The sequence below is a fragment of the Watersipora subatra genome, chromosome 8 (genome assembly GCF_963576615.1).
Source record: "Watersipora subatra chromosome 8, tzWatSuba1.1, whole genome shotgun sequence".
NCBI classification, from domain to species: Eukaryota; Metazoa; Bryozoa; class Gymnolaemata; order Cheilostomatida; family Watersiporidae; genus Watersipora; species Watersipora subatra.
Window position 1 is genome coordinate 64,720,361 of NC_088715.1, and position 72,089 is coordinate 64,792,449.

At 37.3% G+C, this 72,089-nt stretch overlaps 1 long non-coding RNA gene across 1 annotated transcript; it reads left to right on the plus strand.

Annotated features, from left to right (window-relative positions):
* Positions 1-30,414: 30,414 nt before the first annotated feature.
* On the plus strand, positions 30,415-36,996 carry LOC137402144 (uncharacterized). Its single transcript, XR_010979474.1, has 3 exons — positions 30,415-30,532; positions 33,563-33,631; positions 36,838-36,996. It is a non-coding gene; the product is annotated as an uncharacterized lncRNA (long non-coding RNA).
* Positions 36,997-72,089: the final 35,093 nt, after the last annotated feature.

Genomic DNA, 72,089 nt, shown 5'->3' on the forward strand with positions numbered 1-72,089 from the left:
GGAATGTTTGTCATACCTTATGGTTTGCCTTGTTACTTTCACAACTGTTAGATTTTTGCTCAATCTAAACTCTACCTCAATACTGCTTACCACACGACTGCAAAATATAATCAGTGCTGACTATTAGTTTTATGATAACTAAATGACCCCTATCACAGGTCAACTTCTTCTTACAACAGACTCTTCGCTTCGATCAAGCAGAGTCTTTTTCAAAAGTCATGCTTCCTTTTGGCAAACATACTTTGCATGCTGACACTCACTCGTAATTTTTTATTGAGGTCATCAGAGTTTAACACATAAACCATAAATCATAATATCTTTTATTTTCATGTTTTTTAGCTTAACCCAGGCAATCGAAACATCTGCCTGGTATATTTTGCAATTTTGCCTTATTATATGCACACTCTGAAATTGTAACTCTTATCTGTTATTGGGCAGGGTATTTTTGAAATGTCATACTTCCTTTTGCCCAAAATATTTTGCTATCTGGCTCGCAATGATCAGAGATGTAAAGAGTTTAATGTGTGAACTATCAATTATTGGTGTTTGTTAGCCTAACTTAGGCAATTGAAACATCTGCTAGACACATACTAGAAGGTGCCTTGTTGGAGGCAGAGTTCACAAATATTTACTTGAGTCACACATCATAGGGACCATTTTACTAACTCTACTTCCTTATTCATTTTATGGGATGGCCATTTACAATAATTTGGAGCTGTCTGCTGAAGGCATCATTTATGACAAGTTTATTTTTAGTAACGGTTTTGATATTTTGCTACACTCCACCTGAGCTTAACGTCAGCACAGGGGAGAAAATGTTACCTTCACATGAATGCTACACTGACATTCCAATTTGTTTCAGTTTAGAATCTGATCAAAGTTGATCATCACCACCTGACTTGTTATTTTTTGTTCAACTGTTGGATGGTCTCATTCAGCCATAGAGCCTTCCTAGCAGATGACCCTTCTCAACAACTTTGTCTTTAGCAGCCAAATGATGTCAAATGCTACAACTACTTCTGCTACCACAACTAGTACTATTCTTACTACTACCACCCCTGATGCTGCTACTAATACTACTACTACAATGGTATCAACACCATATATTGTTTTTTAAATGTTAAAATAAGCAGTTTTTCTTTTAACAACTAACTTGATTCAAAGTTAATAACAACATTCATGACAGTCACAGTGATTGAAGTTTCTCTAACATAACTTTTTGGCACCTCTATATATTATATTCTTTAACCAACCTTGCTTAGACGTTTTATTCTATTTTTAAACCAACCTAGCGTAGATGTACATATTAACTATTTATAAGCAGTAACTCTGTGTTACTATTTATAAAACGTGTACATCAATATTACATTGTAGTTCTATGCCTTGGACAGTGGTAACAATAATGTCATCAAGATCACCAAATAACTGATACCAATAGAAAACTTGTGCAATAAAAATTAATCGATTATGAACATCGACAAAAAAACTATGTAGTCAGTAAAAACCCAAAAAAAAATTATATTGTCAATGGAGTTTTTGGAGTAAGTCCAGACAGTGGGTTATTTCAACTTTGAATGAGCTAAAAACATATAACCCTTTTTTCCTCTCGCTCCCTTTTTCTCTTTCTCCATGCTTGCTCATTCTTTCTCTGTCCTCTCTCTCTCTTTCTTTGTCTTTTCGCTCTTTCTGTCACTCTCTCTTCCAATCTCTCCCTCTTTTTGTTGATGCACAGTTTATATGACAGTCAGTTGTTCATCTCCTCTTTCAGAATAATAGCCTTTGTACAATGTATATAGTGTTCAACTGACTCGCTGTTTTTGTTTTTAGTGTTTATTCTATGAAAGACACACAAAAACACAGTCCAACCACTTTAGGTTGCTAAATTAGTATGACCTACCAATGCAACCGGCAGACTTAGCTTATAATTAGAAACCAGTGGAACCAGAAAGTGGAACCAGAACCAGTTGTGAAACCAGAACCATTTGTGAAACCAGAACCAGTTGTGGAACCAGAACCAATTGTGAAACCAGGACCAGTTGTGGAACCAGATCCAGTGTGAAACCAGAATCAGTTGTGAAACCAGAACTAGCTGTGAAATCAGAACCAGTTGTGGAACCAGAACCAGTTGTGGAACCAAAACCAGTTGTAGAACCAGAACTAGTTGTGGAACTAGGTTTAGCCAAACTGACTTACGACTTCGAGGTATCTCTAGCTTTTGTGCGTCTTTTTCTTCCAATGATATCATGGTTTAGTTCTTTGAACATATTGCTTCTCTAGAATCTCAACCACGTAGGGCTGTATAAATTTACCAAAATCCTGTTAGGTTTTTCCAAGTTTTCAAAGTGATCTTTTTGAATCTGCATAATTGTCAGACAATTCTTGATATCTCAAGCTAATGTTGGTAAAACAGCAGGTTGCAAAAAAAAGAGGTTTCCCCCCGAAAGTTTTAGAAATATTTTAAGAATGTCAGCTCATTAGTTTTAGTGAGATTGTTGCACAGAAATATTGCAAAGACAACATACTAACCGGGAATGCAGTTAAATCACAGGATAAGCATATAATACGTACAAGCAGCAAGACACCCAAAGACATCAAAAAATTCAATAATTGAAAAAAGTTTAAAGAAAATTAGAAACTTCAAAATTGGAGGAATCAATCATAGAAATTGAGTCAACACCAGATGGATAACATGTCTAACGGATGCCGGAGCAATTAAACCTACTAACCACCACCACTAGAAAACTACCAAAGAAACATTGGAGACGACTCGAATGAGTACACATATACAGATCTGTCAATCCTGTCAAACACAACCTAGATACCAAGAGTAAGTCATGACCTCCACCATACAGGTCTACATCATGTACACCAGCTGAAGACTTATGCAAACAAAGATACCCTCACACGCCTGACATGTCGTCCCAAACGCCAGACATCTATAAAAAAGGACAGCTCCAATGACTCAGCCTCTCTCTTTTCCCAGGGCCTGCTCATGCGCCCTCCTCTCTGCCTGCTGAGGAGCCTCTTTCTCTCGCCTATGGAGCCTCATTCTCTTTACTCAGCTAAGCCTATTCCACACCACTATTTCAACTGAAGAAACTCTCTACCTATGGACTCACGACTCTCGCTTGACTGTTGAGACTTACACCTGTACGAGACTGAGAAAGCAACCATGGACAAGCGTTCGAGTAATGATGTAACTTTCATTAGCTATTCTCACCTTTTGTTATTAATATTATAATTGTTTTAGAATTTTGTTCGTGTTGTATTTTAATTGTTTGACTTATTAAATAAAGGTGTAACTTTTACTGGTAAATATCAGTATTGTTTACAATAGCTTAACACCTTCATTAATACCTGAACCAGTAATAATCAGACTAGTTCCCACAAGCTAAGCAAAAGTAAACAAACTAAACAGTAAAAGTAGAATAAAATGACAAATCAATTTCAGCACTGACGTTGTGGTGGATTCAGATTAGTTATGCATAACATAATCTTTTCACATTCACCCATAACATCGCACAGCCGCTATTTATCGCTTTCCAATATAAGTAAAGAAGTTTGCACCGAACTTTCGTTTTCGCCTGTTAAAAACTTGCTTGTCGTTGGGAGAGTTGGGTGCTTTCAGTAATGAAAGTTTTAGCTTGTAAGTTATTTTTGGTCTATTTGTTGTTGAGATTATTTGATACAGCAAATTACATAATGCTATTTTTAGTAAAAAACCTTTTTCTCTTTCTATCGCACAGCTACCTTCTGCAAGAAGCTTAGTAACTAGAGTGTTATTTAAATAGTGTCTTTTATAGAATTCACGTAAAACAAGTTGTTCACTCAACTATCATAACAAGATCCCAATTGATGATATTAGCTGCAGATCTAATTATTCGTTATTAAATTATTATTTCATTGTACATTGTAAAAGTTACGTATTAAATAAACCTGATGAATAATAAGGTTTTTTGTCCACTCGAGTATTTTTAGTCATAAAACATCTTATTAGCATTTTAGCCTTTGCCATAAAAATTTAGGTTTTTGTATGTTTTGTATATACAAAATGATTTGTATATTGTGTATAACTTATACAAAATAATCCGCATTATACTACATGTTGGATGTATCAGGGAATAAAACTTGCTCAATCAGATTAAATTAGTAAAGTTTCCAGTCTGACTTTTCATATCTTTAGCTTTTGCTTTTAAATGTGCAATTATACTCATAGACATGTAGAGACAATTATACTCATATATACATGTAGAGACAATTATACTCATATATACATGTAGAGACAATTATACTCATAGACATGTAGAGACAATTATACTCATAGACATGTAGAGACAATTATACTCATATATACATGTAGAGACAATTATACTCATAGACATGTAGAGACAATTATACTCATAGACATGTAGAGACAATTATACTCATAGACATGTAGAGACAATTATACTCATATATACATGTAGAGACAATTATACTCATATATACATGTAGAGACAATTATACTCATAGACATGTAGAGACAATTATACTCATAGACATGTAGAGACAATTATACTCATAGACATGTAGAGACAATTATACTCATATATACATGTAGAGACAATTATACTCATAGACATGTAGAGACAATTATACTCATAGACATGTAGAGACAATTATACTCATATATACATGTAGAGACAATTATACTCATAGACATGTAGAAACAATTATACTCATATATACATGTAGAGACAATTATACTCATAGACATGTAGAGACAATTATACTCATATATACATGTAGAGACAATTATACTCATAGACATGTAGAGACAATTATACTCATAGACATGTAGAGACAATTATACTCATAGACATGTAGAGACAATTATACTCATATATACATGTAGAGACAATTATACTCATAGACATGTAGAGACAATTATACTCATAGACATGTAGAGACAATTATACTCATATATACATGTAGAGACAATTATACTCATATATACATGTAGAGACAATTATACTCATAGACATGTAGAGACAATTATACTCATATATACATGTAGAAACAATTATACTCATATATACATGTAGAGACAATTATACTCATAGACATGTAGAGACAATTATACTCATATATACATGTAGAGACAATTATACTCATAGACATGTAGAGACAATTATACTCATATATACATGTAAAGACAATTATACTCATATAGACATGTAGAGACAATTATAATCATATAGACATGTAGAGACAATTATACTCATAGACATATAGAGACAATTATACTCATAGACATGTAGAGACAATTATACTCATAGACATGTAGAGACAATTATACTCATATATACATGTCTGTTTATCAAAACTGTCATCTATATATATAAATCTCAACAGATGTCTTTTGTTTGTTGGTCTGTCGTATTCTGTGTCCAGTTACAGCGATAAAGTTTTAGGAATGAGAAAAGCCCTTTGTACTGGATTTAAAGTTGGCACTGCTAGTTCTGGAGGCGGCAAGCTTACCTATTAGACCACATGTCCAACTGAGCTTAGTTATTAGTAATAGTTAAGATACCGTATTCATTACATGTATCAGTTAGAATACTCACAATGACAATGCGTCACATGTAACAATTACCAGGTGACCTCACTAGATGAATGCCCGGCATTGCTTTAGTAATAAAAACAGCTTGTAAATAATTACAGGGAGTGCATAGTAAATAATGCAATGCAAGGTAATGCAATGTTTATAAGCTGCTTTTATTACTTGTGCAACGCAGAGCATCTACATGTAGTTAGTGCATATAAAAAAGTATTTTTTTACAAATTTCAGACCTCACAAAAAGCATTTCCAGCAAGGAATAACTAATTAAACAGATAAAAATTTAACTGAGCTATTTGTTAATGCTTATTTACGAAATCGGTATCAATATTTCAGTTTTATGATTTCTTATTGATTACAACCTACAGAGAAGGATTAAACATGTAATGCTTATGCTAATGACATGAATGAGCTAAAGAGCTAATCACCAATAATTCAAGTTACTCTCTAGTCTATCACTCTTCCTTTTGCTGTCAAAGTACCACATGAAACTTGTCTGGTAAATGGAAAATTTTTAACTTTTATTTATTTAATCTTGTAAAGGAAACTGCTAGTTCTCTTCACTCCCGACTTTGTTGGACTGAATTGAGAGACAATGTAGATGAAATTTTCACTTCAGAGGATGCAATTACTCGCGTAAAAAGTATTTAGTTTTTAAAGATTTACCGAAGCCGGAAATAATAGTGTAACAACACTTTTGAAATTTAAACGGCACATTTAAAACTTACAACCTAAAAAAATAGGATGTAATCGTAAAAGAATTAGTTTTTAAGCAAAACACTAATGCAAAAAGTAATATTAACTAACACACATGTTGGAACCTTGCCATAAGTTTTAAGGCAATAAGGCAAAAATTCGTAAGGCACAAATGTTGTATAGAAGGTATAGAAACCCACAGTAATCTAATGTTGTATAGAAGGTATAGAAACCCACAGTAATTTAATGTTGTATAGAAGGGTATAGAAACCCACAGTAATTTAATGTTGTATAGAAGGGTATAGAAACCCACAGTAATTTAATGTTGTATAGAGGGTATAGAAACCCACAGTAATTTAATGTTGTATAGAAGGGTATAGAAACCCACAGTAATTTAATGTTGTATAGAAGAGTATAGAAACCCACAGTAATCTAATGTTGTATAGAAGGGTATAGAAACCCACAGTAATTTAATGTTGTATAGAAGGGTATAGAAACCCACAGTAATTTAATGTTGTATAGAGGGTATAGAAACCCACAGTAATTTAATGTTGTATAGAAGGGTATAGAAACCCACAGTAATTTAATGTTGTATAGAGGGTATAGAAACCCACAGTAATCTAATGTTGTATAGAAGGGTATAGAAACCCACAGTAATTTAATGTTGTATAGAGGGTATAGAAACCCACAGTAATTTAATGTTGTATAGAGGGTATAGAAACCCACAGTAATCTAATGTTGTATAGAAGGTATAGAAACCCACAGTAATTTAATGTTGTATAGAAGGGTATAGAAACCCACAGTAATTTAATGTTGTATAGAAGGGTATAGAAACCCACAGTAATCTAATGTTGTATAGAGGGTATAGAAACCCACAGTAATTTAATGTTGTATAGAAGAGTATAGAAACCCACAGTAATCTAATGTTGTATAGAAGGGTATAGAAACCCACAGTAATCTAATGTTGTATAGAAGGGTATAGAAACCCACAGTAATCTAATGTTGTATAGAAGGGTATAGAAACCCACAGTAATCTAATGTTGTATAGAAGGTATAGAAACCCACAGTAATTTAATGTTGTATAGAGGGTATAGAAACCCACAGTAATTTAATGTTGTATAGAAGGGTATAGAAACCCACAGTAATTTAATGTTGTATAGAGGGTATAGAAACCCACAGTAATTTAATGTTGTATAGAGGGTATAGAAACCCACAGTAATTTAATGTTGTATAGAGGGTATAGAAACCCACAGTAATCTAATGTTGTATAGAAGGGTATAGAAACCCACAGTAATTTAATGTTGTATAGAAGGTATAGAAACCCACAGTAATTTAATGTTGTATAGAAGGTATAGAGGCCCACAGTAATTTAATGTTGTATAGAAGGGTATAGAAACCCACAGTAATTTAATGTTGTATAGAGGGGTATAGAAACCCACAGTAATTTAATGTTGTATAGAGGGTATAGAAACCCACAGTAATTTAATGTTGTATAGAAGGTATAGAAACCCACAGTAATTTAATGTTGTATAGAGGGTATAGAAACCCACAGTAATTTAATGTTGTATAGAAGAGTATAGAAACCCACAGTAATTTAATGTTGTATAGAAGGTATAGAAACCCACAGTAATTTAATGTTGTATAGAAGGGTATAGAAACCCACAGTAATTTAATGTTGTATAGAAGGGTATAGAAACCCATAGTAATTTAATGTTGTATAGAAGGGTATAGAAACCCACAGTAATTTAATGTTGTATAGAGGGTATAGAAACCCACAGTAATTTAATGTTGTATAGAGGGTATAGAAACCCACAGTAATTTAATGTTGTATAGAGGGTATAGAAACCCACAGTAATTTAATGTTGTATAGAAGGGTATAGAAACCCACAGTAATTTAATGTTGTATAGAGGGTATAGAAACCCACAGTAATTTAATGTTGTATAGAGGGTATAGAAACCCACAGTAATTTAATGTTGTATAGAAGGGTATAGAAACCCACAGTAATTTAATGTTGTATAGAGGGGTATAGAAACCCACAGTAATTTAATGTTGTATAGAAGGTATAGAAACCCACAGTAATTTAATGTTGTATAGAAGGGTATAGAAACCCACAGTAATTTAATGTTGTATAGAAGGGTATAGAAACCCACAGTAATTTAATGTTGTATAGAAGGGTATAGAAACCCACAGTAATTTAATGTTGTATAGAAGGGTATAGAAACCCACAGTAATTTAATGTTGTATAGAAGGGTATAGAAACCCACAGTAATCTAATGTTGTATAGAAGGGTATAGAAACCCACAGTAATTTAATGTTGTATAGAAGGTATAGAAACCCACAGTAATTTAATGTTGTATAGAAGGTATAGAAACCCACAGTAATTTAATGTTGTATAGAAGGGTATAGAAACCCACAGTAATTTAATGTTGTATAGAGGGGTATAGAAACCCACAGTAATTTAATGTTGTATAGAGGGTATAGAAACCCACAGTAATTTAATGTTGTATAGAAGGTATAGAAACCCACAGTAATTTAATGTTGTATAGAGGGTATAGAAACCCACAGTAATTTAATGTTGTATAGAAGGGTATAGAAACCCACAGTAATTTAATGTTGTATAGAAGGTATAGAAACCCACAGTAATTTAATGTTGTATAGAAGGGTATAGAAACCCACAGTAATTTAATGTTGTATAGAAGGGTATAGAAACCCATAGTAATTTAATGTTGTATAGAAGGGTATAGAAACCCACAGTAATTTAATGTTGTATAGAGGGTATAGAAACCCACAGTAATTTAATGTTGTATAGAGGGTATAGAAACCCACAGTAATTTAATGTTGTATAGAGGGTATAGAAACCCACAGTAATTTAATGTTGTATAGAAGGGTATAGAAACCCACAGTAATTTAATGTTGTATAGAGGGTATAGAAACCCACAGTAATTTAATGTTGTATAGAGGGTATAGAAACCCACAGTAATTTAATGTTGTATAGAAGGGTATAGAAACCCACAGTAATTTAATGTTGTATAGAAGGGTATAGAAACCCACAGTAATTTAATGTTGTATAGAGGGGTATAGAAACCCACAGTAATTTAATGTTGTATAGAAGGTATAGAAACCCACAGTAATTTAATGTTGTATAGAAGGGTATAGAAACCCACAGTAATTTAATGTTGTATAGAAGGGTATAGAAACCCACAGTAATTTAATGCAAACGCCCCCGCATAAAAATAATCAACATTTTACATGTGAACTTATTAAAATTTAGTAAAAAAATAATATGTTAATTTTAGTAATCATAGTTAACTACAGTAACTTTAGTGTATTTTGGATATTTATAGGTTATGATCTGCAATAAAATGTAGCATTACAATCTAATATATGCAGTACATACCATAGAAGGTTCTTGCCTTTGAGACAGACGTACTATAAACGTTGAATTTAAGCTAAATAAATTTAGCTTACTAATCACATACCTAAAGGTAAGTTTTAGTATGAATTTTACTAAACTTCAACTTTGTCATAAGCTAAAATTTTATCACCTGTCTGTTCCCAGTTTTATTATCACTATAAATAACAATAACAAATGCTGAACTGAGATAAATTAGCAAATAGCATATTGGCATCTTCATTATTCCAATGTAATCAGCACACCAACTGCCAAATTTTAATTTTGAGATAAATGTTGTTGATATTGTATGGCAAAGGCAAAAAACCATCGTATTCTACATTGCAATGCAAAAAATCGTATGCCTCTTTTTTATATATGCACACTTTTATATTACATTAAATCTTATTTTTCAGCTTTGAGTTTTTTTACATGCAGCAACAGCAAACTTAATTGGTACTCTAACTGTGTCTTAAGGAGTATCAGCTGCACTGTTTGTTGCAGAAGTAAACTGTGTGCCTCCACCGGTAGTAGACAACTCTAAGAGATAAGTACCTGGGTACTCATATAACGATACAGTCAGATATGAATGTGATGATGGATATAAGATGATTGGAGATGATACTATAGTATGTCAGGAGACAGGATATTAGACTGTACACCCTGATTGTGAAGGTATGTGAAGCGTGATTTAACATGCATTTTTAGACTAGCTCAAAATGTTGGGTTGGCAGAACGCCAAAACCACGGTTTTGTACTTCTTCATCACCGAATGCAGTAACGAGGAATTACAACACCGACTTCTTCGCCACTGTGATTCACACTATACTCTACCAACCAATACAATGATGTCATCAAACAAAATAATCGACAGCTGGGCAACTCCCCGCAAGTGCTGCTACAGACCTGGGGTCAAAAGAAAGAGAGACAGGTTGCTCCTTCAGTTGATGCAAGCATATCCTAGCATGCCAAACTGAGCCATTGAAGTAACGGCCAAACTGCTAATGGTCAGACAAGAATTGAGACTTCTTGACCAGTTATAATTCCTCTCTCCACTCTCCAAGGCTAAGGCCTTACATAAGTATTTGGTGGAGACGCTAAAAAGGCTGGAGGAAGCAAACACAACCCTTCGAGAGGAGCAGATGGCTATCCGGTAGGAAGATCAAGAAGAGCCTCCAATGTATGAACCGAAAGACTGGGTTTGGCTCCTAAATAAAAGACAAGGAGACAACCCTAAGCTACAAGATAAGTTTGTGGAACTTTCCAAGTTATAAAGGTCTGGCCAAACCATACTTGTCTGATAGAGCAACAGGGCCAGTTGTCAGTGCAGAGTGAGAGCCCATTGAAACCCTTTCATGCCGGCCTGGAAGAGCTTGGATAGGCGCTAGCTACCATAGAACCATGAAGGGGCAAAAGCCAAGAGGCAGAAAGAACAGGCTGAGTTAGAGCTGGCCAAGCAGAGGACAGAGGCTTACACTTCCGTTGTTTTCAGCAAGGAGCCAGAAGCCCGGTTGTAGGAGCTCTAAAAAAAAGCAAAAGCACGAAAGGCAGCAGAAGCATAGAATTCCGGAAGAACCAGCCCAGCCCGCGAGTCACCCGCAAGCCCAGTCTTTTAGCTAAAAGGAAATGGCTTTTGAGATCACCTGGTATAACTCCCGGCCAGCCTAGAACACTGCCACCGGACCGGTATAAATAGTGAGAGCGGCTAACCATGGTGACAGCCAATCTGAGTCGCCACAGGCATAGCGATGCAAGATCTCAAGTGACCAGAGAAGCTGGGAGATTGACAGCAAAAAAAATTTTGTTTCTGCACTTTCTAATGAATCAGTCAGCACACGAAGGCACATCAATATTATTACAGACACAACTTTCCAATGTTTTCAAAACACTGTTGTCAACACAACTATGGCAAATTTAGGTGAAACTTTTTCTGAACTGACATTTTTAGTTTGTTGGAGCCTGTGGCAACAGAAGAAGAGTTGTTGGCAGACCCGCAAAGCTCAGAAGAAGAGACCGCATCCATGCATCAGAGTATGGGCTCAGCTGCCTCAGAGAGTACAACCGAGCTCCCTAGAAACTCACCAAACCACCAACCGAGACGCTTTCAGAAATTCACGAACACCTCAACTAGGTAAAAAAGGGTAGAGAGAGCTGTGTTGACCAAGCCGGCTCGGGTCTTGTGTGTAATTGAAACCAAGTTCGTGTGGTCACCAACCCCTATGCAGTCACCTCTGCAGAAGCTATAGATTAGGTTGGCTAAACTACAAACTGAGAAAGAGCCAAAGAAGGAGGTGATTCATATTGAGCATTACATCCGTGGTAGCACATGAGAACAGGTGGAGGATGTGTTAAAGAAGCCCGGCACCTTTGGCTTATGTGGTGTTACCACCAGTGCGGGCAGGAACCGACAGCACGTGGTGCAGCATTTTGCTGTATATGTCCGGCCATGCTGTTTCCAACACATCTCCAGAGACCAGCTTGTGGCCCACAAGAAGAACTACCAAGCTACCGAGTGCAACAGCGCAGTATACCTAGTCGACCGGGTCGGCTGGAGATCCTTTCTGCGTGCAAGAATGTCTCAGTTAACCTGGATATGACGCTTTGCCAACCAACATTGATTGTGGCCAACCGCCCCTTAAAGAGCCGGCGGTCCGATCTGCCACTACCAGAAGAGCAAAGGAAGACCGCGGGTCGAGAGTTTCATACCATCCTCGAGCTGCCATGACTCACGCGAGCCTGTCATGATTGAGAGCGCTCGATTTTTCTTTTAGGAAGCCATGGATGCAAGCCAGTGCAGCAACAACACCGGAAGAGCCTGTGTTTACTGCTCCAGTGAAGCCAGGGAGTCGGATCAAAAGATTGACTATCCTATCCAGAGTGCGAAAGGCAGATGAGGTCTTGTACAGCCATCAGGTAAAAAGAGCCAGACAGCTATTAGAAGATAATCCCCACAGGCAGCAGATGGCCTTGTGCACCAGCCGGCTCATAAGTTTCTTTGCAAATAATCGTCATCAATATCAATGCAACATCATAATCACACTTTCGTTTGCTTTGAGCTGTTAACCCTGGTCAATTGTTATTAATTTTAATTTTTAATCATCCTGGCAGTCAGACCACATCAAACATCTGAAACAATCTCAAATGATAAAAAAACTGATATTTTCAGATCAAACCAACCAAAATTTTGTGTAAGTTTATTTTTAATTAATAATTTGAAATGGTTGTAACATGAGTAATCTATTATTGTGGAACATTTTCAACACTGTTAACAAAGAATTTTATGATTAATGAGTAGGTGTGTGTAAGACCAGCCATCAGTAGCTCACATTGAAATAAAAATGACACAGAAATATCTTACGAATGGTATTCTGAAACATTAGAGCTCTGACTGACATAACTACAGACCCCACAACTCCATTTGTATTGGTTAGATAAAAACATTTCAATATGACATTTTAACATATATTATATGTTGACTATGATAGTGCTGACCTGTGACGATCCTCCTACAATAGAAAATTCACTAAACTTCACTCTTTCTCATGGCACGGAGGTAGGATCTTAGGCTATATATACATGTCTCCCAAGCTGTGAGATGTCAGGAGAACCTGCTATAGACTGCCAAACTAACCAGCAGTGGTCAACTCCCCCTAGTTGTCAAAGTAAGTTAGATATTGTTTTTTATGCGTCTTATTTCTAAAAACTTCACGGCTAACAAATAATTTTGTACAATTCAAATGTTCCTAAAAATGATTTTTACATTTTCACGATGTTTAAGGTTTACTTAAAATGTCGCTTAACTACCATGGTAACTGCAAAATTGGAGTAAAACCCACTGCAATAATCATAGGTGAGTTTTGATTCTAGATATGATGAGTTATTCCAATTGGACTGCCTGTCCACATGAAACAGCAAAGATGATAAAGCGAAGCATACTGGGTAGAAAGAAAAAAGACTGACAACTCCAAATATAAAAACATCAAGCTACACATATTGAATAAGTTGTGTCCCATAACTTATGTTTTGTTTCAGGAGTACGGTGTGGAAATCCACCACAAATTCAGAATGGAGTCAGGCGTGTCTATGGTCACTACCTGAATGATAGAACAAAGTACCATTGTCATACAGGTTACCTGATGGTTGGAGATGAATTTATTTACTGTGAGACAAATGGGCATTGGACTGTTCCACCTGAGTGTGATGGTAAGTTCTACAGATCAAATTTGATTTGTAGAAGAAGAAACTTGTTCCCTATTTTACTGCATTACAATTTAAGGCAACACGCGATATAATCGTTGCAGTTATCACTTGTGAAATGCCTCCTACTCCAGACAATGCTGGCCTAGTTTCTATGACTAGAACACAGTTTGGACAGACAGCTACCTACTAATGTTTATCTGGTTACACCACTGATGATCCAACATATATAACATGTCAACTGAATGATGAGTGTAGTCGTGCTCCCAACTGCGCTTTAAGTCCAATAGTAGAAGGTAAACTGAAGTCTGTCTTAAACATATATAAAGAAATTGAAATCTAATTAAACAAGTGTTTGGTTTATTGTATCACTAGAAGCAATTAGGTTTACGGGGTTGTTTGTGCCCACCAGTTTTTCAATCCATTATTCTTCATATTTTAACTAGTTAGCTTTAGACAGTATTAAAAGGGCAGATGTTTAAAGTTGAAAGTTTTGTGAATATTTATTTTAAAATTCTATACAAAGACAAATATATATTTATGTTTCTAGAAATAGATTGTGGTGTTGCACTACAGATAGAAAATGGCAATGTCGTACTTGGTACTGGTACAGTAGCTAGATATTCGTGTATATCAGGCTATGAAATGACAGGAGAACCTGTTATAGAGTGTCACCCTAACCAAGAGTGATCTGCTCTACCCCAGTGTCACAGTAAGAGATCATCCATATATGCTTTTCAATCATCTATACACTATTTTAGCAGTAGAAAAAAGTGTAGCATGTGCTACTGTGTGTATGCGCCTTACACACGTTCGTTGTCTATTACACTGATTCGAATGTTTCAGCTTTGAGTTTTTCACATGCAGCAATAGCTGCACTTATTGTTGCAGAAGTACACTGTGGACTTCACCGATAGTAGACAACTCTAAGAGACAGGTATCTGGACACTCATATAATGATACAGTCAGATATGAATGTGATGCTGGATGTGAGATGTCTGGAGATGATACTATAGTATGTCAAGAGACAGGATATTGGACTGTACATCCTGATTGTGGAGGTAGCCCTCATGCCCATCAATAATCTTCTTCCAATCCAAAGTTTTTCCCTATTGTGGCAAATAAAACTGTTTCATTGTGGCAGGTGAAACTGTCTCATTTTGGCAGATGAAACTGTTCAGGAGTTTTTGACAAATTGGTTCATGCTCCAACAACTACAGCTCAAGTCAATCTGACTGTCAATTGACTCACTCATTAGAACCTATGAGGCATTCGGTAGTAATTCTAGATTTTAGTCATCGACTCATCAAATTAAGGTTTAATAATTTAGCTGAATACTGTTATCAGCTTGATGTGCAAACAGCTTTACTAGCTTGAGTATATACAATATGTAGTGGTTGCAATAAAAAAGATTATCTTTCTGTACATATCTACAGCACAAGGAAAGTGAGGTCAGTCTGTATATTGTAGATCTGTCTTTAATGATTTAGCTAATCAGATGTCATACCAAATTAGTTATTACTAGTTAAGGCTGATAACTGAGTGTACTTACTCCAACGAAACCAGACATATAAATGCTAAAGTAAAAGCTACAGATATAAAATAGGCGTAAATCTAATGTTTAGTAGAGTGGGATCATAGATACGTCTGAGAACACTGTGGCTAGCTCTCCCTAAAGGGATGTGATAAAAGGAATAAACTCAAATTCATTTTAGCCAGGTTTCTAATCAAAAAATGGGGTTGTTCATGGCTTGTCATCACTTTCCATCTATAGTAGTTAGCGCAGTTCAGCTTGACTTCTATTCCCAGAGCAAAAGCTGTCAGAAAATCAAGTCTAATTAGCATTTTTAAGAGTGGATAGTTCCTATTATAGCTCAAATTTTATCAGGACAGTATAATAACCATTAAACAATTAAAATAAACATAACAGCTGACTTTGGAACAATTCAAATGCTCTGAACACTAACAAATGTCTATCAAAAGGTACTCTATCAGGCTGATGAGTCAGCAATAGTCTGAATTCAACTGTCAGAGATAATATGAAAATATAGCAAGTGCATGGTGTCTAGAGTGAACTGAGAAAAGCTGTATACACTTCAAAGACTTACTTTAAACAGACATTGAATGATCAATACTTATCACAGCATTTTGTCATACAACGAGCCTTTGGCAGAGCACCAGATTTGTTAATGCACTTTTCCTTATTCATACTTGACTGAGCTAACAGTAGAGGGTAATATTCAGACTATTGAATCTTTTTTAATACCAGTTCAACAGGTCTACCTGTTTACTATAACTTGTGTTGTAAACATCTATACATGAGCTTAATTTTATAGAGCTAAGCTGTGGACTCATACCGGATGTAGAAAATGGACAAATCTCACTTACAACTGACACAAAAGTAGGATCACAAGCTAGATATACATGTATGTCAGGTCACGAAATGGAAGGAGAACCTGTTATAGAATGTCAATCTAACCAGTAGTGGTCGTCTCTACCTCAGTGTCACAGTACTATATGCTATATATGTTCTCACCTTACACTAATGAGCTATTTGTTATTTTAATACAAGGTAATTCAGTTAATTTTCAGCTTTGCTTAACACTTGTACATTATTTATTGAAGTAGTTATACTCTCTGTGAATTTTTAAAAAACTATAACATTTTATTAGTTTTCTGGTTTTCTTGTTTCATAGTGTTTTTATAATTCTTTCAGCTATACACAATGTGACAATTGTTTTATAGAAGTAAACTTTCTGAAAACAGGTTTAATAGAATACTGTGGTTAAACATATGAATGAACCAGCAGCAGGGTGACAGTTATAGTCAACAAACAAGTAAACTAAAAAGAGGCTGAAAAATCTTACTGTTAACTAGTAAACTATTACAGTAACTTTTTTGTGAGTTATATGTAACTGAAGCAAGAAATCTCCAATGTAAAGTCTTTGTTAAAAAAATTAGGACCATCGTCGCTACTTATGACTCTTGGCTACTTGACTCTTTTCCAAAATTTGGGAAAACTCTCCGGGTCTCAACACACTCTACTTGTAAATGCGTTGCCCTTATATATACATACATCAACTCACATGCTAAACTGATCAACAGTTACCATGAACTTCATCTGCTATTGTACATAACTCAACTCCAATTACCTCAAACGAGTGAGCTAGCGTCTCTAAAAGCAGCAATGGTCTCTCCATCTGCAACATAACAGCCTCTTTGCATGGCATGCAACTCAACCCCAATTTTTCTAAATTTTGGTATTTTTTGACCAACAAACTGTGTGCTTGGCTTTTCAAAAAGGTTTTGTCAAACCTGATAGCCCCTTGTGTAATTGAATCAAGGATCTTTGTATACCTTCAATGGAACTATATTTCTACCTTCAAAAAAAATAAATTCTTCTAAAGAAATAGGAACAAATGAAGACTAGGATATATGTGATGAATGCATTTTGACGATGAGCTTTTTCTCTTCATGTCATTATTATCATTTCGCATTCATCAAGGTTTTCTTAATTTTTATCTCATGGTACATGACTAAAGTTGTCTTTTCTTACCTAATCTACCTATCATCACCGCTTAATCACTCACTGCGCATAGGCATAATGTTCAACCTTTCTTCAAAATTACTAATAGATAAAAGAGGCAAAGAAGCAAAGTGATTGTGTGCTTTTAAATGAGCCATAGCGGTAAGAATTTTTATACAGTTTCAATTTTTGTTTTTCCTATTTATCGCTTTTGTTTGTGTATTAACGTATTTTGTTGAAAACGTAATTTAAGCGTAGTGACCGCAAATAATCAATAAAACTTTTTTAGACTATTTATGGCTTTTTTAGTTTCACTAGTTAGTTTGTTCAAATATCGCATAACTGCGGGAACCATAAGCTATTGATGAGGCCGCAGTCACGAAATATGAGTACAGTTTGGTAGTTTAGTACTTACCCTTATCTGGTCACAACATAAATCTATGTTTCTTTTAGTTAAATTAAAATTCATTAGGTAGGCATCTATTACTGATATAGTCCAACTGCAGCTGACATCGTGATATTAAGCAACATAGACTCTCGGAGCAGTGAGCTTTCCAGAAAGTTTGTTGAAATAACTTGACAACTAAAGGAAGTGCTAGCTAAAGGTGTTACAGAAACATGTTAGCACATCAAAGTTCATCTTTCACTCAGTAAAAGTATCAAGTCATTATGAAAACTTAAGTATGGCTACGTTTGCTATATATGATACTTTGGAAAGAGGTAATTTAATAAAAACTGAAAAATTACCAATGTGTAAAGGAACCGACTGAGTTGCTCTATTTGCTCCACAAGGAAATAAACCACTTGAGTTGTGAGGCAATGAACATATATTTTTTAACAAATATATGATGATTATGCAGTTCAATATGCAATAATCATATAAGTAACTGCATATGGTGGGACTTTCTTATATATGCTTTAAGCTCCCTCCTTCAACCTCGGCCGGCCATGTGTACGCTACTTGGTTTCAGTAATATAAGCAATAATATGTCTGGCTTTAGTCGAGCAGAGTACAACCTTGATAGCGGAGCTGACTTTGTCTTTACTAGCAGAGATGGTCTCAGTCATTTCGACTTTGGTCCTGCCAGCTGACTTGGTAACAGCTGTGCCAATTGCAATCAGCTGACTGATTAGTTTCTGATCACTCGGTTGATCGTGTACACAACTTGTTGTTGACCTTTTTGCTTGAAAACTTGGTACTAGTATTCTGCTGGTTTCCACCACAAACTCCTCCCAATTAAGTTCGCCGTTGTTTTAATGACTCGTCGGAGGTAGAATGGCCAGCCGAACACATGGTCAATGTTGCCGGCTTTGTGTTCCAGTATTTTCACGATTTTGTCTGCCCTCGGTCAATCATTGGGAGGTAAAGCACCAACCAGGAGTGACTCGGCATGAGTCTCTTTGCTATTAAAAACATAGTTGCTCATGGAAGCAGCTTGGCCAAGCCGCTCTCTTTCTTTGCTGTTTGAGAACTCCACTGCCTCATTCAAGTCTGTCATGCCCGTGCTCTGACATGTAGAATCCTCATTTGAGTCTAAGAGGCGCAGAAGCTATATTTTTCCTTGCCTGTAATGGGAGATTAGGATTGCCCTTTACGGCGGCTAGCCACGCTTACTTGCCATATCGGTAAGGTTGCCAAGTGATGCGAGCCGGCGGAGGGTTGTTCTAAATAATACCTGGCGTTGTTGGCTCTGGACTCCAGAGCCTAGCTAGTCATTCCTAAAATATCAGGGCATTCTTCATCTAGGTTTTCTTGGAGTTCTTTCAGCTAGGCTTTTTGTTTTTCATTGACTTCTGTACTGCTCGTACATGTAGATTGACACTCGGCTTGGTTAACCCCAGTTTGGCTTCCAGCTAGGCTTCCAGCTCACCTTTTTTCTTGCTGATTTTTAGCCCTAGCTAAAAATTTAGCTTTTTTAGCCCTCATCCTCTGGAAGAGCCTTAGCGCAAGGCTCCGGCCTTCTGTTGAAGCTCCTCTAGACAAGCATGAAATTGTTTCATCCTGCTATCACCTTGATCATAAGACTGTTTTTGTCATTGTATCAGGCATGTGTGGTTGGGCCAGGCTTTTATGCCCTGGTACAATCAGACAAACTTGGACTGAAGCTTAGGACTGTCTCTTTTTTTCTTTTGCTTGCTTATTAGCCAAACCAAATTTTCTGGAGCAAAGAGTGGGGGCTTCTCTTTGTTATTTTGCCAGATAGCCAGTTGCTTCTCTCTGAGGGTCACATGCACTTCTTCCAGTTGCTTGAGTGTCTCTACCCTTAATGTGTTGGCTGACCCTCCATAGTTGGTAGATGGAACTCTAGTTCGTCCCGCAGGCGTAATCATCGGTCTAGTATAAACAGACTGGCCATCTCTTTGGTTGCCGAGTGGGGTGTACCATTGTATGCCCTCATCAGTTAAAAGAGCAATGTGTTCCATTTCTCTGGGTTTTGTACTAGCAGTAGAGCTCGGAGTAAATCACCAAGCAGCCAATTATTCCATTTTGCAATTTCATTGGTTTGCAGGGGGTAGGAATTGGTGTGAGTCTTTTTTATTCGCCAGCGCTGGCACAGCTTAGTCATTAATTGACTTTTAAACTGGGCTGTTTAGTTTGTGTGAATCTATTCTGTAAGGCCCAAATGCAGAAGAAGTGCTAAACCAGTGCACGGGCATATACTGAAGCCATGGTTTTTGGGAAGGTCAAAGCGTCTTGCTATCAGTTAAGTTGGTTAGTCAGTACCAGAATCTACTTGTTCCCTCTTGGTGTTATTATCATTGGCCTCACCAGGTTATGGCCACCTTTTGCTAAGGGGGCTTTATTGGCTAAGGCCACCTTTTGCTTTCGCATTTTTACGTCTGGCCCAACTTACTGGTCTTGACCATTCTCCTTATGGTGGCTGTCATTTCTGGCGAATACCAAGTCAGGAAGAATCAATTGATTGGCCTTCTTACCCAGGAGTGAGCAAAAGCAAGCATTGGTCACATGGTTGTCTCCTTGATGGCCAGTGGGCAGACTGCACACCGCCAAAATTAGCTGCGGCGGATTTTCGAGCTTCCAATATTTTGTCTGGTTGTAGTCAGAGAAATAGCTGGTTTTTGCGCAGCTGCAGAAGCTCCTGGTTTCCTAGCTCTAGCTGATCCTAGTTGACAATCGCCTGCATTCTTACAGCTAATTCTTATCTATACTCTTATAGCTGACACTCACCTACACTCTTACCGCTGATACTCACCTATTATACTCTAACAGCTGATACTCACTTAAATTCTTATAGCTGATACTCAACTACACCCTTACAGCTGATACTCACCTACTCTCTTATCGTTGATACCAACACTCTTAAAGCTGATGCTCACTTATCTTTTAACAGCTGATACTCACACTCTTACAGTTGATACTCACCTATACTCTTACAGTTGATACTCACCTATACTCTTACAGTTGATACTCACCTATACTCTTACAGCTGATACTCACCTACACTCTTACAGATGATCTTCACCTACACTCTTACAGTTGATACTAACCTATACTCTTACAGCTGATACTCACCTATACTCTTACAGTTGATACTCACCTACACTCTTACAGCTGATACCCACCTACACTCTTACAGCTGATACTCACCTATACTTTTACAGCTGATACTCACCTACACTCTTACAGTTGATACTCACCTACACACTTACAGTTGATACTCACCTACACTCTTACAGTTGATACTCACCTACACTCTTTCAGCTGATACTCACCTATACTCTTTCAGTTGATACTCACCTACACTCTTACAGCTGATACCCACCTACACTCTTACAGCTGATACTCACCTATAATGTTACAGTTGATACTCACCTACACTCTTACAGCTGATACCCACCTACACTCTTACAGCTGATACTCACCTATACTTTTAAAGCTAATACTCACCTATACTCTAATAGTTGATACTCACCTACAATCTTACAGTTGATACTTACCTACACTCTTACAGCTGATACTCACCTATACTTTTACAGCTGATACTCACCTACACTCTTACAGTTGATACTTACCTACACTCTTACAGTTGATACTCACCTACACTCTTTCAGCTAATACTCACCTATACTCTTTCAGTTGATACTCACCTACACTCTTACAGCTGATACCCACCTACACTCTTACAGCTGATACTCACCTATACTTTTACAGCTGATACTCACCTACACTCTTACAGCTGATACTAACCTATACTCTTACAGTTGATACTCACCTATAATGTTACAGTTGATACTCACCTACACTCTTACAGCTGATACCCACCTACACTCTTACAGCTGATACTCACCTATACTTTTAAAGCTAATACTTACCTATACTCTAATAGTTGATACTCACTTACACTCTTACAGCTGATACTCACCTACTCTCTTACAGTTGATACTCACATATAGTCTTACAGCTGATACTCACATTTACTCTTACAGTTGACACTCACCTGCACTCCTGCAGTAGATGGTAATAGGAATAAGTAAGTTTAGCTGATCTCTATCATTTATAACTAGCAGATAATAATTATAGGGTAACGTGTTTGAACTTTATGCATTGCTAACATAACAGCTTTGACTGGCCAACTTACACAATCACTTCTCCTGTCTTCCTGTTTTAACTTGAAGCTGTTCAGCTAAATGCTGCATTTTGATGTCTTAATCCTTACCCTAAATATGAAGAACAGCTTGTTTTTACTCACACTACGTGTGGGAGTTGAAATTCTCCTAAAGGTTACCACAACTCAACCCAGGGATGTATTCTTAAACAAAATTGCTATATATTCTTTAAAAGACAACTGAACGAGTTATAAAACTACAATTTGCAAAGTTTTAGTGTTGCAAACTGCCTGTCTGTTTTCCTCTTTTAAAAATTTCAGTATTAAAATCTTGAGAGCGTGTTTAATAAGATGTGTATGAGAAATATTCAACTCTTGAGGTTGATATACTAGACAACTACATGTACTTATCAACAAAAGTTTACTACATAAATGAATACCAAACATGCATTGTAAAAATATTCTACATTTAAGCCAGGTGTATTTTACTTTAGTTTATGCGTTGTTTTCCGTTGTCGATATTGTCTGAATATAGTAGTTTATCAGAATCTAGGTTGTTTATTACCAAAAAAGTAACTATTAAATAAATATTAAATTAATTATTGTTACAGCAGAGCGCTATAACCAGGGCTATAGCAATAAGCCTCCTGGTCACCACAGTTGTAGGAATGAGCCTTCAAGTCACCGAGTAAGGCCCGGCCACCATTAAGACACTCGGGCTACTGAGGAGAAACTGAGAGACCAAGAAGAAACTTAAAAGACCGTAAAAGAGAGACCAAATGTAGAACAAAGGAAAAGAGGCGAAGCCCAAAATGAAAGTGAAAGTATTAAAGGAAAAAAGGACTTTCTCTGCATGCTTTGACTGTGGTTTATTGCCTGTCATGCATGTAAATTCATTTGTTATTTAGTAATTATATACTTCATTGGCACTTAACACTCGGTGTTGTTGTTTGACAGCCTTGAGGGAGTAAAGAGAACCAGCAGTTTTTCTTACAAAAATTAATAAATAAAAATTAAAAGTTGTCCATTTACCAAACAAGTTTTTTGTAGTGTTTGACCGCAATATGAAAAGTGACAGAATAGAGGGTAATGTGAATTATTAGTGATTAGCTTCAGCTCATTCATGTCATTAGCATAGACACTGCATGTTTCGTTATTCTCTGTAGGTTGTAATCAGAAAAAATCATAAAACCAAAATATTGATCCCAATTTGGGAAATAGGCATTAACAAATAGTTTAGTTAAATTTCTATCTGTTTAATCAGTTATTTTTTGCTGCTGATTTAATACTGCTGATTAGTTTGTATAAGTTATACAAAATATGCAAATCATTCTGTATATACAAAGCATACAAAAACCTAAACCCTTATGGCAAAGGCTAAAATCATCCAATGTTAATAAGATATGTTATGACTAATGATACTCGCGTGGGCAAAAATCCTTATTATTCATCAGGTTTATCTAATACGTAACCTTTACAGCGTACAATGAAATAATAATTTAATAAAGAATAATTAGATCTGCAACTAATATTATCAACTGCTAAGATTATTAATTGATATTTTGTTAGGATAGTTGAGTGAACAACTTGTTTTACATAAATTCTATGAAAGACACTATTTAAATATCACTCCAGTTACTAGGCGCCTTACAAAAGGTAGCTGTGAAAAGAGAGAGACAAAGATTAAGTACTAAAAATAGCACTATGTATTTTACTGTATCAAATAGTCTCAACAAAAATAGACTAAAAATAATTTACAAACTAAAACTGTCATTACTGAAAGCACCCAACTCTCCCAACGAAAAGCAGGTTTTTAACAAAAGAAAACGAAAGTTTGGTGCAAACTTTTTTACTTATATTGGAAATCGATAAATAATGGCTGTGCGGTGTTATGGGTAGATGTGGAGAAATTGTGTTATGCATGACTAATCTGATTCTACCACAACATCAGTGTTGAAATTGCTTTTTCATTTTATTCTATTTTGACTTTAGTTTGTACACTTTTGCTTACTTTGTGGAAACTAATTTGATTATTACTGGTTCATGTACCTAGTGAACCTAGTGAACCTAGTGTACCATGTACCTGGTTCATGTAACTAGTGAAGGTGTTAAGCAATCATAAGCAATACTGGTATTTACCAGTAAAATATACTTCTTTAATCTATAATTATAACAATTAAAATAAACAGCTAACAAATCTCTAAAACAATAATATTAATGACAAAAGGTTAGAATAGCTAATGAAAGTTACATCCTTACTTGAATGGGGGTCCATGTTTGTTTGCTTAGTTTCGTACGGTTGTGAGTCTCGACAGTCAAGCAAGAGTCGTGAGTCCATAGGCAGAGAGTTTCGGCAGGTAAGATAGTAGCTCTTTTATTGATGTGTGGCATGTCGACCAACTAGCCTGTGGCAATAGGTTGAGTATTAAGGTTCAATTCTTTGTGTCAGGTGTGTGAGGATATTTGGTTTGCGTAAGTCTTCAGCTAGTGCACGTAATGTAGACATGTAGAGTAAAGTCTGTGACTACTGGTATCTAGGTCAAGTTTTACAGGAGTGGCAGATATGTATATGTGTACTCATTTGATTTGTCTCTAACGTTTCTTTGGTGGTTTTCTAGTGATGGTGGTTAGTAAGTTTAATTGCTTCGACACCCCTTTGGCATGTTCTCCATCTGGGGATGATGCAATTTCTATGATTGATCCCCTTCAATTTTGAAGTTTCTAATTTGCGTTTGACGTTTTCTAAATATTGAATTTTTTATGTTTTTGGGCATCTTGCTGCTTGTACGTATTATATGCTTATCCTGTGGTCTAGCTGCATTCCCTGTTGGTATGTTGTTTTTGCAATATTTCCATACAACAATATCGCTAAAACTAATGAGCTGAAATTCATAAAATATCTCCAAAATTGTTGACGGAAAGCCTCTTCGTTCCAATCTGCTGTTTTACCAACATAATTTTTAGATATCAAGAATTGGCTGACAATTATACCGAAACAATAAGATCACTTCAAAAACTTGGAAATAAACTTGAAAGATTTTGGCAAATTTATACCGTCCTACACAGTTGAGATTCTGGAAAAGCGATTGGTTAAAAACTGAGCCATGATATCATTGGAAGAAAATGATGTACAAAAGTTAGAGAGATCTCAAAGTTGTCAGTCAGTTTGGCTAAGCATAGTTCCACAACTATTTCTGGTTCTACAACTGGTTTTGGTTCCACAACTGGTTCTGGTTTCACAACTGGTTTTGGTTCCACAACTGGTTTTTGTTCCACAATTAGTGATGATTCCACAATTGGTATTTATTTATTAACTAAGCCTTTAGGTTGACATGGTGTGAGGGTTTGCTGAACTCACACTTATGAGTTCTGAGTAAATGTCTTGCAAATAAGACTTTCATTTTAAACTTCAAGCAAGATAATATATTTGAGTAATGTGCACTGTGAATATAGCAATCACGTGTAGAAGACTGACTCTCTATAGCTAATAGTGCTCATTTTATATAAAAACTTTATGACATGACTGATGTCAAAACATAAACATTGCCAAACACAACTTGGTATATGTGACACACAACATTAGCCAAAAATATACATTTTGTCTTTTTAGACACAAATGACATAATAACAGTTCACAGACAGATGTATCATAAGATTTGTTTTTGAGAATAAACCTTAAAGGCAGACACAGGATGAGATTGTTCATTTTAGACAGAGTTCATAGCAATGCGTGTCAGCAGTGACTGTCAATATAAATAAATCCACAAACATTGCATAGCTTGTGTAGAGGAGTCGCTTTCCTGGAAATGTTATCGTAATGTTGCTATAAAGAGATAATGGTTCTCAAAGATATGCCTAAAGGCAGCAATCGCTAAGACAGACATAATCAGGTCAACACCGTTGAGTCATTGAGAATAAAATGTTCTTCTTCTTTGAGATATATTCATATCTTACATTAGTAGGTCATAATAATTTGGCAACCTAAATTGGTTGATCTGTGTTTTGTGTGTCTTTAATAGAATAAGCACTAAAAATAGAAACAGATAGTCAGTTGAACACTATATATATATACCTTGTACTATGAAGTAATGAAGTGAAACTCATACAATATATCTAAAATTGTGGGCAGAAAGCCTTTTCTTTGCAATCTGCTTTTTTACCAACATTAGCTTGAAACATCAAGAAATGGCTGACAATTTTAATGATTTAAAAAAATCCCTTCAAAAACTTTAACAAACCCAAAAAACTTGGCAATATTATACAGTCCTAAACAATTGGGGTTCAGAAGAAGCAATTGGTTCAAAAGACTGAGCCGTAATATCATTAGAAGAAACTGATACACAAAAGCTAAAGAGATCTCAAAGTTGTCAGTCAGTTTGGCTAAGCCTAGTTCCACAACTATTTCTGGTTCCACAACTAGTTCTGGTTCCACAACTAGTTTTGGTTCTACAACCGGTTCTGGTTCCACAACTGGTTTGGCTTATTAGGTAAACCTTGAGGTTGCGTTGGTAGGTCATACTAATTTGGCAACCTAAAGTGGTTGATCTGTTTATGGTGTGTCTTTAATAGAATAAGCACTAAAAACAGAAACAGCTAGTCATTTGAACACTATATACATTGTACTAGGGATCTGACTTTTTATTCTGAAAAGGGAGATGAACTACTGATATATATGTTGTACGTCAACAAAGAGGGAGAGACTGGGAGAGAGTGAGAGAAAAGAGCAAAAGAATAAGGCAAGAGAGAAGGAAGAAAAAAAATGAATGAACAAAGATAACGAGCAAAGAGGGAGAGGAAAAGAGGGTAATATGTTTTAGCTTATGTAAAAGAGAACCTCTCCCTCTGCACCTGTTTATGTACTACGCTACTACTGATCTTAATGAGGTCATCAACTTTTCCCAACTGCAATCACCTAAGATCTCAGATGTAACTGGACTCCCACAACTTTGATTATTTAACAAAAAAGAGAAAGAGGAAGCAAGAGTGAGGAAAAAGAGAGAGAGAGAGAGTAGAAAAAAGGAAAAAAGAGAAAAAACAAAGGAATCTGAGAAAAAAACTAAGTATGTATTTTACCAGCCCCCTCTCTGTCTCTCACTTTCTCACTTTCTTACTTTCTCACTCTTTCGCTCTCTCAATCTCTCACTCTCTCAATCTCTCTCACTCTCTCACTCTGGACATCAGAGCGACAAAAATCATGAAGAAATGTGAGAGATGAAGAGTGCTAAAGGTTGACTTGCAACAAAATTTACATTACAGTTATTTGGTATCATAATATTCACCATGAGTTATTCTGTTGTGTTGTAGGTGCAAAATATATGGAAATGTGATTACAAGCTCTTAAAAGCTCAAAAACGAACAATTAATCGCAGCCACACGAGACCGCCGTAGTTTGGATTCGCTTTCCAAAACGACTCAAATGGGACGTAGTTGTAACAGGATGGTTTCTGTTTACACTTTATGCAACCTCATTCGTCGAAATATTTTCACAAATATACTTCACGTATTCAATAAAACCATGTCTATTGTTTTTACGCGTCTGTTTTATCGTCATTGTAATGCTGTAACTTTTAGCAGTGATACCTTATAACTTACCGTAAAAAATCGTTAATCTTTTTAACCTTACCTCGAAGGAGTATATATCATTGTCTGATAATCATGATGAGCCTGTTGGTTACATGTGATAATCGAAAAGTGCTGCAAAAATTATTTGCGAAGTATTGGGTCACGTGATCAGATTACGACTTGACGATTGTACAATGCCGAAAGAAAACTGTAAAGTAGCGAGCATCTATATTTGATACGGGGTCTTCAGTAGAACCCGAAGTGTTTATCATAAACTAGTGCTACGATAAGCTTTATATTAAGCTTTTTATTGGCCTTTCAATTTACGTGAGAACATATGTAACAAGACGATAACCAAACTGGAATGACTACGTCAGAGAAATAAACAGATTCCAATCTACGGCAGATTTTCGTTTTTGAGTTTGAAAAGCTGGAAATCACATTTCCACGTATTTGACACCTACACACAACAGAGTAAGACATGGTGAATCTTTTGATACCAAATAACTGTAATGTGAATTTTGTTGCAAGTCAACCCTTAAACATACTGTTAAGAATCTGCTCATATAATACATCCGCTTATCATCAAAATCTATATTGTAATTCTTTGAGTGTGCAAGCAGTAGATGTCCTAGTTAAGAAGGTCTCTGTATGGGTAAAACTAAAACCTAAACATAAAAATGTTGTGATAAGGTGCCAGGTGATTCAATGAAAACTATATTAAAATACATTTATTCCAGTTAAAAACGTTAGTCAATGTGACATTTAGCTGTCAAACTCTATAACTCACTGTCTGGATTCACTCCAAAAACTTTGTTGACAATGTTTCTTGGTGGTTTTTACCAACTAAATTATTTTTTCTGTCGATGTTTACATGTATAATTGATCAGTTTTTATTACACCAGTTTTCTAGGGGAATCAGTTCTTTGTTGATTTTGATGACATTATTGTTCCTACTGTCCAAAGCATAGAACTACAATGTAATATTGGGATACACATCTGATAAATAGTAACAAATAGTTACTACTTATAAATAATTAAAATGTAGGTCTAAGCATATGAATAACTATACAAGGTTGGTTAAAGAATATAATAAAAAGAGGCACCAAAAAGTTACACTAGAGAAACTTTGATCACTGCGACTGTCGTCAATGTTGTAAGTAGTTTTGAATCAAGTTAATAGTTAAAAGAAAAACTGCATATTTTGATGTTTAAAGAATAATGTATGATGTTGATATACATGTAGTTGGAGTACGAGTATTAGCAGCAGCATCAGTGGTGGTAGGTAATACTAGTAGTGACAGCAGAAGAAGTTGTAGCACTTGGCATCATTTGGCTGTTGAACACTGTATTGGAAGCTCTCTAAGTCTCCAGTAAAGTTTAACGAATGGTCGAATTACTGTTGTTGTCTTTCATTAATCATAGCATGGTGTGCTTTCAAACGCATTAGTAGAACATACATTGACAGAATAGTTAGATTTATATGTTAGTTGGTAATCTTTTATTTTGTTGAAAACAAAATAATATATTACATGGATTTATAAAAATTCCAAAGCTTGATAAAACTAAGAAAACTAGTTTCAACTTACAAAAACTACTGGTCCTTTTAGAGTTAGTTTGTGAAAATTAAAATTAATTAAGAAAAGCTGACATACAGCTGCTTACAAAGTCTTACAAAGTCTTACAAAGTCGCGGTTTTCTCTACGCTTCAGCATCATGTTGCTTAGATACAAATATACTATTCAAAGTCTTGACTCACCCGCACTTAATGGAGTCCTCATCCAATCAGAATGCTCGCTAGCCTCCAAATTAATTGTGTTGCTAGGTGATGACAATTTCGTCTATTGTAGATATTGCTCATGATAGATTTAGTGATGATTGTATGCTTCGTGATGGGTTAAGATGAGGTTTGCTAAATATTCCCTAATGTGAAAAACAGCGGGGAACAAGCCAAGCATATCTATCAAAGCAGTCAAAGTCCATGTTTGACCTCATAAATAAAATTCTTCCAATACAAACACGAAGTTGCTGAGCAGAGTTATATGCTACCTATGAGGGCTCTTTGGCTGATTGACACCATCCGACAGTTGAAAAAAATAACAAGTCAGGTGGTGATGATCAACTTGGACGCAATTCTAAACTAAAAACAGTTGGAATACAAGCACAGTATTTACGTGAAAGCAACATTTTCTTCCCTGTGTTCACTTTAAGCTACGTAAAAGTGTAGTGAAATGCCAAACGCGTTACTAAAAATAAACTTGTGAAAAAATGTTTCATCAGACAGTTTCATATTGTAAATGGCTAACCAATACAATGAGTAAGGATAAAGAATGAGCAAATATGTTCCTATGATCTGTGACCCAAGTAAACATTTGTAAACTCTGCCTCTAATAAAACTCATTTCCTAAATATGCCTAGTAGATGCTTCAACTGCTTATGTGAGGCCAATAAACACTAATAATTGATAGTCCACGCATTGGATTCTTCACAGCTCTGATCATCGTGAGTCAGACAGCAAAATATTCTAGGCAAAAGGAAGGCATTTCAAATGGCATTTGAATGGCATTTCAAAAAATACCCTGTCCAATAGCAGCTAAGAGTTACATTTAGCCCAATAGCAGCTAAAAGTTTTATTTTGGGGGTGTGCCTAGACAAGGCAAAATTCTAAACTATAAAAGGCAGATGTTTCAACGCCGGCATTAAGCTAAAAAACATTCATGATTTATGGTTTATGCGTTAAACTCTTATCATCTAAAGAGAAATTTACCATCAAGCTTCGGCTTGAAAGATACATTATGCAAAAGGGCCGGCCTTGTGGATTCTAAGAGTCTATTGTAAGGAGAAATTGACCTCTGATAGGGGTCATTTTGCAATCATGAAACTGATAGTCAGCACTGGTTACATTTTGCTGCCGTTTGGTAAGCAGTGACGAGACAAAGTTTAGATGGAGTAAAAATCTTACAGTCTTGAGAATAACAAGGCAAATCAGAAGGTATGATAAACAATCATTAGTAATACGAACTGGGTAAATAGAAGTATGCTATAAGGTATGATAAACATTCCTTAGTAGTACCAACTGTGTGAATAGAAGTATGCTATAAAATATGATAAAAATTCCTTAGTAATACCAACTGTGTGAATAGAAGTATGCTATAAGGTATGATAAACATTCCTTAGTAATACCAACTGTGTGAATAAAAGTTTGTTATAAGGTATGTTAAACATTTCTTAGTAATACCAACTGTGTGAATAGAAGTATGCTATAAGGTATGATAAACAATCTTTAGTAATACCAACTGTGTGAATAGAAGTATGCTATGAGGTATAATAAACATTCCTTAGTAATACCAACTGTGTGAATAGAAGTATGCTATAAGGTATGATAAACATTCCTTAGTAATACCAACTGTGTGAATAGAAGTATGCTATAAGGTATGATAAACATTCCTTAGTAATACCAACTGTGTGAATAGAAGTATGCTATAAGGTGTGATAAACATTCCTTAGTAATACCAACTGCGTGAATAGAAGTATGCTATAAGGTGTGATAAACATTCCTTAGAAATACCAACTGTGTGAATAGAAGTATGTTATAAGATATGATAAACATTCCTTAGTAATACCAACTGTGTGAATAGAAGTATGCTATAAGGTATGATAAACAATCTTTAGTAATACCAACTGTGTGAATAGAAGTATGCTATAAGGTATGATAAACATTCCTTAGTAATACCAACTGTGTGAATAGAAGTATGCTATAAGGTATGATAAACATTCCTTAGTAATACCAACTGTGTGAATAGAAGTATGTTATAAGGTATGATAAACATTCCTTAGTAATACCAACTGTGTGAATAGAAGTATGCTATAAGGTATGATAAACATTCCTTAGTAATACCAACTGTGTGAATAGAAGTATGCTATAAGGTATGATAAACATTCCTTAGTAATACCAACTGTGTGAATAGAAGTATGCTATAAGGTATGATAAACTTTCCTTAGTAATACCAACTGTGTGAATAGAAGTATGTTATAAGATATGATAAACATTCCTTAGTAATACCAACTGTGTGAATAGAAGTATGCTATAAGGTATGATAAACATTCCTTAGTAATACCAACTGTGTGAATAGAAGTATGTTATAAGGTATGATAAACATTCCTTAGTAATACCAACTGTGTGAATAGAAGTATGTTATAAGGTATGATAAACATTCCTTAGTAATACCAACTGTGTGAATAAAAGTATGCTATAAGGTATGATACAGATTCCATAGTAATACCAACTGTGTAAATAGAAGTATGCTATAAGGTATGATAAACAATCCTTAGTAATACCAACTGTGTGAATAAAAGTATGTTAAAAGGTATGATAAATATTCATTAGTAATACCAACTGTGTGAATAGAAGTATGCTATAAGATATGATAAACATTCCTTAGTAATACCAACTGTGTGAATAGAAGTATGCTATAAGGTATGATAAACAATCTTTAGTAATACCAACTGTGTGAATAGAAGTATGTTATAAGGTATGATAAACAATCCTTAGTAATACCAACTGTGTAATCAGAAGTATGTTATAAGATATGATAAACATTCCTTAGTAATACCAACTGTGTGAATAGAAGTATGCTATAAGGTATGAAAAACAATCCTTAGTAATACCAACTGTGTGAATAGAAGTATGTTGTAAGGTATGGTAAACATTCCTCAGTATTACCAACTGTGTGAATAGAAGTTTGTTATAAGGTATGTTAAACATTTCTTAGTAATACCAACTGTGTGAATAGAAGTATGCCATAAGGTAGGATAAACAATCCTTAGTAATACCAACTGTGTGAATAGAAGTATGCTATAAGGTATGAAAAACAATCCTTAGTAATACCAACTGTGTGAATAGAAGTATGCTATAAGGTATGAAAAACAATCCTTAGTAATACCAGCTGTGTGAATAGAAGTATGCTATAAAGTATGAAAAACAATCTTAAGTAATACCAACTGGGTGAATAGAAGTATGCTATAAGGTATAATAAACATTCCTTAGTAATGCCAACTGTGTAATCAGAAGTATGTTATAAGGTATGATAAAAATTCCTTAGTAATAAAACTGTGTGAATAGAAGTATGTTATAAGGTATGATAAACATTCTTTAGTAATATCAACTGTGTGAATAGAAGTTTGTTATAAGATATGTTAAACATTTCTTAGCCAATACCAAATGGTTGATTAAAGATGCGCTTGTCTCTTGTTGATAACTCTATTTCTCAGATTATCTTAGATGTCAAAATTACGATAAGAATTACGTAAAAGCACGCTGTACTATGTTTGTTTTAAATCTATTTATAATACATGAATAGAAGCACTTAAACTACAATTATTGTTTTTGATATAACTGTGCAAACACAAAGACGAAAAAAGAATTAAAGCAACAAAGGTCAGAAAAAGATCCATTTGCTACTTCGAAATAACATGCATTTTTTATCTTTCTATGCATCTGCATGTAGGGAGTAAATTTGCATTTCTTCAAAGCTACATAATAATGGCATTCATGACTATGACATCCGTATAATGTCAGCTGCCAACAATATTTATATGCATATAGACAAGCACTAAGCTAGCATTAAAATGAAAATTAATAGCACTAAACATGAGATACCTGAGTTACAGTTAAGAGGCTTATGGTTTATCATCTGCTTGCATAAAATAGAAATTGGTCCTACTGGACTCGTGTTAGTTTGTAGTCATTTAACTTTAAGTGGCAGCTGATAATAGTGGTATGGCAAGTATGTAGATTCGTAGCAAAAACAGCAACCGAATTGGGCTATCTGATAACTAAGTTAAAATGGGGGTGTTTTATAAATAGATTTGAAACCCTACAACATATGGAGTATTGAGAGGATCTTTTACCAAACTTAATTTTTAACAATAAAGAACTGAATATTTATAAACTAACTTAACCAAAGCCGTTATGTTGACAATGTATTGAGATGGCACTAACTTATACGCTAATTGTTCGCAGGGATGATGTTTGCTAAAAAGCTAAGCTATGCACTAGTAGTCTTGATGGCGATAGGCTGCAAAAGTGTAGGTAAGTATCATCAGTAACATTATAGTTGACTATAAGCTGTAAAATAGTAGATGAGAATCAACTGTAAGATTGTAAGTGAGTATCAACTGTAAGAGTGCAGCTGAGTATCAACTGTAAGAGTATAGGTAAGTATCAACTGTAAGAGTGTAGGTGAGTATCAGCTGTAAGAGTGTGAGTGAGTATCAAATGTAACAGTGTTGGTGAGTATCAGCTGTAAGAGTATAAGTGAGTATCAGCTGTAAGAGTGTAGGTGAATATCAACTGTAAGAGTATAGATTAGTAACAGCTGTGAGAGTGTAAGTGAGTATCAGCTGTAAAAGTATAGGTGAGTATCAACTGTAAGAGTATAGGTGAGTATCAGCTGTAAGAGTGTAGGTGAGTATCAACTGTAAGAGTATAGATGAGTAACAGCTGTGAGAGTGTAAGTGAGTATCAACTGTAAGAGTATAGGTGAGTATCAGCTGTAAGAGTATAGGTAAGTATCAACTGTAAGAGTGTAAGTGAGTATCAGCTGTAAGAGTGTAAGTGAGTATCAACTGTAAGAGTATAGGTGAGTATCAGCTGTAAGAGTATAAGTGAGTATCAGCTGTAAGAGTGTAGGTGAATATCAACTGTAAGAGTATAGATTAGTAACAGCTGTGAGAGTGTAAGTGAGTATCAGCTGTAAAAGTATAGGTGAGTATCAACTGTAAGAGTGTAGGTGAGTATCAATTGTAGGAGTGTAGGTGAGTATCAGCTGTAAGAGTATAGGTGAGTATTAGCTGTAAAAGTGTAGGTGAGTATCAGCTGTAAGAGTAGAAGTTAGTATCAACTGTAAGAGTATAGATGAGTATCAACTGTAGGAGTGTAGGTGAGTATCAACTGTAGGAGTATAGGTGATTATCAGCTGCAAGAGTGTAGGTGAGTATCAACTGTAAGAGTGTAGGTGAGTATCAGCTGCAAGAATGTAGGTGAGTATCAGCTGTAAGATTATAAGTGAGTATCAACTGTAAGAGTGTACGTGAGTGTCAGCTGTAAGAGTGTAGGTGAGTATCAACTGTAAGAGTATAAGTTAGTATCAGCTGTAAGAGTATAGGTGAGTATCAACTGTAAGAATGTACGTGAGTATCAGCTGTAAGATTGTAGGTGAGTATCAACTGTAAGAGTATAGGTGAGTATCAGCTGTAAGGGTGTAGGTGAGTATCAACTGTAAGAGTGCAAGTCAGTATCAACTGTAATAGCATAGGTCTGTATTAGCCGTAAAGGGTTAGTATACGTTGTAAGAGAGTAGGTGAGTATAAGCTGTAAGAGTGTAGGTGAGTATCAGCTGTAAGAGTGTAAGTGAGTATCAACTGTAAGAGTATAAGTGAGTATCAACTGTAAAACTATAGGTGTGTATCAGCCGTAAAGGGTTAGTATACGTTGTAAGTGTGTAGGTGAGTATCAGCTGTAAGAGTATAGGTGAGTATCAGCTGTAAGAGTGTAGGTGAGTATCAGCTGTAAGAGTATAGGTGAGTATCAACTGTAAGAGTATAGATGAGTAACAGCTGTAAAACTATAAGTGTGTATCAGCCATAAAGGGTTAGTATACGTTGTAAGTGTGTAGGTGAGTATCAGCTGTAAGAGTGTAGGTGAGTATCAGCTGTAAGAGTGTAGGTGAGTATCAGCTGTAAGAGTGTAGGTGAGTATCAGCTGTAAGAGTGTAGGTTAGTTTCAGCTGTAAGAGTGTAGGTGAGTATCAGCTGTAAGAGTGTAGGTGAGTTTCAGCTGTAAGAGTGTAGGTGAGTATCAGCTGTAAGAGTGTAGGTGAGTATCAACTGTAAGAGTATAGGTGAGTATCAGCTGTAAGAGTGTAGGTGAGTATCAACTTTAAGAGTATAGGTGAGTATCAGCTGTAAGAGTAGAAGTGAGTATCAACTGTAAGAGTATAGGTGAGTATTAGCTGTAAAAGTGTAGGTGAGTATCAGCTGTAAGAGTAGAAGTGAGTATCAACTGTAAGAGTATAGGTGATTATCAGCTGCAAGAGTGTAGGTGAGTATCAACTGTAAGAGTATAGGTGAGTATCAGCTGTAAGAGTAGAAGTGAGTATCAACTGTAAGAGTATAGGTGAGTATTAGCTGTAAAAGTGTAGGTGAGTATCAGCTGTAAGAGTAGAAGTGAGTATCAACTGTAAGAGTATAGGTGATTATCAGCTGCAAGAGTGTAGGTGAGTATCAACTGTAAGAGTGTAGGTGAGTATCAGCTGTAAGAGTAGAAGTGAGTATCAACTGTAAGAGTGTAGGTGAGTATCAGCTGTAAGAGTATAGGTGAGTTTCAGCTGTAAGAGTGTAGGTGAGTATCAGCTGTAAGAGTGTAGGTGAGTATCAGCTGTAAGAGTGTAGGTGAGTATCAGCTGTAAGAGTGTAGGTGAGTTTCAGCTGTAAGAGTGTAGGTGAGTATCAGCTGTAAGAGTGTAGGTGAGTATCAACTGTAAGAGTATAGGTGAGTATCAGCTGTAAGAGTGTAGGTGAGTATCAACTTTAAGAGTATAGGTGAGTATCAGCTGTAAGAGTAGAAGTGAGTATCAACTGTAAGAGTATAGGTGAGTATTAGCTGTAAAAGTGTAGGTGAGTATCAGCTGTAAGAGTAGAAGTGAGTATCAACTGTAAGAGTTTAGGTGATTATCAGCTGCAAGAGTGTAGGTGAGTATTAGCTGTAAGAGTATAGGTGAGTATCAACTGTAAGAGTATAGGTGAGTATTAGCTGTAAAAGTGTAGGTGAGTATCAGCTGTAAGAGTAGAAGTGAGTATCAACTGTAAGAGTATAGGTGATTATCAGCTGCAAGAGTGTAGGTGAGTATCAACTGTAAGAGTGTAGGTGACTATCAGCTGTAAGAGTAGAAGTGAGTATCAACTGTAAGAGTGTTGGTGAGTATCAACTGTAAGAGTGTAGGTGAGTATCAACTGTAAGAGTATAGGTGAGTATCAGCTGTAAAAGTACAGGTGAGTATCAACTGTAAGAGTGTAGGTGAGTATCAACTGTAAGACTGTAGGTGTGTATCAGCTGTAAAAGTACAGGTGAGTATCAGCTTTAAGAGTATAGGTGAGTATCAGCTGTAAGAGTATAGTTGAGTATAAGCTGTAAGAGGTAAGAGGTCTATTAGGCTTGTAAGAGGTCTATAGCTGCATATTCATATAGTTCACTCAAATACTTTTAATATTCTAACATTTTGTCTATTTATCTTGTAGGTGGAACGTCCTGTGTATATGGAGCTCTTTTTCAAACACTTTCTGGGACTGTGAGATCTCCAAACTACCCTAATAATTATGCTAACGATCTTAACTGTAGTTGGACAATATCAGTTAGTGCGGCATCGGAAATAACTCTGAATGTTACTGTACGAGGTATAGAGTTATGCTGTGACCATCTATATGTAAGTAATATAACTACCAAACTCTTTTATTCCTACTCTTTGATTATTCAACTAATACACTCCGTGACTATATATTGGTTGTAACTACTTACTAGTTCACATATTCTATCACTTACATTTACACCATCGTAATCCTGCTGCAGTAAACACTCAGTGTAATATTTATAATGATTTAAAACGTGATATGTAAATGTCAGTTTATCAAATACAACTTTTTGAAAAGTTTGCTGGGTAAAAAAATAGCTGTGTCGAATATTTTTCATCTTTTCATTTGTATACTAGTTAAAAAAAACATGGCAAATACTCTGTTGAGTAAATGCTATCTCTTTTAATATGATTTGATCGACTTTAGAATAAATTTTATATTTTTGTATAGTCTAACTACTTTGTGGACATGTAAGATTGCATTAAAATTAGATTAAAAAGCAATGAGTTTAAATTAGCCTACAAATTTTGTAAGTAAGAAAAAACAGTGACCCAATATCTTTTTAAAATTTTTTAAAAGAGCCATTCAATGGGTTTCATGATAGTAATATCAACATGTGCATGTAACTAACAAGTAGTGCTTGTCACCTATGACTTGGGTCATATTAAGGCAGTAAGTAAAATATGTGTTTCAGTATAAAAATACTCCAAAAAAGAAATAGTAAAAATCTTAAGATAGAAAAGGCAAAAGTTCACATACATAAATACATATTATTATTATGTATCCTAAATGTAAATCATGTAATGTGAGCAATGACCCACATCCAACCTACATATATATGATACTAATCTAGCTGTACTACCCGGCATTGCCCGAGTGATAAAAAAGTGTTTAAACAAAAAGTTTATTATAATTTAACTTTACCATGGTAACTTTTAAACTTCATATTTTTTCATACTTCATACTTTTTCAAATAACTACATCTTTTAAATTTCATATCATGAAAGAAGTGTACTGTTTAAATAACTTAAGAGAAAAATAAAACTGCAAAGGTGTTTAAATGTAGATGTGGACGCCATTAGCAAGTTCTGGCTAAATATAGTCGGTCTTGCTATGATTACATTAAAACATTACTTGGAATACGATTATATGATTGTAGTTCGTTTCAGTGTTGGCATCAAAAGGTGAAAATATTGTAGAGGTGTACAGAGTAGCATAGGAACCCATAGTAATTATCTAACGCAATCACTGTCTGTTAAAAATCATCATCATTAAAAATAGTACCAAAACAATATGTTAATCAAAGTAACTATAATCATCTACAATAACTTTAGTGCATTTTATGGCTATGATTTGCAAGATGGTGTAACATTACAATGTACTACGTAAAGAGTTCTTACCTTCAAGACAGACGTGTAACATAAACACGGAATCTAACTTATATGAATTTAGCTTACTAAAAACTTACTTGAAAGAAGTTTTCTTATGAATATTAGTAATATTCTAGCTAAAATATCGGCTGATATCGTTTTGCGGAAAACAAATTTGCTCTAGTATGGCGAGGACGATAAAGTATCGCGTTTCATAGAGCTAAAATAGTTCCTGGAGTTTTAATTAATATGTAATTTTAGGTGCGAAAACGGAAAAGTATGTATACGGTATGTAGTAACGATGAGGAATGGCAACCGCTTTCGTGGTCTCGGGGTTAGAGGACTGAATTGTAAAAATAAGATTGCAATGTTTGTGAGTTCAAGTCCAGCAAAATGTGTTACCTTATCTACAAAATGAAAACTTTAAGAGCTATAGCTGGACATACCAAAAACAGACGACAAACTATGAGAAATATATATATATATATATATATATATATATATATACAGTAGATGCAGTATGAACAGTCTCTTGCATGAAAGTGCTCAATATTAAAATAGAGCGATGTAAAATTGAGTAAAAATGAAAGTTAAAGTTAAGTTTAAAACAACTTTATTACTAATAGTTTCATATTGGCAATATGAAACTATTAGTAATAAAGTTGTTTTAAACTTAACTTTAACTTTCATTTTTACCCAATTTTATATATATATATATATATATGTTGTGTATATATATACACAACATACATATACCATTATGAAATCAATGTACATATATAAATAATTATATACATGTGTTATATTTGTTGTATATATATATTTGTTATATTTGTTGTATATTGTATGTATATGTGTGTATGTTGATATATCTGTGTGTCATTCCGGCTAAAACTATTATTAGAATAGCGCAGCTGGATAATGCTGACGCAACTTCATGGCGCACCGTCATTAGAAGCCTTACTAGCTTACTGATATTTTCTCTACTGGCAATGTGCCAGGCCACTTGCTGGAAAGTTGCCTGCCAGCAAAAGGTAGGCAACTCTCATCACTTCTCATTGTTTATTAGCTGATTTTTAATAACCGGGCAACGCCGGGAGGCACTGTTAGTGTATATATTAGTGTTGGCACGAGTACTTTTTGGCCAACGGGCTTAGACTCGTCTCCTTCCGTTCGGGTTTTTTGAGTATCGAGTAGCTAGTGGTGGTGGGCATGAGTACTTATTGGCCTACAGATTTTTCGGGTATCGGGTTTGTTGATACGGATTTTAGGTCTACTGCTTACCGTACTAGTTTTCGGCTGGAGGAGACAACTCCATACAAATAATATATCATTTTTAATATAGGCACAAGCTAGGAGCAAAAACTTGTAGAATATCCATGTAACTAAAATGTGTCTGTTCATTATATGTGGTGCACCTCACTTTCAGGCTTATCTTGTTCTATATACTTAATTTGCAAATATTAGTGAAAAACTTGTTTTTATTTTATAACTACAAAGATTCAGATGGTATACGCCAAAGCTTCAAACAGAAATTGAAGGGAAGTTACTAAAAACTACACTGCTCTACACCGTATTCAGTTGAGCAATTGACATTGACGAAATTATAATACCTACACAGACGCGATTGCAAAATATTTAACTTGAAAATGTTCAACCATGTAAGATTAATGAACAGTTACTTTATAGACAAAGCATGTATTATAATTTTACATACATTTTAAAAAAACATTAACCCCATAAAAATCTCAGCTATGGGATTCGTTTGACAGAAATGCCAGGTTTGTGGATAGAAAACATAGTTCATTAACTTTGGCAGGTTTTCGCCAGGCTATTTCGCCTGGCTGTAATAATGTTCCCAGCGGTTGAAAACAGCCTTTCACTAGCTACACTCGAAGCTTGAATGCACAAATATTTTTCAGCAAACTTTGCAAGGCAGGTAAATGAGGTTTCATGCTGGCTCCACCAAGTCAAAGGGTCAGAGTCTTTTTCCGCACTGTCAGTAGACTTGTGTATAATGAAACTTAGGTCACCGTTGGCAGTAGTGAGAGCCGGAGTACTGAGAGAATTAAGATACGCTCCCCAACTTTTGCGTTTTGCTGAAGCAGTACAGCTGTTGGTGACAGACTCTAGTGTGGTTGTTTCTCGTACACCTGGAGCCAGCTGTTCACACTCGCAAAGTATAATATCTGTCACAGTCTCATTGTGGGTAGCTTTGAATCTAAAATTTCCAAAAGAAATCTTTGCAACATGTTATATTACAATGCTGTATTTTCTACTAACGATTAAAGTATCAGTGGAAAAATGTTATTTTTATCCTGTAGAGTATTATACAGCACTGTTTCAAAAGCCTCATACCTGCAGTGTAGGCTATGCTATGTACCTTGTGGCTACGTCACACTAAAATGCTAGTAGAATTTGTTCACCTTGGATCCAAAAAGCTACATTTTTTAAAGCAGCCGCCAATAATCAGCATCGTGCTGATGGTGCTTATTGATGTATTTTAAGATGAAGGACTTGATCTGTCGGGTCAAAGCAACGTCACTCTCTTCCGGCACTAGAAGTTTATTAAACAGTATGACCGTCGGTTGAACAAGTGATATTGTTACCGCGTCTTCACCTATAAGTAAAGCATTTAGCAGATTACTATCACAGTATGGCATCAATATGGCTAACCTAAAAGACCACTTACTAATATATCTTCATTAGCAGTAGGAGAATTATAGGGGAAAAAATAAGCATAGTCATGCCCTTCCCAACTTCACATCACTAAAAGGTTTCAATTTTATTTTTCGTGAAATAACGGTTAAATGTTATTTTTGGTGACAAAATTTTGTTATTTAAACATCTAATTTTTAATAAAAGGCCCTCAAAATAGTATAATGGCAGAGAATATGTTTAATGTACATTTGGTCATTTGAATTATAGTAATTTTTAAAACACATTTATAGTAAGTGCTTAGTACTTTAGTGGCAATCTTCATATTAACAGTACATGTTTACAAAACCTACCTGATAGCATGTCAGCAAAGGGCGCCACATGTTTTAAAGCAATTCTGATGGCTTCCAAGGTAGCCAAATTCTATCCTGTTGGTATTAAATGGGTGTGTTTTTATCAGCTGAGAGTGCTTTCCTAACAGCACACTCTTGCTCAAGAAAGCGATTGATCATCGCGAACTTTGAGCCCCATCTCGTAGGGTATTCGTTTAGCAAATGTTGTTTTGGCAAATGGAGTTGTTCTTGAGCAGCCTCTAGAAGACGACTATTCTTATGCGAGTGAGCAAAGTGTGTCGCCACCTTTTAACAGCCTAAAATCGCTTTATCTATTGTTTTGTCGACCTTCAGTGCATTTACAACTGCTAGGTTAAGGTGGTGACCAAAACATGATATTCTGGTCCAACCTGTAATGCATTGCAAACAATCACAACTAGGTATACTAGTCAACACTCACTGTAGTCGTGTGCTTATCAAGGATTGAATGTGAACCAATTTACTTACCGTACGTTTGGGACTATTAACCGCACCCCTATATAAGCCGCATCTGCTTTATTTTCAAAAAACCGATAAAACAATACATATGCCGCACTTTTGTACAGGCCGCAGAACTCATGATGATGCTTTTTAACACTGCAGCAAGTTTGCTAGTTAATACGGAACAGTACCGTTAGGCATTGTTTTGTATTTTCTTTCACCGCTAAAAGCGCACTAACCGGAGATTCCGGTTAGTGCAAACACACAATAGTGTGTCAAACAACAAAACTGTGTCAAACAATATAGTGTCACAAACAATAAAATTTATTGTGAAATTAGTTACCTCCATCTCTGCTTGCTTTGATGATGCTAGCAGCATTATCATTGAAAATAGCAGTCAACTTAGCCTCATCCAACCCCCAGCCTTCAATTACCCCGATGATGCCAGCTTTTAGGTTTTCAGAGGTATGATCTTCAGGCGCATGTAAAAGCTAGCAAAATATAACAATTTACAATGTGTTTTTAAATTATGGGATTGCCACTTTCAGCTATTTGATTTTGTTTGAAAGTGTATAACACGTCTAAAATGCTGTTAGTTGGTTTGTGATAAGCGCTGTAGTAAGGTTTGTTTTTAAAAAAACTCATTTTAATAACGCAACAAATTTGCAATTTGATGCCGCATATTGGTGTTGAAACATACCTGCAAGCACCTTGACTTAGCTTCCAATCAAAGATACAATGAATGTTAAACCCACAATAAGGTGCCCTAGTGTGTGAGCTCCATATGTCCATAGTAGCAGCATAAAACTGAGCTGTGGCAACCTCCTGTTTAATGGTGCCATACACATTGTCATACCACTCAGGGATGGCTGAGCGACTTATGTGATGTCGAATTGGAATGGAATATCTAGCAAACATGGAAAATCAAGACTAATTGCAAACAACATGGCATTCACTGGTGTGAACTAATAATGATAAATGTTAGGCAAAAACACATTTTCTGATTTCTATATTGATCCTAATATTACGTAACTGCAAAATTACACCGGCAGTGAAAAGCAACATAAATAATTTTAAAAAAAATATATTATGGCTGCAAATATTCCCATATCAAGTAGTATCTATATTATTATAATATGCCACATTTCATGAAAAATGGGCACACACAAAAAACAGTTTTATCAATCTATAAATATTACATGTATAGCTACCAAACACTGATGTTTACAGAACTGGCGTATGCTTGAATTCTATGAAGCCTAACATATTATTTTTTACTTTCATACATTCTACCAAACTCAGCAATCATTGCTTTGAAACCTTCTTTTTCAACAGCATATGCTGGAACACCATCTTTACAAATAGAGTGAGTTGTTGCAGAAGTCAGCTTCCGATGTTGAGCACTGTTTCTTCCGTAGTGCTTCGTAAAGAATGATAAGATAGATCGCTGCCTTTTTGTTTTTTCACAGGCACCGCTAGAATTAAATTCGGCTCCTTTGCAAACAATAGGAGTTTGAAATGCAGCCAGATTTGAGGAGTCGTCATCACCATTGATGAGAATAGGCGCAGCTATAACAAATTTGAACTTACTAACAGGAAAAGTCTAACAAAAACGGTATAAATAAAATGCAAGAAAATTTTGTCCATTTATCTACTCGCTATTGAATGAATTTTAAATACCATAATACTTGAAAATCGTATACGGCAAACCTTGTGAAGTGGTAGCAACAACCTTGTGAAGTGGTAGCAACAACCTTGTGAAGTGGTAGCAACAACCTTGTGAAGTGGTAGCAACAACCTTGTGCAGTGGTAGCAACAACCTTGTGAAGTGGTAGCAACAACCTTGTGAAGTGGTAGCAACAACCTTGTAAAGTGGTAGCAACAACCTTGTGCAGTGGTAGCAACAACCTTGTGAAGTGGTAGCAACAACCTTGTGAAGTGGTAGCAACAACCTTGTGAAGTGGTAGCAACAACCTTGTAAAGTGGTAGCAACAACCTTGTGAAGTGGTAGCAACAACCTTGTGAAGTGGTAGCAACAACTGAAGATGTTGTCGTTAACTGGCTTTTAAGATTTTCATCGTCATCAATTGTTGACTGAGATGGATGCACAATTTTTTTTAGTTTGAAGGCAACAGATTCCCTAGCTGCTTTGAAGATTAATTGACAGTTTTTAGCGGTACCAACTACATCTAGCCTCTCAAGCCATTGTTTAGGATAAATCGTTTGCATATGCCTTCTTATGGAACTCGTAGAGCCATAACTATGCTTCATAGTTGAATTGCACAAAAGGCATCTAACTGTCTCCATGCCATCAGCAATAGTAATGCCGTCTTTTGCAAAAAATTTCCAAACATCGGACATATCTTAAAATTTACTATAATTTTATTCAATTTATTTATTATTTTTACTATTTTCGATCAGGCGGTACTCATGCGCTTAATCCTTAGCAGGCGCGTGGTTAAACAGCGTTCATTTCGCAGGCGCAATAAACCTGGTTTTTGTTCACCCTACTCGACAGATCTGTGTCCTAAAACCCAAACTCGAAAGTCAAAACTTGATCCCAAAAGACCGAAATACCCGAAATCTCTATTACCTGATACTCGAGAGAAGACAAACCCGCGGGTTCAACGAGTATTAGTACTCATGCCCAGCACTAGTATATATACATATATATATACATATATACATACATATATACATACATATATACATACATATATACATACATTATATATATATTATATATATATATATATATATATAAACTGTTTCCTCACCTCGGTTTACCCATATGGGTGGTAATTTCTACTCTAACTCGGGTCTCCTCCCAGAGACCTGAGAGTTTTGAGCACTCGCCTCAAGATCCTAGCTGTTCCCGATAGCACACTTTTCTGCAACTCACTTGAGTTGATTGCTGTCGGTATCTAAGCAAGTCACATTTTATGCACAAGTGTTATTGCGCCCAGTGCCCCAATGACTACTGGAATTACAGTTGTTCTTACATCTGTAATTACAGTATATATAATATATACATATAAATATATATATATATAAAATTAAGTAAGATGAAAGTTTAAGTTTAGTTTAATACAAGTTTATTACTAAAAGTTTCATATTTCAAAGCAATAGTCATCAGATAAAATTGCTAACACTAAATTTGTCGTATATATAGGTTGAAATAAAAGCATTGCTGTTAAAATACATGAAAGCATTGCTGATAAGTAGGATTAAAATTAGCAAGCGATGCGACGATGTACAAAGTAATGGGACAAAGCTTAACAGTTTAGGTGTTAAAAGCTAAGTTTTAAAATTACTTAAAAAGAATCTGCCAGCAGGTCTGCATGTCAATGCAAACTCACACCTTTTATTCAAAGTAGCGGTTTCAGGTCTGCATATGGTGTAGAATTTTTTAGATAGACATAGGTTACATCTGCCCGTTGTCTTATTATACGGTGTTGTTCTTTTCACTATCTTCCACTTTTAGCTGCCGAATCCCCGACTCGGCCGACCAGTCTTTACCCGCCGAGCAGTTGACAATCGCTCTCTTGCACTCGCCTCGCAATCAATCACCTTGCACTCACACTCAATTCCCTTGAAATCAATCGGCTCACACTTCCCTTGCAATCAATCGCCTTGCACTTGCCTCACAATCAATCACCTCGTAATCAATCGCTCCGCAACCAATCACCTCACACTCGCAATCAATCACCTCATAATCAATAGCCTAGTAGCCAATCGCTTTGCAATCAATCACCTCGCACTCGCCAACTCATTCATCCGGAGCGCCGCGTCTGGAGACTCTTGGTGCACTCGGAGTGAAAAAGGTCTCACGTGCATCCCCGAGTGACGCCACAGCCCCAAACCTGAACCGCTAGCTGCATTACCCGTCCACGGTAACAGATACACGTACAGCAAGAAGTTTATTGAGAGTTGTTTTCCATACTGTAAAACCACTCCAAATATGCAGTCTACTGAAGTTTTTTGCCCTGATCAGACTATGCATACACATATGCAGCCAAACATGTCAATAATGTTGGGGAAAACAATGAAAGTCTACAATGCACCAGTCTCAAACTACTCAAACCGGAGTTGCCCTATTTTTGTACAGAGAACTGATAATGAAATTGACATTGCTAGGCAAACTGAAGTTCTTCAAACTGGCAGTATTGAAAAATTTGGCATCTTTCAATAAATTCTACAAAATATTTTGCTATCGCCAGCATTTATTGAATGGAGACTTCTACATCCTTAAAACACTAATCATGGCTCATCAGTTATTTGTCTTTAGCCTGTGTTTTGACATGGTATATACAAACAGTAATGAGGTTGTGTCGATAAAATTTATATGTATAACAGCACAGACAGTATGATGTCAAGGCGGATTGTTAGGACATTACAATGAACAATCAATGCATTACATTGTGAATGAAATTTACTATGTCATTATAGTACTAGAAACTCCACTGTCATACAGCCCACGACCAGAGTGATATTGGAAAAAAGAAAGGGTACTGATGGTTGAGAAATGCAATATTGGCAGTCAACTGGCACTGCTGTGCAATAGGATAACTGCAATGGTAGCTGTAATGTACTGGGTGTTGGTGTTATTATATACAACAAACAGCAATAATGAAAGGAAAAGATTATATGTTTATATCTCTCCCCCTGCAATAGGAGAAATGCAATATTGGCAAATATTACAAGTAAAATGCACTCATATTATTAGAATAATCAATATTATTAATATAGTAATAATATAAAACCAATGCACAATTTTGTTCACATTTAAAAACGTCATAGTTTGCCATATCAAGAAGTTGTGATATTTATATAGAATTTTTTTTAATCTGTACTACGTAGTCATTGTTCTGTAGTCATCCAAACTTATAATTAAATATCGTAATAACCTCATAAGATTCGTTAAACAAATATCGTCATTTCCTTTACTTACACTGCGTTGGACATCAGTTAGAATACCAAAGTACTCAAGTGTCTAGAATGTCAATTTGAAATCGGCAAAAATGAAATGATTTCAGTACTCCTACACTAATTACAGAAACTGTCAACAATGCCATAGACTGGTGAAATGTGCACGTTATTTTTTCGCGAAATGCGCACGATTTAATCATTCTATTCTCTGTCGCCCGGCGTTTCACTTTCCGGTCTTAACTTTTATTAAACCAAGCTTTTCAAGCGTTTTGTGACAATTTTCGTCCAAATAAATCTGTCTATTCGTGTATAATCTGATCAAATGGGTAAGTTTTTAGAGAATTTCGACAATTTACAAAGACTTGGTAGCATATTTAAATAGGCCTATATGTGTTTTGTATCTTTATTATACTTTAACTAATCTACAAAACGATGGTTAAATTGCTTGATGAAATTTTGATGCAAAGGTTCGTCTCATTGTTGATGAATAATTTTCGTAAGTTGTGTGCACATGCATTTATCATAAAAACTCCCAAACTTCGCATCAGCTTGTTTGGTCATGTGATTATACATAGCTGGTTATTTATGAAATAGTTACATATTAAATTTACTTGCTTAATATGTAATTCAAGAATAATACTCTTGCTATAACAGCTCTCTATACATATATACTTGGGATGTCTTTTACCAATTTATTGTAAACTCAATACTGGAATAAAGAACATTACAGTGAGAACACAGCATATAATTGGCGACAAGGACACTCTTCAGCTGGACATTCTACACTTCAACTCTACTCTAGATTTTCCCTACAATGTCTACTCAAACTGATCAACTGATTCAACCGCTGGCTCAACAGATGGCTTTTCAAACAGAGCAAATGGAGCAGCAGATGGAGCAGATGGAACAGCAGAGACAGCAGCAGAGAGAGCAGATAGAGCAGCAGAAAGAAAAAAAAGACTGCTGGTCCAACTTTTAATGCAGAAGACCGAAATCGTAGCAGGAGGATATACTCCTAATTTTACTGTTTTTGACCAAAATACAGAGCTGTGGACAAATTATTTACTGTGCTTCAGGACGTTTATAGGAGCCAATTCTATTAGTGAAGACAGAGTTCCACAGATATTTCTAACCAATCAATCAAAAGTTAATTACAAACAATTAACTGATACGTCAGGTCAACAAACTCCCAAGAAAGAAGTCAACAAACTGACAATGGAAGATATTGAGGACTACATGATGACTCAATATAACCCTAAAACTTTCATCGTTAGAGAAAGATATCGTTACTGGAGCAATATAAAAGGAAATCCAGAAGAGACAATTCAAGAGTTAGCAGCAAGAATAAGACATGATGCTACAACTTGTGACTTAGCAAGTATTACCGATGCACAAGATGAAGCTTCACGTACAAGATTTATCTGCTCAGTTGGGAATGAAGCAATACTTAAAGCACTATTCAAATTGAAAGACGAAAACCTTACTTTTGCCAGAGCTATCAAAATTGCTATGGAAATGGAGGAAGCAGCAAAAGTAGCAAAGGAAACAGTCTATGGTGCAGCAAATCCTGTCTAGGTGGTACACAAAAAGACTACAACTTTAAAACCGTCAACACCTGCAGATCAACAGAAATTCTACCGGTGGGGAAAATCTAACCACAAATCTACCGAATGCAGATATAAGAAATCTATCTGCAATCATTGTAAACCTACAGGACATCTAGAAGTCTTCTGCGGTAAAAGGCTCAAAGGTGCTAAGCCTCTGAACTTAGTGAAAGCCGTCAAAACCGTCAACACTAATCCACAGCTACATACATGTCTACCTTGATTTACAAGATCACGCAATGACCTTGGAAGTGGACACTGGAGCCGGAGACAACTTTATATCCCTGGACAACTGGAGAAAAATGGGGAGCCCTACACTCAAAACTTCAGAAGTTCATTAAGAGTCAAAACAAAGCTAGATTCACATCAACATGAGAAGTAATTACATTTCTTAGAGTGGTACTCTTTCACCAATACAAATATGGCAGTGAAAGACCAGTTTCTCATGCTAGCAAAACACTGAGCGATACTCAAAGAAGATACCGTCAAATTCAAAAGGAAGCTGTATCTATCATCTATGCACTAAACAAGTTTCACCAGTTTATCTATGGGAGGAAATTAATCTTGGTGATAGATCACAAACCTCTACTAACACTGTTTGGACCAACTAAAGCAACACCCGCTATGGCAGCATGCAGACTGGCAAGATGGGCTCTTACTTTCAACCAATATGACTATACCATTGAATATAGGAAAACCTCTAAATATGGAAACACAGATGCACTCAGTCGCTTACCCATTAGACATGATGACAAATTTAATAGGGAGGATGAAGGCGACGATATTGACACAGTCTGCACAATCAAACACATTGGAAGTCAGCTGAATCCAACAGATCCTGGTATTCTGAAAAAAGAGATTGCTAAGGATCTTGTACTCAGCACAGTGATGAGAAATCTGAAGGATGGATAGTCTAAAGAGGATGGCAGCAACCAAGCTGGAACCATGACTAAAGGCTATTATGTAAAAGACTTCAGTAAACTTGAGATGTCATTGTCAGCTGATAGCGCATGCTTGATGTATAGAACAAGAATGGTCATACCACTATCTCTACAAAAACGAGTTCTTCAACTTTTACATCTTAGACACTTTGGCTTGCAGAGAATGAAGAAACTTGCTAGAACTGCTGTTTACTGGCCCATGATGGATCAAGGCATCACAGATACTGCACACCAATGTACTTCATGCAATGAGCAAAAAAACATCAAAACAAGCCGGATCATCTACCAAATCACCCTTGGATGATGCCAGAAAAATCATGGAGCAGAGTACACATTGACCATGCAATTAACTTTATGGGAATCAACCGGTTGGTGTTGGTGGATGCCTACACAAAGTATCCATGTATACATGCTACCACTTCAGTATCAACTAAAGCTACTACAGATTTACTCAAGAAGGACTTTGTTCACTTTGAATATCCACATACCATAGTGTCTGATAATGGAACTACATTTACTTCTGAGGAATTTTAAGAATGGTGCAGAAATCGGGGAATCATTCACCTGACAGGAGCACCATACCATCCAGCCACCAATGGAGCTGCAGAAAGGCTAGTTCAATCCTTCCAACATGCACTCAAGAAGTCGGATCTTTCAGCTCAGTCTGCTTTGCAAGAAATCTTGATGATGTATAGGAGAACGCCACTGTCTTATGGTTACTCACCCAGTGAACTGCTGAATGGGAGACAAATCAGAATAAAGATCGATACATTACTGCCATCACCAGCTCACTTAGCTCAAAGCAAACAAATGCTAGATAACCGGTCAACTAAAACAGTTCATCATTACACAGCTGGAACACCATGCTATACTTTATACTGTGGACCTAAAAGAGATAAACAGCCTAAATGAGTGAAAGCAGTTGTTATCAAGTATTTGGCAGCAGAACAGTCAATGTTAGAGTACTATTTAGAGGACCAACCTGGAAGAGACACCTGGAACAGCTTTGTCCTAGACACGCTTCACCAAAAGATGCCAAACCACCTGTCAAAATACCAACCACTCCAACCAGTTTTCCAAAATCACAACCATTGCCTGCAGCTACAGTACTAAAACCGAAAAGACAAAATCCAAGATTACCTGATGGCAATGATTACCACAGGGACAATCCCAAACACTCAAAGAGACAATCTAATCGCTGAAGTCACCCATACAACTTCAAGCTAGCAGGGAGGTGTTAGGACATTACAATGGACAATCAATGCATTACATTGTGAATGAAATTTACTATGTCATTATAGTACTATACATAGCTGGTTATTTATGGAATATTTACATATTAAGTTTAATTGTTTAATGTATAATTCAAAGATAATACTTTTGCTATAACAGTTCTCTATACATATATACTTGGATGTCTTTTACCAATTCATTGTATGCTCAGTACAGGAATAAAGAACAACACAACACAGATACAGCATTTGCAACTTACAATAATCAAACATAACGCCAACATGATAGCCTTTTTATGAGATACAATAAGGAAAACGAATGCATGAAAATATATAATACTGAAAAGTATGTTAAAAAATGCTGCATGTGGATAATATGTAGGTATAGCAGAACATGAAGAACATAGCATGACATAACAATAGCATAATGTTAATTCAATGCAAGCATGACATAATAACACAATGTTAGTTCAATGCAACACTTGTGAATAGACAACATTTTTTGTTTTTCTGTCGGGTGTATGAACAAACAATTTTCGGCTTGTGCATACTTTTGAGCAGGCGACGTACAGCTGGTCATGGCTAAAGCAGGGTGACAGTAAGTCGATACCAAATGCTCTCTTTCTTCTCACTATCGCCTATTGCAACACTCGAAGCACCCGTGCAAGTTCTGTAGTAGTACGTTACAGTACTCATAGCTGAAAAAACCTAGTAACTCAGCTGCTGAAAGAAATGAACATGTTTACTATCACAAACAGTGGAAATCCCACGTTTCTAAGTAGTGGAGGTGTGGCAATTCATAAACAATACAACATTGAATAAGAAGTACTTACCTTTATGAAGTAGAAATTTGGTAGGTAAAACGCGAAAACAATTGTCAGGTGGTCAGAAAAAAAAATGTTCACGGTGACCTTTCTCGTTGGCAGTGAATATAAATTACATGTAAATTACTACTCATTAATTTATTTAATGAGTAGTACATTTGTATAGCTGTATAGGCACCTTTGTATAGGTCGCAGAAATTATGCCTGTGCTTTTCAAAATGGCAGCACCTTTGCTGTTTAAAACGAAACAGTGCTGTTGGGCACTGTTCCGCATTAACCTAAGCTTTTTAGTCTAGTGCCTAACAAAATAGTACCGTTAGGCATTGTTTCATTTTTTTCTTTCACCACTAAAGGCGCATCAACTGGAGATTTTGGTTATTGCGCCCTAGCGGTAAAAGAAAAACGACAAAATAGCTGCACCCTTATATAAGCTGCTTGGCTCAAATCGTCAAAAACAATAGCGGCTAATAGTATGAAAGTATGGTATTTACTACTCATATTAATTCAGTTGGCTTTGTACGACCAAAATTAGTATGTCGAAAAAAGGAAAGACAGCTCTATAAGGTGGAAAAACACACCCACACCCTCACCCACACCCACACCAACACCCACACACACACAGACACACACAGATTGCCGTTTATATAGTAGATTACTAGGAAGACAGTAATATATTCGTTTTTAGTATACTGTTTTTGATTGTTTAATCTGCCTTAATCGTTTAATTTGCCTTCAAACTTTAATATTAGAAATTACTTTCAACTCACACATCAAATCTGTTTTAGCTTTATAACGGCACAAGCAGGCAAAATACTTTCAACTCACACATCAAATCTGTTTTAGCTTTATAACGACACAAGCAGTGAAATTACTTTCAACTCACACATCAAATCTGTTTTAGCTTTATAACGACACAAGCAGTGAAATTACTTTCAACTCACACATCAAATCTGTTTTAGCTTTATAACGACACAAGCAGTGAAATTACTTTCAAATCACACGTCAAATCTGTTTTAGCTTTATAACGGCACAAGCAGGAAAATTACTTTCAACTCACACATCAAATCTGTTTTAGCTTTATAACGGCACAAGCAATGAAATTACTTTCAACTCACACATCAAATCTGTTTTAGCTTTATAACGGCACAAGCAGGGAAATTACGACAAGTGAAAGTATAATGATACCCGGGAATGAAATACAATTGAGATTCACAACAGATCATTCTGTGTCAGATGAAGGATGGAGGATTACGTGGAGAGGTAACATTTAGAAATCATCCCCATTATTCACATTAGATTATATTTATGAAATTAGAAGCCAAACCGATTTTATTTGATAATAAAGTTAAGGCTGACAGTAAGGAAAAAATGTTTAGGAGGCAGATGTGTGGGATAACTAAAATAGAAGTAGGTGTGAAAGCATGAGAAAACAAACGGAAACATAATAAGATGAAAAATGTAGTGCAAACTTCTTGTCTGGGGCTTTGATCATTTTATAGATGCCTAATTTCATTTAGTCATTGTTAAGTTGCTTGTAGTATGTATTATACATAAAGCAAGTGAGAGTTCAGGATGTGTATGTGTGTATATTTGATTGAGTAAACCACAATTGAACACAAAATACTAACAGCTATGCAGGCAAATGAGGCTATTATTCTGGCTAGTAAACTAGCTATACATGGTAATAAACTAGCTATACAGGATAATAGTTTTATAACATATTGTTTTTTTCTGAAAACAAGACAAAAAACGCGTAATAGCAATAAGGTTTTGGCCACATTAATGATTACAAGGACAAGGAATGCATAATACACATTATCTAAACTGGTGTGAATATAAACTGACTGTTGTGCTGAAAACTTTCCAAAGGCAAAATGTTTATGGTCAATTTCTAGCCATAAATATTTTCACCGTATCGGTCTGGTGCTTTTAAAACTCTCCCACTCCTGGTGACGGTACCGGAGCCACAGGAAGCACTACCTTCTCCCAACCCACCAACTGCAGCCTTACGCGATTCGTCAAAAATCGGCACTGTCTCAGCCAACCTTTCAGCGCTAGGTGTTCTAAATAATGATGTTCTATGTACGATGTGTGTAGTATGTGTCGATAACTGGATTGTGTGCAACTCGACTTTGCAGCTGTGGAAGCAATTGTCTTCGTTCTAAGAAATGACCGGTTTCTCCTAAAAACACTGTCATTATCTAATTGTACCATAAAACTGCGTGGAGTGTCAGCATGTTTTATAACTTTTCCTTCCACCCAATTCCTGTGTCCCAGTTTTACCCATACACTTGTGCCCTCTATAAAATTATTAGGCATGCTATTTATGCTGTTACAAAACTCGGACTGCGCTTGTCATTTTATAAATACACCAACTACTTTACCTGTGTTGATATACTGTGATTTTAGTTGTTTAGGCATAATGTGCAGTGTGGATCTTAGGTTTCTACCTTGTAGTAAGACTGAAGGAACTGGGAGGCCATCACCTAGTTGGGTAGATCTAAGTACGCTTATGACATCATAAAGTGTTTGACTAGACTGATGTGCTTTAATTATACTGGTCTTAACCGTCTGCATCATACGCTCAGCCAATCCAATTGACCTAGAAAAATGTGGGCTAACAGTTATATGATTGACATAAGTTTCAATAAAAGATTTGAGTTCAAATGAGGTAAAGTATGATGCATTGTCTGATACCAAAGTTTCAAGCTTGCCAAAGTCCAAAAACTGTTGTTTTAGCAATTCAATTTATCTGCTTAGACATAGAACTTTTAAGTTCATGGAAAATCGGCCATTTTGAATATATATCTACAATAACCAAGTATTCAATGCCTGTTAGCTGAAAAATGTTGATGTTGACTGTTTGCATAGAGTAGTCAGGAATGTTGTATGGTTCAAGTGCGGCCTTATTGTTTGCTTTGGCATTTTCTTTGCATGTCCCACAAGCATCAAATAAATCTGTAACACTTCCAACATAGCCTGGCCAGTAAACTGAATTTTTAGTTCGTTCAATGCACTTAGAAGTTCCGAGGTGGCCTTTGTGTATATTGTTAATAATGGTTCGCCTGAGAGATATTGGTATCACCAACTGACTGCCTTTTAGCACAATATCATTATATACACTCAAGTCCTGTCTCACGTTCCAAAATGCTTTTACAGGTTCTAAACATGAGCGCCTGTTTTCTGGCCAGCCATTTATCATGTATGATTTGAGTGTGTCTACAGTAGGATCGTCTATGGTGGCTTTAATAAAGCGTTCACGGTGTGTTTGCTTTGACACAATTTCAGTGGTTATAGCATGTATCTGTTCATAATCTCTACTGACTAAGCTTGCACTGTCTGGGCAGTAGTCACTGAGGTAGGCCCTACTCAAAGCATCAGCAATAAACATCATGCTGCCAGGTTTGTGAATCAGGTCATAATCATACAACTGAGTTCGAAGTCTCATTCTTTGTAATCTAGGTGTGAAGTCATTCAGCCATTTTTTGTTGATGCCAATCAATGGTAAACGATCAGTTTCCACCACTAATTTCTGACCATAAATGTATTAATGAAACCTAGTTAACCCATATTTTATTGCTAGAAATTCCTTTTCTATTTGCGCGTAAGCTTTTTGGGCACTAGTTAAACTACAACTAGCAAACTCAACTGGCTGACCATTTTGCAAAATAGTTGCTCCTATACCATTTTGTGAGCTATCAACACTTAGTGTTATTGGTTGATTAGGATCTAACATTTTGAGTAGCTGACTGCTACTAAGTAATGACTTCAACTGTTCGAGTGACTTTTCTTGTTCAGTTCTCCAAGGCCACTGAACAACTTTTTGTCAGATTCCTAAGGAAAGCTGTAACCTCAGCCAAATTAGGACAAAACTTGCTCAAGTATGTGGCCATGCCTAGCAACCTACGCAAATCCTCTGGGCAGTTTGGAGTGGGCATATCAATAATAGTTTTGATTTTTGCGGGGGCGGGCCGTGTAACCCCTTGTCCTATTATGTGCTCCAGGTATTTGAGTTCTGACTGTTCAAATCTACATTTTGTTAGATCGAGCTTGAGATTGACTTCTCTAAATTTTGTCAACACTTTCCGAAATATAGCATCATGCTCTGTTTTTGTTGGCGCATGAACTAGCAAATCATTTACAAATGTTTCTATCCCATCAATATCAGAAAATATTTTGCTGACAGTTCTATGGAAAACTTCTGGAGCTGAACTTATTCCAAATGGTAGCCTAAGCAATCTGTACCTCTCAAAAAGAGTTGCAAATGTTGTAAGAAAACTGCTCTCACTGTCGAGTTCAAGTTGCAAAACCCCTGAGTTGCATCTAAGGAAGAAAAAACCCTTGACTGCAATAATTTTGAAAATATTTCAATAGCGGTTGGCAAAGCAAAGTGTTCGTGTCTGATACAACTGTTTAGCTCGGTGGGGTTGAGACAAACCCCCAGTGATCCGTCAGGCTTCAACACATTCACAATGGGATGAACCCACTCAGTAGGCGTTTTAACCTTGGTTATTGTACCTTTAAATTTCATTAAATCAAGCATGCCTTTTAATGGTTCTCTTAATCTAAATGGAACCCTCCTAGGGCTCTGTGCTACTGGTTTGCTACCCTCCTTAAGTGTCAAAGTATGCATGCTGGGTAATTTGCCAAATCCTTCAAAAACTTCAGTAAAATCAGATACAACAGAATTATTGGCTACAGCACATCCAGTTTTTACTAAATTCATAGTGATACAACTAGGGTCCTAGAAGGGTTGTCTCCCCTTGCCCAACAACTATAAAATCATGTAAGGTAAAAGTGTGCCTGTGTTCAAGCATGAGTGATACTTTTCCTATTACCGTGAGTGTGTGTCCACTGAAAGAAGTTAATGCTTGGCTATGCTTTTCTATTCTGGTATTGCGAAAACTCAAGCTATTGTAAGTTGATTTGGGCATTATGTTACAAGTGGCATCAGTGTCTACTTTAATTCTGAGTTTGTGGCCCTCACAGTTAAATGTTATTTACCCTTCTTTAGTGTTTGACTGATCTTTTACTTCATGTAGCTTGCCAGAGTTAGTGAGCATCGTCTCTCCTGTAAATTTTGATGTGCATAGTTTGCTAAAATGTCCCCTCTGGTGGCAGTTTTTGCAGAATTTGTTGTATGCTGAACATTTTCTAGCCGGGTGTGAACCACCGGAATATTTGCAATTGGTTACCATGCTCTGTTGCTGATCACCATATGATTGTTGACCATTCTGCTGGGCTGAGTTGCGTGTCTGTTGCACATCTATGGCGTATACCTTAGCAGCTGGTTGTGTCTGTTAAACATCTATGGCGTGTGCCTTGGCAATTGGTTTTGTATTTGTCAACTTAAAATCATTCATGCACTGTTTTGTAGCCTCAAACCTTTGACAAACTTTGATGCACTTAGCTAAAGTAAGCTGCTCTGGTACGTTAAACAGCGCACTTCTTACTGACTCTGATCTAATACCAAATACAATTCTGTCTCCCGAAGTTTTATCTTTTTCTGCCTCATGAAAGTTGCATGTTGTGACTAGGCTTTTGAGTGATGATAAAAACCTCTCGAACGATTCATCTGTCTGTTGTATCCGGCTATAAAATTTGTACCATTCAAGTTCTTCCTTGACTTTAGGAGCAAAGTAATTAGTAAAAGCATCTTTGACAGGCTTTATAATTTTTTGTTGGTCGTTGATAAGTTAAATGTCCTAAACAGCTCCTGACCTTTGACTCCCAGGATTGTGAGTGGATTAGCTATCTGCACATTCTCTTCTTTAGCATTCTTTGATGTTGTTGTCATATAAAATTCAAGGTGTTTCAACCACATTGTCCAATTTCTGCTAGCGTCACTCGGATTTTGAGCAAAGTACCCTGCCAAGAAATTTGGAGGCGGCCTAAGAGAAACGCCATTCGTCATGTCTGTAAACTTACATCATCACTGTATGATGGGCGTGGTCCTGAAGTCCTGACACCATGTTAAGTTGCTTGTAGTATGTATTATATATAAAGCAAGTGAGAGTTCAGGGAGTGTATGTGTGTATATTTGATCGACTAAATCACAACTGAACACAAAATACTGACAGCTATGCAGGCTATAGAGTAGACCATAGCTATCCAGAATAATAGCCTAGCTATTTAGGATAACAAACTAGCTATACAGGATAATAGCTTTATAACAGTCGTGTCGTTTTAACTTGGAAATAACTGAAGCTGAAGCAAAAAACAATTTACCTACATGTAAAATGCACAAATATGAAAATATTTCATAAACACAAAAGAGCGTCTCAAAATTTAATATCCTACCAGCTATCGCAGTAATATATACAACTGAATTTAGTTCAGTTTAATAAATACATTAAAAAACTATCTAGTATGTTGACTAGACTATTTTTCTGTATTGCTCTGGAATAAAAACTATATGTATTAGTATTTTATAAAGTGTTAGAGCTACAAGTATTAGTGAGTGTGAACTAAAAACAATATATATCAGTAGTTATAAATTGTTAGAACTGCATGTAATACTGAGTGTTGACTAGAAACAATATACAGGATATCAGTAGTTATAAATTGTTAGAGCTGCATGTAGCATTGAGTGTAGACTAGAAACAATATATATCAGTAGTTATAAATTGTTAGAGCTGCATGTAGCACTGAGTGTAGACTAGAAACAATATATATCAGTAGTTATAAATTGTTAGAGCTGCATGTAGTACTGAGTATAGACTAGAAACAATATATATCAGTAGTTATAAATTGTTAGAGCTGCATGTAGCATTGAGTGTAGACTAGAAACAATATATATCAGTAGTTATAAATTGTTAGAGCTGCATGTAGCACTGAGTGTAGACTAGAAACAATACATATCAGTAGTTATAAATTGTTAGAGCTGTATGTAGTCCTGAGTGTAGACTAGAAACAATATATATCAGTAGTTATAAATTGTTAGAGCTGTATATAGTACTGAGTATAGACTAGAAACAATATATATCAGTAGCTATAAATTGTTAGAACTGCATGTAGTACTGTGTGTGAACTAGAAACAATGTATATCAGTAGTTATAAATTGTTAGAGCTGCATGTAGCACTGAGTGTAGACTAGAAACAATACATATCAGTAGTTATAAATTGTTAGAGCTGCATGTAGTACTGCGTGTAGACTAGAAACAATTGTCTAACAGTTTATAACAACTGATATATATATATATACATATATATATACATATATATGTAATATGCATAATTGTAATATGCATAATAATATACATATATATATAATATATATAAAACTTTGTGTACTAAAAAATTACAAGTTTAGTTAAAACATTTTATTACTTAAAGTTTCGTGCAGTAGGCTTGCACTCTTTAGATAAAATGATTTTATCTGAAGAGTGCAAGCCTACCGCCCAAAACTTTAAGTAATAAAATGTTTTAACTAAACTTCTAGTTTTCTAGTACACATAGTTTCATATCAGCTCTGTTTTTACTCTTAACATTGAGCACTATTTTTACTAATGTGTATAAATATAACTTTTATATATATTCATATATATATATATATATATATATATATATATATATATATATATATGTATATATATAGACAAAGTGGACGCTGCACAGTAATAACTAACTATTAGTAATAAAATGTTTAACTTATAGAGTGAAGTTCCACTTATAAATATTTTATAATACATGAAACTATTAGTAATAAAATGTTTAACTTATAGAGTGAAGTTCCACTTATAAATATTTTATAATACTTGAAACTATTAGTAATAAAATGTTTAACTTATAGAGTGAAGTTCCACTTATAAATATTTTATAATACATGAAACTATTAGTAATAAAATGTTTAACTTATAGAGTGAAGTTCCACTTATAAATATTTTATAATACATGAAACTATTAGTAATAAAATGTTTAACTTATAGAGTGAAGTTCCACTTATAAATATTTTATAATACATGAAACTATTAGTAATAAAATGTTTAACTTATAGAGTGAAGTTCCACTTATAAATATTTTATAATACATGAAACTATTAGTAATAAAATGTTTAACTTATAGAGTGAAGTTCCACTTATAAATATTTTATAATACATGAAACTATTAGTAATAAAATGTTTAACTTATAGAGTGAAGTTCCACTTATAAATATTTTATAATACATGAAACTATTAGTAATAAAATGTTTAACTTATAGAGTGAAGTTCCACTTATAAATATTTTATGTATATATATATATATATATATATATTTATATATATATATATTAATTATGTATAAGTGGAACTTCACTCTATAAGTTAAACATTTTATTACTAATAGTTTCATGTGGTACAATAAGTATCACACTCTTCAGATAAAATGTCTAAAATGAATTTCATACCCCAGTAATAAATACGCTGTTATGCAGAGTTAGATGAGCTGATAATTGGATGAGTGTAAGAAGCCAAAAGCCAAATAGTTAAGTGATACAATTACGTAGCAAAAACTTAGATGAATGTCTGCATGATGATAATAGCTCGTTACGTTTATTAAGAGTGCCTAGTGATGGTCTGTAAATAATAAAGAATTTCTCCCATAGGCATAAGTTACACTTGTTGGAGATAGTGTTGTATGCTTTAGCATGTCTTAGAGTCTTCCATGATATTGTGTAGTTGGTATTATTGTCCTTTAGTGACCATATATATTTACTTAATTCAGTAGAGTTTCTCTTAGATGGGTGGTTGAAAGAAGCTTTATGGTTAGTGAATCGCGTCTTGAAAGCGTTCTCTGTTAGTCCAATGTATGTTTGGTCTGGTGAATCGGTGTTGGTTTTTACAGTAGCCTGGTAAATTAATGATGTTTTCAGGCATTCTCCATTCATCGGGCACTCTTCTCTTTTTCTACAGTTGCATGTTCGGTCTTCATTTGCGGTGTTGGCAGTCAGTATAATTTTTTTGTGAGCATTGATGGACTCTCTTATATTGTTCATACAACTGTAGCTAATTTTGATATTGTTGCTGTTAAATATTTTATGTAGTGGGTGCTTTGTCGTAAAATCCTTCTTGACTAGTTGGATGAAGAGTTTGCCGATGTTAGTATAGACATTACTGCTGTAAGGTGGGTTAACGAACTGTGCAGCATCCACTTTGTCTATATATATATATATATATATATATATATATATATATATATATATATATATATATATATATATATATATATATATATATATATATATATATAAATACCAAATATACTAAATACCAACAACAATCAACTCAGCTGAGTTGCAGAAAAGTGCGCTATTGGGAACAGCTAAGATCTTGAGGCGAGTGCTCAAACTCCCAGGTCTCTGGTAGGAGACCCGAGTTAGAGCAGAATTTACCACCCATACGGGGTATCCAGGGTGAGGAAACAATTTTTTTATATATATATATATATTTATATATATATTTATATATATAAATACATATATAAATACTGTTTTTATAAAATCAGTTTATCATATATCAGTTATTATAAAATCAGTTTATAATAACTGATATATATATATATCAGTTGTTATAAACTGTTAGACCTGCATGTAGTACTGGGTGTAGACTAAAAACAATACATATCAGTGGTTATAAATTGTTAGAGCTGCATATAGTACTGAGTGTAGACTAGAAATGATATATATATATCAGTAGTTATAAATGGTTAGAGCTGCACGTAATACTGAGTGTGGACTAAAAACAATATATATCAGTAGTTATAACTTGTTAGAGCTGCATGTATTACTGAGTGTAGACTAGAAACAATATATATCAGTGGTTATAAATTGTTAGAGCTGCATGTAGTACTGAGTGTAGACTAGCAACAATATATATCAGTGGTTATAAATTGTTAGACTGCATGTAGTATTGAGTGCAGACTAGAAACAATATTGTAAAGGTTTTGTGCAACCTTCACTTTCCTCCACTAGTACAAGACTCATGCATGAGTACAATACATATGTTTCTGCTTAGTTCATCAAGGTGTACAAGAAAGAATCAAGTAACAGGCAATGAACAGGTTCAGAACAACTCTGCTCTCTACTGCAAATGTTCGTGCTTATATAGCTGCTAAACTCCACCCTTGTTCTGCTTGGTTAGACCTGACATGGCTCGGCCCGGCTCGGTTCGGTCCAGCTCGGTTCGGTACTGAGTCGGTACGGCTCTGGTTTGGCTGTGGCTTGGCTTGGCTGTACATCAGCTTGGCTTGGCTAAATGTCAGGGGACGCCATCCACCACACACTCCCCCCATTAGCGACTACAGTTTTCAATTCACATCTTGTGGAAGGACTCGCTGGGCCAGAGCCTCATGCTGGCGGGCTCCATAGTGGAGGCGCTCTATTTCCTCCTATAATAGTAGTTCTCGGCCCTGCAGATGTCCCTGCCGTAAGACCGCTTGCTTAGTCTCGGCAGCCCTCGTCCGCTCCTGGGCGTCCTGTGTTAACAACCGGGCCTGGCTGTGTTGCGTCTGTAGGAGGGTCTGGCTGGCTGAAGTCCATTATATTACCTCGGCCAGGGTGCGTGACCCGGCGGGCTCCACAGTAACTGTTGTCTTGCTCCTCCCGGTTGAAGCCGGGCGGACCCGGGCTGGGGGGCGCAGTCGTGTCCTAGCCCGCTGTGACCCTCTTCGGGGGCTGCGACCTCTCTTTCTTCTGGTCGTGGGTGTGCAGGCAGCCATCGTCAGGGAGCCCCTCATGTTCTCCTGGCGAAACTGCTCCCAGGAGTTCTGGTCCACCAGATATACCGCCGGCTCTACTCCTCCTTGCTAGTGAGTCGCGTGGTGCAGCAACATCTGGTCCCTCGACACGTTCTGCAAATTGCAGGAGCACACAAACACGGCGTAGTGTTGCAGCTTGTGAAATTGGACCCGCCGGGTGCTGGTTGTTAACTGGCAGATCCGGCAGCTCCCATCTTTCACCTGCTCTTCCGCTCGTGTTACAGTCCGGGAAGACAAGTACTTAATGGTCCTTACGATGGTCTTCTTCCGTGGCCTGATTCTGTTTGGCTCCGGCTTCCTCATGGGTGTACTTTCCCTCATGGCAACAGAGGCGGAGAAGACAACTCCGGTAAAGGGGGACTGACCCGTCTCCTCTTTGTGCGCACAGCAGCCATCCGGCACTCTTCTTCCACTGGTTCTGGCATGACTTCTTTTAGTAGCTCCTCTACGCTGTCCTCTGTCAGAGTGGCATCCAACAGCGCCTCTGCTCCCTCCTCAGTAATCTCCAACAAGGCAAAATCCGGCCGTCGTGCTATGTTCCTCTCCGTGTTACTCCTTTTGTAGGCCACCACGTTTTCCAGTCTTGGCCTACCCACTCCGTCTCCAGTTTCTTTCAAACTGATTGTGACCAAAGTCAGTAAATCCTGTAGAGATGTGTTGCCTTCGCTCTTCATCTTTTCCAGCGCCCTGATGTCGTCCAAAGAAAACGAGTGCTTTAACAAGAAATCCTCGGTTGCATCCGTGAGACCCGTTTTGCCTCTATCCTGTGTGACCTCCGGATCGTTTTCCGCTAATTTCATAGAGTAGTATACACCATCTCCGTATCGTTCCTGCCTCCTAGTTGTCCGGGCGGGCCTCGGATTGTGCCGGATCGGAGTTGATTAGATGGCAGGGCTGATAGGATCTAAAGTTGCGGTCTATTCAGTCTCTACCGACTTCGATTCCGGTTCTCCCGTAACTTTATTCCGTGTGGCCGGATTGATTTCCTCGGAACTTGGAGGGCGTCCTGGAATTACTTCTTTCTCCGGTCCGGCCAGATTTTCCCGAGAAGTTACCTCCTTTTCTCGACTCTTTGCAGCTTCTATTAGCAACTTTTCCCAGCTTAGGGGTGGCATTATTGGTACAAGATCTATCCTGCCCTTCTCTTGCCTTCTCTTTGGCCTGCTGGGTCGAGCGCCTTTCGTGTTGAGGCCTCTCCTTGGCTCCAGAGTGGCTAGGGCCTGTCTCAACCTCTCTGGGCAAGCATGATAAGGCTTCAGCCTTCTCTCACTCTAGATAGAAAAATGTCCCTGCCGTTCCACCAGATATGTGTGGTTCCCTCAGGCCTTCAAGACCTGGTATGGTCTCACAAACTTCGCCTGTAGCTTGGGATATTCTCTTTGTCTCCGGCGTTTGTTCGTGAGCCATAACCAGTCGCTTGGGGCGTACAGCAGAGGCTCTTCTTTATCCTTTTGTCGCACCTCCATCTGGCTTTGCCGAAGCCCCTCGTGCACTGTCTGCAGTCTCCGCTGCACCTTAAAAGCGTGCTCGCGGGCAGGAAAGTTTATATTTTCCTGAATAGTCAGATTATGAGGACGTAAATTAATTTTGTGTTTATTATTATTGTGTATATTATTATTGCGTATATCATTCTCAGCTGGTGACATATTTTAATGAACCTAGAATTCATACTTGTGTTAAAGAATAAAACTGTAGAAATCAACACACTAGGAATTAGCTTACAGAAGGCCTATAGTTTAGTCATTGCTATCGAGTTATGGAAATAATTTGGGTGCTCTGAGCAAATTCATGTTTTAAATACTCATAGATCTCAGGTTAATATTGAGCTAAAATAGAACTATACTCGCTAGCAATAAAACATATGTACATGAACTATACTCGCTAGCAATAAAACATATGTACATGCTGTAATTATTTTGTTCAGAGCTGACAATGACATTGTAGATCAAAGACGATGCACACACTGATTAGAATAAAATATTAGGTAACCAGAAGGTCTTGTTTACACTAAGGCAATATTCTGTTTGTGCCCAATTAAGATTACATAACATACAGCATACACACTTCTTTTAGTAAATGCACTTTTATATCTCACTGTAAGCCTGGTATACAGTGTGCTGCTGTTTACACGTTTTTTCTTTGTGTCAAACATCCAATGCTTGTTGCATTCTATGATGTAACAGGTATGAATATGCTTGTTAAATCATAAAACATAAAACAAGCATGTTACATTCCTGTAAACATGCTTTGCTGTTGTTCCAAACATTAAACTGTAACAATTGAGCAATATCCAGCAATTGACTTGCTTCACTAAGAATGGGTTTGCCCAGCCTTGCTGCCAGTTTGCTGCCAGCATCAACAAATGCTTAACCCATGCTTTATTTAGCACCTTATTAAAGACAACTACCACTATGATTATATTGGCAGCCTAACTGAAAGCTTCTGAGCTAACCAAAACTGCTTTTGTTAGCGTTTAGTGTTTTGTCGGTCGGTGGGGGTGACTTTTCAGCTGGTCTGGCAACCTCAGCTCCCGTCCCAACATTAGCATGTTGGCCGTTTCTCCAGTCACAGAGGGGGGGTGCCTCTGTATGCCTTCATCAGCTGGGAAAGCAGTAGGTCCCATTCATCCCGTCATTGAGCCAAAAGCAGCACCCTCACGGACTCCCCGAGTCCCCGGTTATTCTGCTCTATGATTCCATTTGCCTGTGGGTGATACGGAGTCGTGTGGATTTTCCCTGTTCCAGAGTTGGCACAGTTCGGACATCAGTTGGCTATCGAACTGTGTCCCCTGGTCTGTGTAGATCTGCTCGGGCAATCCTAGGTAGCAGAAAACCCGCTCATCCAGTGCGTTGGGAACCACCGGGGCCGTGGCGTCAGGTAGTGCCAATGTGTCCTGCCACCAGGTGAAGAGGTTGGTGAGAACCAGCACCCACTTGTTCCCCCTTGGCGTGACAGGAAATGGCTCCACCAAATCCATGGCCACCTTCTGTCAGGGTCGTCCTGCGTAGAGCCTTCTTTGTTCTCGAGCCGCCTTTGTCCCTCTATGCTTTGCAGCCTAGCACACCTCGCAACTCTTGATGAGCCGCCTGACTGTGGACGTCAGCCCAGGCCAGTACCAGGTCAGTTGGAGGCGACCTATCATTCTTTCTACCCTAGAGTGAGCCAGATTGTGCGTTTGCCACACCATGGTTTTCTGCATGGCCAGGGGCTGGATGGTGCACCATCTAGCGTGGCCCTGCGGGGCCACGCATGCTTCCAGCACGCCATCCTGTTGTATGCGCAGAGATCCATGCATGTGATGCCGGATGTCCAGCTCTCTGCTCCTGACCTCCAGGTGTTCTGCTGGCAACTCTTCTCCTGTGGCGATGGCATGGTACATGATGGCCACTAGTCCCTGACCGGTAGCCTGTGTCCTTGCTAGTTTGTCCTTTGGTCCTGTCATTCATGGCGGGGCTGATAGCCCCTCGGGAAAACCCCCGGCACCCAGGTTCAATCCTGTCACTGTTGGGGTGGGAGTCCCGTGCGGGTTGCCGGCCAGCCCTCCGGGGTATGCAACATTGCCCAGGGTCAATCCCGCCTTATCGAGGGCGGAAGTCCCATCCAGGCAACTGGTCGGTACCCACGCGACTATCGGCCCTTGTTCCTTTGCCAGCTCCTTCCGCGAGGGGCTTCCATTCCTCTGTTCAATGCTTGAGCATTGCCGGCAGTCCTCACAGGTTTGCCTGCTCAATCCATCTGCATTCCCGTGGCGAGTCCCTGACCGGTGCTCCAGGGTGTAGCAGAACTCCGCCAAGATCTCAAGCCACCGGGCTACATGGTTTGAGGATTCCATCCTCCGGCATAGCTGCCGGAGTGACGCGTGGTCTGTCCGCAGGAGGATCTCCCAGCTATACAGATACGGCTGGAAGTGCTTGACCGCCTTTGCTACTGCAAGTAGATCCCACCGAGTGATGCAGTAATTGCGTTCCGAGAGAGTGAAGGTTTTGCTGTAGTAGGCAATGACCCTCTCGCAGCCCTCCTGCACTTGGGACAGCACGGCCCCACTCCACATCCGCTGGCGTTCGTGTCCGTTCTGGCTTACTATGTGCCCCAGGTAGCGAACCTGGGGTTGTAATAGCTCGCACTTGGAGGGCTTCAGCCTTAGTTCGGCCTTGTGGAGTCTCTGGAAGACTTCCACTAGCCGATGCAGATGCGTATCAAAATCCGTTGCGATGCCGATACTATCATCCAGATATAGCAGCAGCGTTCTCCAGTGGAGGCTATGTAGGACGCGTTCGATGAATCTTTGGAACGTGGCGGGGGCGGATGTCAATCCGAAAGGACACACTTTCCATTTCCACAGCCCGGACCGTGTTGAGAAAACTGACTTCTGCGCCTCTGCATCCAGGGGCACCTGCCAGTACCCACTCACCAGATCGAGCGTGCTAAAATAATGACTGCCGGACAGGGTGTTCAGGCTGTTGTCGATCCTGGGTAGCGGGTAGACATCCTGCTCCGTGACGCCATTGAGACGCCGGTAATCACTGCAGAAGTGCCATTTTCCGTCCTTCTTCTGGACCAACACTACGAAGGAGCTCCAAGCTCCTCCGGTGGGCTCGATGAGTCCTCGTTTGAGCAGGTCCTGGACCTGCCTTTCGGCCTCTGCCTCTTTCTCTGGTCCGAGTCTGTGAGAGGGTTGTGGGATTGGGGGAGTACCCTCTTTAAGTGGAATAAAATGTTCCACCTCCAAGTTCTTTCCCACATCGTCATCACCCATACTAAATGTGGTAGCATACCGACGCAGCAAGGTTGCCAACCTAGACCTTTGTCCCCTGTCCTCACAGTTCGACCAGGCCGACTGGAACAATTCCTTAAGGTGAGCCGGCAATCCATTGATTGAAATCGGATCGGCGTCACACAGTAAAGAATCGTTCTCGTCGACCTGTGGGGCTCCCACTCCCGTGTAAGTGCCAATAGTGGTTCCCTACCGAAAGTCAGCGACCGCTCCGTAGTGTTCATGCAGCGGGTGATGACTTGTTCCTTTGGTCCTGGCTGGTTCAGGCTACTGGCCACAGGAGGTCTGTCGGGAAATCACTCGATTAGTCCCATGGGGCATTGATGAGCCACGAAGAGCGGCATTCCAAGGATGGCATCCTCGCTCAGGCGGCTCACTACAAAAACCTCCTCCGTCTTCACGTTCCTCAAGCGGATAGTCAGATGGATTATTCTGTAGAAGGGAAGCCGTGTTCCGTCAGCCAATAGTCCCTGGCTGTCACTATTCTCGAGTCGGTCCTGCACGGTTCCTGGCAATCGATCAAATACCTGTTTATTAATCAGATTGGTGGTGCATCCGTGTCCAGTAGGAACTGGATGGGCCGCCCCTCCACTTTTCCTGGGAGAAAATAGCTGGTGGAGTGCAGTCGGCTGAGGGCTTGTGCCCTAGTGGTGTCCTCCAGGACATCCTCCGTGAGGCCTGGAAGGCTTCCATTCTGTGGTGGGGTGGGGTCAGTACCTCAGGCCATACCACACCCGGAGCAATTCTGCTGCTCCCGTGATTGCCACTCCCAAGGTGAAGAAAGGGTTAGCCCTGCCGCTATTAAGGCAGGCTTCCGACTGTCCAGTTCAATGGAGATGGTTCTCAGTGTCTGGGGCGGAGAGAATTTGGGGGTCACCCGCCGCCGCTTCTGGTTACGTCCCTGTCGTTTGCACAGAGGGGCGTCAACAATATCCGGGACAGGGGGGCTGTCCAGACTAATCTCACCCAAGTTCAATTTTGTGTCACCACAGATCCTTCCTGTACATGAATTTTCTTTGGCCTAGTCCTTGCTGGTTGAGACCAGCCATCCGCTGTTGTCGATTTCCGTAAAATCCTATGAAATTTCGTGTTTGCTTGGCCTTGGCACAGCCAGTAGTCGGAGCTACTGCTGTGGCCATCCTTCGTTTCCCGAAGCCGGTCTAGTGTGGTGAGGGCAGTTCTTCCCTACATGCCCCAGTCGGCCACATTCCCAGCAAAGAGTAGCTGGCTGGCTCCTTTTTTTAGCTGGGGCATGCCCCTGCTCCTGGAGCGGCTCAACCTTGTCTGTGAGAGTTTGAACCAGCCAGACTAGTTGTCCTATAACATCTGTCTCGACCGAGTTCACCTGGTCAAAGGTTCCTCCCTCCAGGACTCGCACCAAAGATTCAGTGGGCATACGTTTGCCTCCCTGGATTTGGAGAAAGTCATTGTCTGCCGGCGTGGGTGTAGATATGGCCAAAAAATGTCTCTGCAAGGCAGTGTCCCTTAGCGAGCTGCAGAAAGTCTCCATAACTATGCTATTTTGGTGGCGATTTGGTAGGTCCCTGTACGCAATGCGCACCAGCCTCTCCACCTCCATAGCATGCTCCTGCAGCGTCGTCCCTTCCTCTCGCCTAAAGGTGTTGAGTTGGCTCAGCGCCTGCTAGCATATCGTCTGAACTTTGCCTGGAGGGCATTGAAAATAGCCTCCTGGTCCTCGGCTTGGCCACAGTCCTCAGCCTGGTGGCCCAACACTTCCCGGGAGGTGCAATAGAGTTGCTCCTTCCATCCACTGGTTAGCGTCGGCTACTTCTGTGAAGCAAGCAATAAAATATTCCACATTTCCTTTCTCAGTATACTGAGGAGTCCTAAAGCACGGCGCCAGTTCCTGAGCTCTCAGCATCAGCAACACCAGTTCAAGTGCCTCGACTCCGAGTCAGCGCTCCTGGCTCTTCTGTTAGCCATGTCTGGCTCCTAGTAGGTTTCTGCTCCTTTTCCAGAGCAGGGTCTCTACTGTGTCCGCAGCTGCTGGCTACTTTCTGGGTTTCTTCCTATAGGAGGTTCTTCCAGTAGAAGCACACCACTTCTTAAAGGAAGTCTCGCTGGATCCCTTAGTAGGTTTTTGCTCCTGGAGCAATGCATCTACCGGATCCGATTGGCAGGCTTTCCGCAGCTCTTGCTGAGTTTCTTCCGGTAGGAGGTTCTTTTAGTAGAAGCTTGCTGCTTCCTCAGATAAGTCATTTTAGTAGGTTTCTGCTCCCGGAGCAGTGCATCTACTAATCCTGAAGGGTTTTCCACAGCTCTCTCTGGGTTTCTTCCATTAAGAAGTTCTTCCAGTAGAAGTGGTGTTGCCGTTTTTCAGGCAGCCCTAGTTTATCCAGAGTCCAGTGATCCAATGCAAGTCCTGTGGCGGAGTTCTTGGGATTGTTACCAATCCCACTGCTGCCACCAGTGTAAAGGTTTTGTGCGACTTTCACTTTACTCCACTGCTACAAGGCTCGTGCATGAGTTCAATACATATATTTCTGTTTATTTCATCAAAGTGTACAAGACAGAATCAAGTAACAGGCAATGAACAGGCTCAGAACAGCTCTGCTCTCTACTGCAAATTTTCGTGCTTATATAGCTGCTAAACTCCACCCTTGTTCTGCTCGGTTAGACCTGGCATGGCTCGGCCCGGCTCGGTCCAGCTCGGTTCAGTACCGAGTCGGTACGGCTCTGGCTTGGCAGTGGCTTGACTCGGCTTGGCTTGGCTGTACATCGGCTTGGCTTGGCTAAATGTAAAAAGATTGCCATCCACCACAATATATGTCAGTAGTTATAAACTGTTAGAGCTGTATGTAGTACTGAGTGTAGACTAGAAACAATATATATCAGTAGTTATAAATTGTTAGAGCTGCATATAGTACTGAGTGTAGACTAGAAACAATATATATCAGTAGTTATAAATTGTTAGAGCTGCATGTAGTACTGAGTTTAGACTAGAAACACTATATATCAGTAATTATAACTTGTTAGAGCTACATGTAGTACTGAGTGTAGACTAGAAACAATACATATTAGTAGTTATAAATGGTTAGAGTTGCATGTAGTACTGAGTTTAGACTAGAAACAATATATATTAGTAGTTATAAATTGTTAGAGTTGCATGTAGTACTGAGTGTAGACTAAAAACAATATATATCAGTAGTTATAAATTGTTAGAGCTGCATGTAGTACTGAGAGTAGACTAGAAACAATACATATCAGTAGTTATAAATTATTAGAGCGTCATGTAATATTGAGTGTGGACTAGAAACAATTATACGCATTAGTAGGAATGAATGAAAAACTACACTTTCTCTTTACTTTTTCAGCTCTTGTGGATGAATGTGCTCATGGTATAGATGACTGTGATGAGAAGGCTGTGTGTATCGACACATATGCATCATACAACTGTAGATGTAACTTTGGCTATGAAGGAGATGGGAGAACGTGTACAGGTAGGTAATCTTGTAGTAGTTCTTCCAATTTTTGATGTTGTAGCATAAATTGTACTGTTAAAAATTTATTAAGTTTTTACCTCAGCAATCTGTTATTCCTTAAAAGCAACAATTTTCAGCTTTAGTGTATGGCAACACTTTCTGTTCTCTTTGTATCACTTTCAATTATCTAGATGCCAAACGAAACTAGAGGGACCAGATGCTAACTTGGTTATATATATAGCAATACATATTTATAGCATATTGTTATATATACCTACTATATATATAGTAAACACTAGCATGATTGCATCTATAAATGTTAAAATATGTCTTTAAAATACATCAAAATATGACCTTATAAAATCACTGTTATTTCTATTTCTTGTTATTCAAATTGTAATAATCTTCATTTACTTCTGATGACCTTGAAGGAAATTGTTAAAAATGCACTTTGAAACATATGGCAACAACAAAGCATGTTTTGTTTAAGTACCTTGAACAATTATCAAACCAGAACTGGAAGCATAAACTGGAAACATAAAATCAATTAAATTGTCAAAACTATTCCGAGGTAAGTTAATTTGAGCTAGCTGAGCATCAGCACAGACAGAGGCATTCCGGCTTCCACCACAATGTAAATAATTATGAACTCGAAATCAGCACAAAATCATCAGAGAGCAATAATCAGTTACTAGAAGACACCATACAACTGCAGTAGAGCACCAACCAATTACTAGAGAACACCAGCCAATCATTAAAAATCTCCACTCAAACATTGTAGAGCACCAATGAATTACTGTAAAGTACTAAAGAGAGTACCAACCAACTACTGGAAACCACCAATCAGTCACTGTAGAGCACCAACTAATAACTAGAGAGCACCAACTATTCACTACAAAATACTAACCAATCACTGAAGAGTATAAAACAACTATGAGGGAGCAGCAACCAATCGCTGAAAAGCATCAACTAACCACTAGAGAGCACCAACCAATCACTGGAGAGCACCAAACATTTGCTAGAGAGCATCAATCAATCAGTGGAGAGCCCCAACCAATCACTAGAGAGCACCAACCAATCACTAGAGAGCACCAACCAATCACTAGAGAGCACCAACCAACCACTAAAGAGTATAAAACAACTATGAGGGAGCAGCAACCAATCACTGAAAAGCATCAACTAACCACTAGAGAGCACCAACCAATCACTGGAGAGCACCAAACATTTGCTAGAGATCACCAACCAATCACTAGAGAGCACCAACCAATCACTAAAGAGCACCAACCAATCACTAGAGAGCACCAACCAACAACGAATGAGCACAAAAACAGTTCATCAATTAATAATGATTCTGCTTGAACAGCCATTTCCATTATAATCAGTTAACAATGAGCTATATTTTGTTTTATTGTTAGACAAGATTAAAAAGATAACAGCGTCTATCTATTATCTTTCACTCTGCTCAAATCAATACTGCCATCGATGTTGTCTTTCCAGATATGTATTATATGTTTTCAGGAGTTGATTGTGGACCTCATCCAATTATTGACAACTCAGATACTCAAAACTTGTATGAAAGTATGTAACTTGTCTTCCAGAACAAAAATTTGATACTAAGCTAAAATTTAGACACTAAACAACTTCAGTTGCAGAGTGATATAGCGTAACACTCACTGCCTACAGACAGTATGAGAGTTTCTACAACTTGTGTTGTTCTGAGTATAACATATTTCAGATGCTTGTATATTCCTGTGGGTATAAAGTTATACAACCAAAGTTAAGTTTCTGATTTAAATCAAACACATTGTTTCTACATTTCT